Raw genomic sequence first — 72,089 nt, forward strand, 5'->3', positions numbered from 1 at the left:
CCTCAGGAAATAGACTATATAGTTAGAATCTGAGGTTGTTATCATATTTGATTAATATATGGATACTTTCCTTGACAGAAGAAGCTAAAACATTGTAATGTTTTCATATAGTGGTGTATTATTCTTCTCAGGTTGCCATAACAAAATACCATAGACAAGGTGGCTTGAACAACAGGAATTTTATTTTTTCACAGTTCTGGAAGCTGGGATACCAAAAATCGAGGTGCTGGCTGATTCTGGTTTTGGTGAGAGCTGAGGGCTCTCTTTCTGGATTGCAGACAGCTGCTTTTTTCTTGTGTCCTTGCATGGTGTAGAGAGAGAGAGAGAAAGAGAGAGAGAGAGCAAGCTCTATAGTCTCTTCCTAAAAGGACACTAATCCATTGGATTAGGGCTCCACATTTATGACCTCATTTAACCTTAATTACATTCTTATAGGCCCTGTCTCTAAACACTGTCACAAAGCTGGTTAAGGCTTCAACATATGAAATTTGGGGAGGGACACAATTCAGTCTATATAAAGTTGTATCATGACTCTTCAAATAACCTTGGCTTGAAATGTGTTATAATTTGAAATGTGTTGAAATGTTTGTAGTGAGTAAGCTTTGTGAGTTCAAATTAGCTCACTGTGATTTTAATGGAAGTTTCAGTTGGAGATGAGTGCTTCTGACTAAATTGAAAAACACAAAAACAGAACAGATTAGGTTAAGACCTTGAACTCATAACTCATGGATGAAGAAACAAAATCCTGTATGGAAGTTGTAAAATAATACCTTATATGATGTAGCTGAATTGAAATCATGACTATCAGTCCCCACATCTAATAATGGTGGTAAATTACAATGCTCATTGGATTAGGTTTCTAGGGCTGCCATAAAAAAGTACCACAGATTGTGTGGTTTAGACAGTAAATTTTTTTTTCTGAGTTCTAAAGTCTAGAAGTCTGAAATCAAGGTGTTTCCAGAGTTGTTTTCTCTGGGATCTCTCTTCTTGGCATTTAGATGGCTATCTTCTTGTTCACATAGTGTTCTTTCTCTTTATGTGTTTTTATTGACTATGTTTCCTTATTGTCTGTGTACTTGATGCTCTGGTATTTGGGACCTTGATCCTGGAGGGATCCCGGAGCTGCTCCTCCCAGGCCTAGCTAATTCTTAGAGCCAGCAAATGACTTCACGGAATGATTATTTTTTTAAAAAACACTTAACTATATGCTGTCTACAAGAGACTCACTTCAGCTATATGGACACACAGACTGAAAGTGACGGGATGAAAAATGTTATTCCATGCAAATGGTACCAAAAGAGAACAGTCATTATAGTTTTATCTTTCATTTGAAAAGATACATGCACCCCAATGTTCATAGTAACACTATTTACAATAGCCAAGAAATGGAAGCAACCTGTGTCCATTGACAGATAAATGAATAAAGAAGATGTGGTACATATACACAATGGAATATTACTCAGCCATAAAAAGAATGAAATGATGCCATTTGCAACAACATGGATGGACCTAGAGATGATCATACTAAGTGCAGTAAGTCAAACAAAGACAAGTATCATATATCGCTTATATGTACAATCTAAAAAAAATGATACAGATGAACTTATCTACAAAACAGAAACAGACTCACAGACATAGAAAACAAATTTATAGTTATCAAAGGGGGAAGGGAGGGATAAATTAGGAGTTAGGGATTAAAATACACACACTAGTATATATATATATATATATATATTATATATATATATATATAAAACAAGGACCTACTGTATAGCACAGAGAACTATATTCAGTATCTTATAATAACCTATAATGGAAAAGAATCTTAAAAACAGCATATATATATATATATATATATATATATATATATATACGACTGACTCACTTTGCTGTACACCTGAAACTAACAATATTATAAATCAACTATATTTCAATAAATTTTTTTAAAAGATCAAACACTAAAATAAAGAGAGCAGTTGTAATGATATTGGACAACATAGACAAAATAGATTTTAAATAAAAAACTGCTGAAAAGACAAAGAAGGACACTAGATAATGATAAAAGTATCAATACACCAGGAAAATAAAAAATTGTAAGTATATACACACCCAGTATCAGAACACCCAAATATGTGAAGCAAACATTGACAGAACTGAAGAGAGAAATAGATAGCAATACAATAATAGTATTCAATATCCCACTATCAATAATAGATAGAAATCTAGACAGAAGATCAATAAAGAAGTAGCATACTCAAATGAAACAATAGACCATATGGACCTAGCAGACATATATAAAACATAGCACCCAACAGCAGTAGAATACATATTCTTCTTAAAAGCAACAGAATGTTCTTCACAATAGATCACATATTAAGTCAAACACAAGTCCTAACAAATTTAAGAAGATTGAAAACATACCAAGTATCCTTTTCTATTACAATGGAATGAAACTAGGAATTAATAGTAGAAGGAACACTGGAAAATATTCAAATATGTGGAAATGAAACAACACACTCTTGAAAAATCAATGGATCAAAGAAGAAATTAAAAGTGAAATTAGAAAATATCTTAAGATAAACAAGAATGAAAATACAAGATACCAAAACTTGTGAGATGCAGCAAAAGCTGTTCCAAGAGGAAAGTTTTTAATGATCAACACTTACATTAAAAAAGAAGAAAGATCTCAAATAAAACCTAACTTTACACCTCAAGGAAGTAGAAAAAGAAGAACAAACTATGCCCAAAATTAGTAGAAAGAAGAAAATAATAAAAATTAGAGCAGAAATAAATGAACTAGAGAATAGAAAAACTATTAAAAATCAATAAAACTGAGTTGTTTTCAAAAAGATCAACAAACTCAACAAAATTTTAGCTAGACTAAAATAAATAAAGAGAAAACTCAAAATCAGAAATGAAAAAGGAGACACTGAAAATTATGCCACAGAAATAAAAAGAATCTTGAGACTATTATGAACAATTATATGACAACAAATTGGTGAACTTAAAAGAAATGAATAAATTTCTAGAAACATACAACTTACCAAGACTGAATCATGAAGAATTTGAAAATCTGAGCAGATCTATAAGTAGTAAGGGCATTGAATCAGTAATCAAAAAGTCTCCCAACAAAGCAAAGCCCAGGAACAGGTGACTTCACTGATGAATTCTACCAACATTTTTTTTTTTTTTTTTTTTTTTGCGGTACGCGGGCCTCTCACTGCTGTGGCCTCTCCCGTTGCGGACCACAGGCTCCGGACTCGCAGGCTCAGCGGCCATGGCTCACGGGCCCAGCCGCTCCGCGGCATGTGGGATCTTCCTGGATCGGGGCACGAACCCGCGTCCCTTGCATCGGCAGGCAGACTCTCAACCACTGCGCCACCAGGGAAGCCCTCTACCAACATTTAAAGAAGAATTAATGTCAATCCTTCACAACTCTTCCAAAAATTTGAAGAGAAGAAAACACTCCCAAATTCATTTCATGTGGCCAGCATTATCTTGGTACCAAAGCCAGATAAGGACACTTAAAAGAAAACTATAGGCCAACATCTCTGATGAATATAGATGCAAAATCCTCAACAAAATACTGTCAAAGAAAACTCAGCAGCATGTTAAAAAAGATCACACACTCTTACCAAGTGGGCTCTATTCTTAGGATGTTTCAACATAAGGAAAGCAATCAATATGATACACCACATTACAAAATGATGGATAAAAAAAATCACATAATCATCGCAATATGCAGAAAAAGAATTGAAAAATCCTACACCTTTTCGTGATAAAAACATTCAGCAAACTAGGAATAGAAGGAAACTACCCAACGTAACAAAGGTCACATATGAAAAGCCCACAGCTAATGTCATACTCAATGGTGAAAACATGAAAATTTTTCCTCTAAAGATCAGGAACAAGGCAACGATGCTTACTTTTACCTCATATATTCAATACAGTACTGGATGTTCTAGCCAGAGCAATCAGGAAAGAAACAGATATAAAATCCTTTCAAATTGAAAAGGAAGAAATAAAATCTATTCATAGAAGGCATGATCTTCTATGTGGAAAACGCTGAAGATTTCACAAAAAACTGTTAGAACAAATCAACTGATTCAGTAAGTTTGCAGATTACAATATCAATATAAAATTTGTTCCCTGGACTTCCCTGGTGGCACAGTGGTTAAGAATCCGCCTGCCAATGCAGGGGACACGGGAAGATCCCACATGCCACGGAGCAACTAACTCATGCACCACAGCTACTGAGCCTGCTCTCTAGAGCCCTTGAGCCACAACTACTGAGTCCATGTGCCACAACTGCTGAAGCCTGCGCGTCTAGACCCCATGCTCTGCAGCAAGGGAAGCCACCGCAGTGAGAAGGCTGTGCACCACAGCAAGGAGTAACCCCCGCTCGCCACAACTAGAGAAAAGCCCACACGTAGCAACGAAGACCCAACGCAGCCAAAAATAAATAAATAAATTTATTAAAAAAAATTGTTTCCTACACACTAACAATGAGCTATCTGAAAAGAAAATTTAAAAAACAGTCCCATTTATAACAACATTAAAAGGAATATACTTAGCCAAATATACTTAGGCATAAACTTAGCCAAAGAGGTGAAAGACTTGGATAGTTAAAACTACAAAGCATTGATAAAGGAAATTAAAGAGGACACAAATAAGTGGAAAGACATTCTGTGCTCATGCATTGGAAGTACTAACATTATTAAATGTCCATACTACCCTAAACGATCTACAGATTCAATGAAATCCTTGTCAAAATCCAAATGCAAATTTTTACAGAAATAGAAAAAAAATCTAAAATTGATTTGGAACCACAAAAGGCCCCAAATATCCAAAACAATTTCAAGAAAGAATAACAAAGCTGGAGGCATCACACTACCTGATTTCAAACATATTGCAAATAGTATGGTTCTGACTTAAAGACAGACATATAGACCAATGAAACAGAATAAAGAGTCCAAAAATAAACCCACACATATATGGTCAACTGATTTTTGACAAGGCACCAAGAATACACGGTGGGGAAAGGATAGTGTCTTTAAAAAATAGTGTTGTGAAAACTGGATATCCACATGCAAAAAAATGAGATTGGACTCTTACCTTACATCATGCACAAAGATTAACTCAGAATGCACTAAAGACTTAAATGTAAGGCCTGAAATTGCAAACCCCCAAGAGGAAAACAGAGGAAAAGTTTCATGGCTTTGGTATTGACCATGATTTACTGGATACAACACAAAAAGCACAGTAAACAAAAGGCAAAAATAGACAAGTAAGATTACATCTCACTAAAAACTTCTGCAAAACAAAGGAAACCGTTAGAAGATTTAAAAGGTAACTTAATGAAATGGAAAAAAGATTTGCAAATCACATATCTGATAAGGGGTTAATATCCAAAATATATAAGGAACTCCTACAACTCAATAGCAAAAATCCCCACAAAACTTAATTACAAAATAGGCAAAAGACTTGAATAAATATGTCTGCAAAGATAATATACAAATGGTGAACATGTATGTATATATGAAAAGATGTTCAACATCACTAACAATTAGGAAAATGCAAATAAAAACCAGTTTGATATCACCTTATACCTGTTGGCAATTATAAAACAAACAAACAAAAAATAACAAGTATTGTCAGGGATCTGCAGAAGTTGGAATCTTTATGCACTGTTGGTGAGAATGTAAAATGGTGTGTCCACTATTAGAAACAGTAAGGGGATTTCCCCAAACAGTAAAAATTGAATTACCATATGATGCAGCAATTTCTCTTCTGGGTATTTATCCAAAATAATTGAAATCTATCTCAAAGAGATATCTACACTTACGTGTTCATTGCAGCATTATTCACAATAACTAAGATATAGAAGCAAACTAAATGTAAACCCACAGATGAATGGATAAGGAAAATGTGGTATATACATACAATGGACTATTATTCAGCATCAAAAATGAAGGAAATCCTGTCACATGCTACAACAGGGAAGAAACTTGAGGACATTATGCTAAGTGAAATAGGCCAGTCATAGAAGAATAAAATACTGCGTAATTCCATTTATATGAGGTATCTTAAATAATCAAACTCATAGAAGCAGAAAATAAAGTGGTGGATGCCAGCAACTGGAGGGAAGGGACAATGGGAGTAGCTATTCAAGAAGTATGAGTTTCAGTTCTGCAAGATGCACAAGTTTTAGAGATCTGTCATACAACATTGTGCATAGAGCTAACAATACTGTATTGTACCTGTAAAAATCTAAGAAGGTAGATATATTTTTTACCACAATTAAAAAAAAAAGAAAGAATATCCAAGTGTACCTGCTGTGCTTGTAGCAGATAGCAGAGAGTTAAATAAACATTTGATAAGCGTCAGAAAAATAGAAGTCCTAAGATTCTGGAGCACTACTATGACCTATTTTTCTGATGTCTCTTCTCCATTAGAAGAAACAGTCCCTGGCTTGTTATTGAGCTCTGGTTGAGAATGAATACCTGATCATGGGTACCAAGTGACTATGTTACTTATGATGACTATTATTTTGCAATAACAAAAATATAACTGAACATTAGCAGCAACATTCTACAATTAAATAGATATAGTATATATGAGAACAGGCCAAAGCAGTTCCAGAGAAACAAGTAAATTTTCTCTGCAGGTGGCTTAGACTTTTGTGGAACCTACCAATGCTTTTAAAACCTTTCTATAGTATTTCTGCCAGCATCACAAACCAGGGACATAGTCTTAATAAAAATCATGGGCTTCCCTGGTGGTGCAGTGGTTGAGAATCTGCCTGCTAATGCAGGGGACACGGGTTCGAGCTCTGGTATGGGAGGATCCCACATGCCGTGGAGCAACTAGGCCCGTGAGCCACAACTACTGAGCCTGCATGTCCGGAGCCTGTGCTCCGTAACAAGAGAGGCCGCGATAGTGAGAGGCCCGCGCACTGCGATGAAGAGTGGCCCCCACTTGCCACAACTAGAGAAAGTCCTTGCACAGAAACGAAGACCCAACACAGCAAGAATAAATAAATAAATTAATAAACTCCTACCTCCAATATCTTAAAAAAAAAATCATGGTAATGATATCAGCATTGTGTATGGGCAGGAAACGTTATTTACAGCTGAGGAAATTCCACAAAGTCTAATATCCATGAAATTTGCTGATTTTACCAGGTTCCCCATTAGGTAATGAGAGCTTTTCAGGGTTTTAGCTGGGGGCTAATACCCTGTATATTTTAGGTTCTGTTTTAAAGAAGGCAGTGTATGCTTTAAATTATGGCCTGATATACGATATATTCTGTATTTCAGTTTGAATACATGGGTTACGATATCAAGGGGTTGAAAGTGGGAATGGATCCTCTAACAAGTATGCTTCCCTATTTCCCTTAGACAAATTTGTTTTTCTTTACTACAACTTGGAGACAGGCAGTTTAGAGGGTGCATTTCTCAAGAGAGCAGTGATTCCACCCAGGCATATGGACATAATATACTTAGATTGGAAGCATGCATACTTCTTAATTATTTTGAGTTCCTCTGCATCAGAATTCACTTAGAGAAGGGCTTACTCTCCTGGCTGTGGTAATTTATCCAAAATACCAAAGATAAACTAGGTTGCTGACACATGATAAGTGTAGGCAAAATTATGCCTAGTATCCATCTCAATACTCTGATGTCCAATAGTAAAATGTCAGTGGAAAGCTGTGGCAAACCAGTAAGACAAGATATATTTTCACATTGATTTGGAGTGTACAAAGATTTGGATCATCCTACCAGGTAAAGAACCCTGACCAGAGGATAAACGGCATGTGGAATGTTTATGAACAAAGTAAGTAAAAATATTAAGTTCAGTCTCTTGGTCATAACTAAGGTCTGAGAAAGTAAGATTTATGTAAAAGTACCTGGCTGATGGGACTTGGTTTCTGCTTTATTATCCTAGAATGAACAGTTTTATGAATGACTGGTAAGGAAAGTCTGTTCTTAACCTTTTTTTAAAAAAAATCCAAATATATGCTGCAGTTATTCTAGCTAATGCAGTTGGTATCACCCAGGAATTTTTGCCAGATGACTTCTGATGATTCTCAGGCAAAGGAAGAAACCTGTAGATGACCAGAGGGCAGAAAGGGATAAATCAGGTGAGCAGCAGCTATGGAGCTGAAGTAAGTCAAACCAAATGGGTGCTTGCACTTGGGCAGTGTTCAGGGCCAGGGATGGCCAGCCCACCTCTCATTAGATCTCAGCTATTTGCTACATTTTAATTACCAAAAATAAATTGAGCATAGAACAAACACAAACAGCTCTTCTCGAAACATAATTGTAAAAGTCAAAACGTATCCGTATGAATCACTCTTTTAGAAAGAAAACATTTAACAAACACATTTTCAGCCTTCACAAAAAAATTTTTAGAATTTATTTGCATTTTCAGTAATGTACATATTCTAGAGGAAATACCTGTACGTTCTGGTGATACAATTATTTTTAAATTGGAAGTAATTTTCGATATACCATATTAAAATAAATAAGAATTTCAAAAAATTCAGTAAGCTGATAGATGTCATTTATTTCTTCAATTATATATCAAATACTGAAATTAAAACTTTAATTAGACATGTCATTAAGTTTATGATGGGTAAAGAAAGTAAAATCTTTAATCTATTTGTTAAATTAATGCAAAGCTGAATCCAATATGAACATTTCTCTTTAGTGCTTTGCATTGATGCATGTTTGCTACAACATATCTTTGGTCAAACAGGTCTGCTAACATCTTATATCCTTGGCATAACAATTATTGATGAATTTAAATTTGTAGGAGATAGAGACTGAAAAATAGCATAATAATCGTATCTTTCAGGTAAATATTTGTTTTTGACAGAAAACTACACTTTTGATTATAAATAGCAATTGTAGATTATGAGCTTTAATGATTTTTAAATATAATGAATTGACATTTAACTTTAAGGTTGTCAATTGTACTGTAAATTAAAATTTTCATAAAATTATTTTAAAATTTTCCTATATTTGTTATTTTTTTCTAAAAATTATCTGTTCCCCCTTAAAATATTGCTTACATTCTCTGTCTCTGACAAAAAAATCAATGATTCAATCGATCTCTTGTTTGAAGGCAGTGCTCAGTCTCTTGCACTAAAGGGCACACAAGAATACTTGCTGACTAAAGGCAGAAATGTGGGTATGATTATCTATGTGTTTAATGGAAATTTGTAGACCTTCCCTGGTGTGATGTGCCATCACAATTATTATCAATTCGTGCTCTGACCCCAGTAACACTGGGCAAACAGAAAGACTTATTTTTATGACAAATGAAATCATTACTCTTATGATATACTAGTCTCCTGTGATGGTTTCCTAATTTGTATGTTCTAGAGGAACTTGTGAATTTTTTTTCTCTGTGGTCCCTGCATCTATCAACTTTGGCTTACATTTTGTGTGTTCCCCAGGATTCAGCATATTGTCAGTCAGCATATCACTTAAGGTTAAAAGTAAAGGAAAATTTGATATTATTAATAGAATAAACGTAAAATTATTAGTGAACCTTTGTCAGGAATGTTTGAGGAAGAGGGTAAAGCCACCTGGGAAAAGACAAAAGAAGAAGGGGACATGCCCACCAGTTAATGCTATTGTTGAATTCTAGACTTTATCTCTAGCTTAAGGCAGAGAGGAATGGGAATTTTGAAAACAGAATGAAGATGTTATGTTTTCATTAAGGCCATTGTGGCTAGAATGAACAGAATTGCCCATACAAGTCTTTACCAAACTTAGAAAGATCTATTCTCTCTTTTTCTTCTTTCCTGTTTTAACAAATTTTAGACAAGAAAACAAACAACATTTTGTGACCAAGAATACAGCAGTTGCCACACAGGCCAGCAAGAACCCAATCACATCCAAAGAGTGGTACTGGAACCAGGTGAGGTCGTGGGCAGCTGGCCGCAGGTGCTTGGCTCCTTTGTGGTGCATGACAAACTCGATCCAGAAGAGTGCTCGGTCCAGGGGCTTTACAGGCTGATCATGGTGAAGCCGTGATAACCTCATAGCATTCTCTTTATAACTGGTAGGCAAAAACAAACAAAAACATAGAAATTATAGAGCTTTTGTTTTCATTAAAAGTAAGCATACAATACATGATATGTGTTATGCAAGCCAAAATCCATAGGTGTGTTGAGAAAAACATTTTAATTCTTGCTGTGACATGAACTTTGCTGGTCACATAGCATGTTAAGAGTTGTGAAAGAGGGGTGTGGAAGAAATATATTCTTAATGGAGTGTGGTAAAATGTAAACATATAAAAAAGATGGAATAAATCAGTTGTAAATGTATAGCCTCATTTTTCCAAAAAGGAATTTTGGTATTGTGTGAATTATAGTTTCCAGGACTGTTCCAGACCAAGACTCTGAATAACCCTATTTTGAGAGAAAATACCCATTAGAGAGTCCATAAGCATGGCCTCTAATGTCAGACTAATTAATGATGACAGACATAGAAACTGATAGTCAACAGTAGTGAGACATTTTTGCAATGCCTGAGATCGACACTGTGATAATGCCTCCATTGCACACACCTGTGCCTTTGTGATGCAAAAGACAGTGTCTATATATTGGCAGTGTCAAGATTGGATGAAGATACTAAGGTAATTTTAGAAATGGCAAGGACATGGGTTTTGAGTTTTTGAGGTAAATAGAAATGTCTCACTAGCATAAAGCCCATAATCAATGTGGCATCACAAGAGCAATAGTTAACAACTCTAATAGTCTCTCAAACACCAATGGTTATAGGTATGTCTTCAAAAGGCATGTTCTGAATTCACTGGAGATTTCTTGATGGCTGAGACAAGAATTAGTATGTTTACCTTTGGTTTTGTGTTAGAGATAAAAGTTCCAGCTTGCAGACATGAAGATGACAGAAGGTAGAGATGTGAAGAGATGTCCTGGTGCAAGTTGGACATTGTTGGGATCAGAGAAGAAGAAATGTAATCATCATTCACCAGTGAACATGATACACAACATCCAGCAGCAAGAGGTAATTTACTTGTGTTCTTTTTTTTGTGCACAGTGAGAAAGAATAGTCATACTCTCTCTTTTTGTTTTGTTGTTTTGTTTGTTTTGTTTTTCATTGTTTTCATACTCTCTTTCAACCAGATTGAAATATAGGTAGGACTAGAAGAGTAGTTACACAAGTGTCATCCTAATACCTTTTAGGCAAACTACAGTGGTGATAAGAAACTATCTGTTCAAATCATATTTTTATTCAAGGTTTTCTCCATTTATAGATAGAGATTTAAAATTTGAAATATGCATATACTTGACAGATACACTTGTACATGTGAATACAAATAAAAATACAGTAAGCCTTCCTACAAATGAGATAGGATAATCTATGCTCATTAAGATGATTACTTAATATTTGTTGTACACTGTTTTATGACAGTTATGTTAAAATATTATGAAATTGCTATGGTTTATGTATTTAAATATAAACTTCGTGCTCCTTAACTCCTTTAAGGAATAAGAAAATGGAATACAAATACATTATATATATACTCTACACTAAACACTTTTGCTCCCAGATAATTTCAGACTTAGAATTAAGTTTAGGGTTAAAGTTAAGGTATTTTTTTGTTTGTTATTTTTGTTTCTTTTTTTTGTTTTTTTTTCTTTTTCAGTACCCGAGCCTCTCACTGTTGTGGCCTCTCCCATTGCGGAGCACAGGCTCCGGACGCGCAGACTCAGCGGCCATGGCTCACGGGCCCAGCCGCTCCGCGGCACGTGGGATCCTCCCAGACCGGGGCACGAACCCACGTCCCCTGCGTCGGCAGGCGGACCCTCAACCACTGCGCCACCAGGGAAGCCCAGTTAAGGTATTTTTAAAATAAATAATTTCAGGTATTTTCCTGGGAAATTCTAAGAGTATAATTTTTTCACATCAATAGTTTTCAAATCAACAAGAAAATTTAGTAAGCCTTCTATAAAATGAAGTAGAATTTTTAAAAATTACAGAATTTACCTACTCTGATATTTAGTAAAATGAACCAAATTATCAGCAATTAACAATTTGGTAATAGCCTAATAGATTAGACATCAAGATCATCATTTATGAGAAACAAAAGATCATAGTAAGCCTTGCTGAAACTCCTAACCTCCCTTTCCAGATCCTGATGATATATATAATATTCTGAAATATATGATTTGAATATATATGTATCTTAACAAAAATCTTTTGACTGCAATGTGAGTGGAAGGGGAAAATGGACCACCAGGGCTGACTTTTTAGGATGAGTTCAAGGCAGATATTGAGTGTCTTCCCTTTTGGAAATGAATACATTGACCACTTTGTCTAGAAAACCTTGCTGCTAGGGCTTTAACAGATGGTTTTTCATAGACTAGTTCCACTAAAAAAAGCTGCAAAAAATTCCATTTATGTTGACCTTCTCTCCTAACTCCTAAATTGCAGGTTTCAGTAATGTGAATGGAATATTACAACTATCCTTCAAGTTTTGCCTCTGAATAAAAATAATTGAGTCTGAGATAAACTGGAAACAAATTTTTTTTTTTTTTTTGCAGTACACGGGCCTCTCCCATTGCGGAGCACAGGCTCCAGACGCGCAGGCCCAGCGGCCATGGGTCACAGGCCCAGCCGCTCCGCGGCATGTGGGACCGGGGCACGAACCCGTGTCCCCTGCTTCGGCAGGCAGACTCCCAACCACTGCGGCACCAGGGAAGCCCGGAAACAAAATTTAAAATAAGGTATCTATACAAATGTGGAGCAAATAGTGAAAGCAAGATGAAACACATGACAGCAACTTACACAATACTGGGGAAAAAACATAAAAATGACAGACTTAGAATGTAATTAGGCATAATACATAATTCAAAAGAAGAGGAAAGTTTGAGTAGAGTAAGAATGTGAGAGTTATGAACAGAAGCTCGAGGATCAGATTATGAAACAAGAGGAGGTAACAAAAGACAAGATGAGCTATTGAAATTAGTTGTTAAAAATAGCACTTTAAGGGATTAATAAGAAAATTACAAACAGTAAGTAATGTTCGTGAAAAAGTGAATTTACTAATTTATGGACTATTTGAAGGAATCTCAGTAAATTAAGAAAGCAAAAAATGATTAGAACAATTAGAAAATAATAGAGAAAGAAAACAAACTCAAATATTTTAACATAGGGAATATTAAAATCTGATGTCCCTGAAATAGAGATAAAAAATGGAACTAAAAGACATTTTAATAAACAAAAAAATGAATTTCTGAAAAGGAAAATTGAATAATTTTCATCCTAGATTAACAGTGGTAAAAGAATACACTATAATCCCAGGAAAATGTAGAAAACAAATGATAAGGATATGCCATGTTTAAGTTTCTGAATTTAAAAAATACTATTTCCAGGCTGAACAAGAAACTCTTAAAAAGTAATACTGATCAGAAAGTCCTCAAAACCCTACAGCAGCATTTAAAGCCAGAAGATCATAAGTAACCCTGCACAGTTCAAAAGGAAAGAAAGTGAGATCTAAGTATGTTATATTCAGATAGGTGTCATTCTCCCATCAAGTCAATGAGCAAATATTGTTAATTGTGATTTCAGGGAGTCCATGACTCTTTGATGAAAGAAAATTCCATATGAAGCATTCAGTTAAGAATGAATTCAAAATATTTTGTAGAATCTCTGATTCAATGGTGATTATTGATTCTCTTAAAATATGTGAAAAGATTAAATTACTGTGAGGAAAATAAGTGCCATAAATATTGACAAATTAAAAATTTAAGTAATATATATTAGAGATGAAATAACTTCCAATTTCAACTATTAGTGGCTAAAATTAAAACACATTGTTAAAAATAAACACTATGTATACATATATTAATTCTTAACCTTGGTGAGACCTTTCAGAGAAAAATATTAAGATATAATCATCTGTATCTAAAGTTCATATAGTTTATAAATGTAGTTTACAAATTTATTTTATCTTTAGCTAAATCAGATAAAATTTAAAATTTTGTTTAAAAATGCATATATAGTATCAATTGATATTTATAAAATTATTAACTACTCTAACTACTCCTCCCTGTATATATGCATATACTGATTAATGATATACACCAAGTGTTAACAATGATTATTTTTGAATGATCAATATTGAGTGAATTATCACTTCCATTTTTGTGCTTACTGAATGGTTATAATATTTAAATAAACATATATATTTGTTTATAAAAAAAAGCAGATTATCCAGAAAATTATCTAAGAATTTATGTAATCACCATTATTTATTTTGAAAAAACATTAATATAATATTTGAAATCTTAGTTTGTTTTATCATCTCAATCACTTCAGCAATTTGGGAAATGAAATAATAAAATGGTTTTTAAATGGTCATGTTATAGTTGTTATTTGAAAATACACTAGTTAGAAATGCATGAAACATTGGACATTTTTGAGTATGATGGGTAGCATAATTAATGACAAGCCTTTAAAAGTAGTAGTACTTACAAAGGTTCATTAATGACTGTTCTCAAGGCATTGAGTAAATCTGCACTTGTCATTGTGTTTATGTTCACCTCCACAGCTGCTCCTTTGGCCTTCATGTGAACAATGTTGTCAGGCTGATCAGCAAACATGGGAACTCCCACCATAGGCACCCCATGATAGATAGCTTCATAGATCCCATTGGTTCCACCATGAGTGATAAAACCTTTTGCTTTGGGATAACCTAGTTTGGGGATTGGATGAGAAGCAGGTGAGGATTTCATGATACATAATACATTAATAGAATTTCAGAGAGAGATGGGGAAAAAACTATTGGATAACTCAATGAAGAAGGCAGTGTTTTCTACAAAAGCCAAGAACATGGGGAATTGCTATCTCAGATAATCATGATCCCCGAAAAAGGTGGAATTAACTTCCTCTGCATTGTCTAGAAAGACTTACTGGGGAGGCCATATCAGAACTGAAATCGAAACTTGGAGAGCGGTGAGAGTCTTAACTGAAGATTCTCTTTTATGAGCCAGAGTAAGCATCAATCTATAAAATTAATGGTCCATTCTTTAATTATATCTGCTTTAAAACTGCAAGTAAAATGTGGAAATTTAAATATTTAAAATGTTTATTGAATTTACTTGCTGTTAAGCAGCTACTTGCCCATCATCCAACTGTACAGCTTTTTTTTCTTGGTCTTACCAAGAAGATCATTCTGTGGTATCCAATCATAGAGCCGAGTATGGGCTCCTAACGTGGCCGGTTTCTTTCCTTTGTATCTCCATAAAACCTGTGGAAGACAGTGCTTTAATTTTGTAAGTAAAAACACAAAATTAAGGCATTTTAAGGCCATAGAGTTATTTATAAATCATATAGTCCATCTTAGTTTTTTTTTTTTTGACTATTTGAAAGCCTGTGTTGAGGTATTACATGAAGTATACAGAAGTTCATAAAAAGTTCAAACAACTGATGTTCATGTATATCTGTTACAGCAGTTAACTTTAAGTCATAAACAAAAGAATATTGCGAAGAAAGTTTTTCAAGAAAAAATATACTAAAATCTGAAAACAGCAAATACCACTTGATGATCTGAAAGGATAAAAATGATAATTTGTAAGTTTTATTAATTTAAGAAACATAGATTGTGTTCTAAATAATTTGTTGGATATTCAAGATATAATATATCATGTTTAAATCTATAACCATTATTTTGTTTTCAGATATTTTATAGCTGAGTGCAGATTACTTTTCTTGCATAAAAATATAATTGAATAGAGAGGGTCATGAGCATAATGTTCTTCCTTATTTCTTTGTATTTTGAGAGGAATTGATAAATGAGAGAAAAGTGCAGTTTGCTTCCCTCCCTGACATGCTCCAAGGCATGACAGTTGTATTCCACATGCTTCAAATAGCTCCTGCTTTCTTGGAATCAACTCTGGGCCTTAATTCCCAAATGGAGACAAGTCCAAACACTTTTCACTTTCATCTTCTGTTTCAGTTATTTGTGAAACTGATCTAGGTTGCATAGTAGTTTATCAAGGAAGATTTTATTCTAAGCAGAGCTGCAGTCCTCTGTGCCTAACAGGCTGAAGATCCAGTGGAGAATCTGATGGTGGAAACCAGAAGCTCTTTTCTAGGGACAGAAGAGAGGGTTTTTTTTTTCAGGTAGCATAAAAGGCTGACTCTCTTGTTCCCCAGGCTATGGCTCCAAGGAGTGAGGCACGTCCCAGGCAGAAAACCAGGCATGACTGGAGCAGAGCATCACCAGTGTCATCAGCAAAGAGTCTGGGACATTGACATATTGAATGACTTAACATCCCAGCCAGGCCGGTGTGAGGGGTGCACATGTCCTCCAAATTCTGAGTTCTAAGCATCCTGTTCTGCCCTCAATGGCCGGCAGGTGGTGCACAAACCCGCCCTTTCTCAGCCCATCCTCCTTTACGTGATAGTTGAGAGGAACATACATTGAGAGATAAGGTAAAACTGCTTGCCTTTACCTTTTTTGAAAGGGCTTATACTAATAGTCTATTAAATATACTATTATCACTTAAAAGCTTTTGGAAGTGAGATTGTGAGTGAAGAAATAGAAAATAAATAGGACTAGTTTAGGCAGAATATGAGGGTTAAAAAGCATTAAAACGAACATGAATACTACGTAACTTTGTCATGAGGCCATCCTAGTTCTTAAGTTTCAAATGTAATGTTTTCCAAAAATATAATTAGCTTTAAAATTTTTTTGGCTGCTTTTTGGATGATTTGTTGCCTTTCTGCCCTCCCTCCCTTCCTTCCTCCCTTTGTTTTTCTTTTCTTTCTTCCTTCCTTCCTTCCTGCCTTCCTTCCTTTCTCTCTCTCTTTTTCTCTCTTTTTCCCTTTTTTTGTTTTTGAGGGGGAATGAGATAGAGGATTTGTTTATACTCTATTATTTAATGAAGTATCTTGTTAGGATGCTAATCTTTAGTTACATAATTTTTTTCTTTCTTTTTTCTTTCTTTTCTGTATGACAATTTTCAGATTAAATACTAATAGGTGGCAAACTCTTTATCAGAAAAGTTTAAAAATAAAAATCCAGAGTTTTAACAGGCCTAAATAGTACACTTACAATTATAGAGTTTTATTTACTTTAATATAAAAATATAAAGAGACAGGGTGTTTTGTGAATGGAAGTATATAAAGAGTAGAAATCTAGAATTAACAAAATTAAAGTTAATTGAATGTCATAAATTAGAAAATATATACTGTTTGACAATAACACTAGGATCTTTAATTGTTTTAACTGTAGGAAATTTATCTTAGATAGATTAGGCTTCTATTTCTAAACCAACTATACTTTAATTGAATCCTAATAAAGCCTAGCAATATAAAGTATATTCTTGAACATGATTCTACCCTACTCTATGTGTAATCTCTCTTTTCCTGGACCTTGAAGCTAACACACTTTAGAACTTTTGGGAAGAGTCAGTGCAAGTCATAAGGTTTCAAAGAGTAAAAAGTTATTAGAATCTTAACATTTTCATCTCTATTTCATTGAAAATAAGTGACTTCATGAAAAGATGTATTTTCATAGTAATGCGAAGGCTCAGTAGGCAAATGGTAAAATGTGCCCCAAATACATTTTAATGTTTTGAGACATTTTTACTTAAAGGTGGTGCCAGTTCTTCTCAGTGTTTGATGAGTTACAACTTTCACCTAGAAAGAGTACTATTAGCCACACACTCTCCAGTTGGCAGAGCAGCTGCCCACCATGACTGGAGTTTGTACTAACCTTCTGTGGAATCTGGGCAAGGGCTGAGGCAATGAGATTGGCTTTTTCTTCTGTGAGGATTTTGACCATTGACCCCAGAGAAAACACCACAATACCATCTTCGCCTGAACTTTGGACAAATTCTTCCATTTCCTGCAGAGATAAAATTCTTTCTCTTACACAAGTGCAGGATCACAGGGGGAAAAAGGCTCTCCTACATTTCTAAATAGGCAGACTCAAGAGAAGTGTTAGGGACATTGTTAGACTGATTCTGTCTTCTGCCACATAGAACCATCTAGTCTCTTTAAGAGGAAATGTATTTCTGAAAACTATGGCTTAAATATATAATGAGTGATTACACATAAAGCCATGGAACCAAACCATTATACAAAATGGAATAGGCGATAAGAGGCCGATGTTCTCATGGTACATGGAACTATTACTCTCAAGGCTTAATTTTATGAACCAACAGAGCTGGTGGCAAACTTGTAAAAATATTCCTTGGAAGGAACCCCAAAGAAGGGTTCTGAATGAGGCTTTGAAAATTTTTAACATGCCAGTTTACATCCAATAAATTATGAATAACTTGATCTAACTTCCTGTTAGGCGTTCAGAATATTTTTCTCATGTTTATTATTTCCCTGATTAATAGGGCTAAAAAATATTTTTTAAGAAATGGTATATATAGTAATACATTTGAAAAGATGATAATGCAGTTAAATTCCTGCTACAATCATGATAACACTTATGAGACAGTGTTTCTCTGCCTTCCCACAAGATTGTGACACTAACTGCATGCCCAAAATTTGAGGCTTAGCACAGATTCTCTGCAAATAAAATTCTCTTGATCATCACTTACAGTTGTGCAAACTAGGCATAGCAAAGTCTGGGATTGGGGTGTTTCACATAATCTATGTAAATGTCACCCTCTAGAGATATGTCATCTCTTTGTAACTATATGTGGTCACCCTGCAATCACTATGTTTCTCAGTTTAAGGCTAGTAAAATTACAACGGGAAGGATAATGCCATAAATGAAATTAGACTGCTAGTTTTACTTAGTTAATGTTAAGAGAATATCTGATGTCCCAGGAATTGGTATTTTACCATTTTGATTCAACTCCCTAAAAAGATAGTGATTGAATAAAGAAACATTACACACACACAAGCACATATGCAGGCACATATACACACAGGTATATTAAGATTTACATACTTACCTGTTTGATTTGGATTCTTGATTTAACTCTCATTTCTTTTCTATTCTGTGTATCTGGTGACTGGCATAATTCTTTCATCAGAGATATAAGCCAAGATTGGTATTGCCCAAATATCTATATTAATAATTGGGTTTGGGATGGAATAATTTTTCTACCTTGTGAAACATGTCTGAGTCATTTTTGTGAAATTGTCTGCATGTGAAAAGTGGGGTTGGAAGGATAAACATAATAGTGTGGCAAGGTATTACCTAATGAGCCATGGAATATGTCTTATCTCTTTCTGTACCTTTATTTATTTTAGATATTGGTTTACTATCTCCAGTAATAACACTCAATAGAGCTTGTCTTCAGCTATACCTTAGTTGGTGTGAAAAGCATATTCAGAATCCTGAAGTAAAGTTTTAAACTTCAATATCCATCTTACCCTAAACAGAAATCAAGAACTCACCTGGGAGCACCGTTTAACCTGCTATCTTCTACAGAGATTATGTTTGTTTACCCACAACCCAAGCAAATGAATATCTGTCTCTTCACTGCCTATTGATAAAGATAGTTAAATACAATATTCTTACTGTATTTACCTATTATTTTCCTTTGTTTCTCAATATTATTTGCTTCTAATATTTCTGGCAGTCCATATTTATTCTTTAATAACATTGGAATATGGGTGTATGATTTTCTCTTTTACTCCAAAAAAACCCCTGATATCATGGTCATAAAGAACCAATTCAGCGTTTGGGTTTCTCAGTTTTATGATTTCTACTTTATGTTGATGACTCCCAATTTATTTCTAATGCTCTCTGCTGAGACTAAACCTTGTATTAACAGATGACTTCTAGAAATCTCCACCTGAAAACTCCTTAGACTTCTTAAAGTGAATTTGAACTCATCATTGCTATCTCAAAAAAGCTTTTTCAACTAACTGTTTCCTGGCTCAGTAAATCTCATTGCTCTCCAAGAGGCCCTGTCTGATTCCATGTCTTCCATCAACACTTAACTTCTTCTTACTGACCAAAGCCTGTCAGTAAGAGTCTGCCCAAGACTCACGAAAACATCTTTATCACTCAAATGATCATAGTAAATGTCCCTATTCATAACTCTATCAGGCTTGTTAGGAAGACTACAGCAGTCTTCTTAATGATTTCCAAGGCTCTAGCTTCCTGTTCTTCAATCCAATATCTATACTATGGACACAATGATATTTTTAACATGTCACATGGCAGACTTCATTCTCTGCTTAAATATCAAAGTAAAGTAAAAAAAAAAAAGTAATATCATTCACAAAAGACCCCTATGATTTTGAAAATAGATTTGGTGTAGCAAACTGAAGACATCCAGCAGCATAGCTCTGTTATTGACACTGTGGAGAAGAACAAATATTTGCAAATTACCAAGTCAATCATTCGTATACACAGAAAACATGTTTTGCATCCAAGTAAAGAAAAATTCAGATGAGAATGTTCCTTTTTTAAGGATTCTATTCAGAATTGGTGATCATGTATACTGCAGGTTGGATAGCCTCCTTTTAGAATCATTACTACTTTGTAATGCTTGGATATATGTCTGAAGTTATATAGGCAATGATTTAATTTGATAATAAAGAAGCAATTTCCAAGGACACTCAGCTTGAAATTGCCAGAGACTGGATGGGAACACTGTCTCACATTTTCCCACCAATATGTTATTTTTCTTTAGATGTCTTGTTCCATGCATGTGACATCTTGCCTTGATTACTAAGTACTTAGGTGAAATTATTGTGTAAACCTGTAGACCACATTTTAAGAAAGACCTAGCTTAAAGTATTCACTAAGCTTCTATATTTGAAACAGTTATGCGCAGTATGAAATACAAAGCCAATCAAATGTGAGAACAAAACTGAGCAAAAGTATGCAAAAGTTGTTAAATACTTTCATAAGACATTCTAAATGTTATGCTGAGGACTTGCAAAACAAAAATATGGAATTAAACTTTACCACCAATCTTTTTCCTATAGTTATATTATTACACAAAATGAGTTATGAACACAGTGGAAAATTATATAAATAATTGATAAATGGCCATTAAATTTGAATTACCATTGTTTGAATCTATTACTGTAATCCTACATGGTGAGTTTACTGAGATGCCTTTCAGTTTCAAAGAATTCTTAGAGGTAGCCTGAATGTATGGCAAAAGCCTTAATGTAGGTGAGTTGGATGGAGGGAATTGAGCAGAGGACAGTTATCAATCTCTCGGTGGTAAGTTAGGCAAGCCGCAGATATCAACCTAGAAATAACTTTTCTAGGCTCTTTACCTTATTCATTCCTTTCAAAGGCATGTGAGAAAACTAATATGCATAATTTCTGTATCACTTTTAAAAAATTAATACTTTACTTTTTTAGAGAAATTTTTGGATCACAGCAAAACTGAGGGGAAAGTGGAAATATCTCCCGTGTACCCTTGTCTTCACACATGCATAGACTCCTTCAGTATTAACATCCCCCAAGAGAATCGTACGTTTGTTGCAATTGATGAACCCACACTGAAACATTATAATCATCCAAAGTCTGTTGTTAACATTATAATTAACTCCTAGTATTATAAATTCTGTGGTTTTGGACAAATAATAAATACATGATCAATCATTATGGTATCATACAGAGTATTTTCACTACCCCAATATTCTTTCATGCTCTGCCTATAAATCCCCCATCCCCATCTAACCCCCTAGCAACCATTGATTTTTTTTTTTATGGTCTCCACAGTTTTACCTTTCCCAGAATGTCAGAGTTTGAATCGTACAGTAGGTAAACTTTTCAGATTGGATTTTTTCCTTAATAATAGGGACTTAAGGTTCTTCCATTGTTCCATGTCTATTTGTGGCTCAATAACTCATTTCTTAGAGCTGAATAATATTCCTTTGTTTGGATCTGCAACTTGGTTGCTTCCAAGTTTATTCATTCACCAACTGAAGGGCAATGTGATTGCTTCCAAGTTTTGCCAATTACGAATAAAACTTCTATAAATATCCACGTGCACATTTTCGTGTAAACATGTTTCTAACTCCTTTAGTTAAATACCAAGGAGTGTGGTAGTATGGTAAGAGTATGTTTACTTTTATAAGAAACCGCCTAAGTGTTTCCCAAGTGGCTGTACCACTTTACATTCCCACTAGCAATAAGGAGATTTCCTGTTCCACAACTTTCCAGCTTTTGGTGTTGTCAGTGTTTTGTATTTTGGCCATTTTAATAGATGTGAAGTGGTATCTCATTATTATTTTAATTTGCATTTCCCTCAAAACAAATGACATGGAGCATCTTTTTATATGCTTATTTGCCAACTATATATCTCCTTTGTGCAGTATCTGTTATGGTCTTTGGTCTACTTTTTAATCAGGTTTCATGATTTCTTCTTGTGGAGTTTTAAGTGTTTTTAAAAAACATTTTGGATAACAGTTCTTTATCAGACCTGTCTTTTGCAAATATTTTCTCCCAGTCTGTGCCTTGTCTTTTCATTCTCTTGACATTTTATTTCACAGAGCAGAATTTTCTAACATTTTGTTGAGGACTTCTGACTCTATGTTTATGAGAAATATTGATCTGTGGCTTTCTTCCCTTGTAATGTCTTTGTCTGGTTTTGACATTTAGGTAATGCTATCCTCATAAAATGAGTTAGAACTTATTCCCTCAGCTTTTATCCTCTAAAAATGACTATAAAGAATTAGTATAATTTCATCTTTGAATTCATTTTTGTTACAATTTTTTTATCTCTCCTTTTTTGGTTTTTCTTAGGATTTGCATCTCACTGCTTACACAGTTCATCTGTTTTTACATGTTGTCCACTTTTTCCATTTAGAGCCTTTAGCATATTAATCATAATTGTTTCAGGTCCTTGTTTTGAAAATTACAACATTCTTGCCATCTCTGGTGATGATTGTTCTGACTACTCGAAATGTGTTTTTGCCTTTTGGTATGCCTTGTAATTTTTTCTTCATAGCCAGTCATGATGTACTGGGTAAAATAAACTATTGTAAATAGGCCTTTTAAATGTGGTCATGAACTGTGGGGAGAGAGGCAGTCTACAGCCCTAAGATTGGTCTCAGTATTTTACTGAGTCTATGCCTCTGGACTCATCACAACTCTTTCTCAATTTTTTCTCCCACTTTACTTGGGGCAGGATGGTCTAGAGTTGGGTATATCCCTTTTCCATGTGGTAGTCTAGAGGGACCTGGAGTTGGGTATTTTTCTTCTGCAGGTCAGTTAGGCTCTGATAATACCCCAACACATTGCGTACTGGTTAACTAGTTTACCCTGAGGACAGACCATTTTAGGAAGAACAGAGTGCTCTAGCTTCTTTCAAAATGATTCCTTTTCCCCTCCCCTAACTGGAAGTAAGGGATTTTTCTTTGATATTTACTATGGAAAATTGGTTGAGCTCCTGGAAGTAAATCTCACAATATTGTGGGGACTCCCTTATGATTGAGTCCCACTGGATTTTTTAACCCTCAGATTTGTCCACACTGAACCTCCAGCAATTCACCAATTATAGTTTAGGTGTTCCTACCCAGGGACTGGTTCCTGTGGTGATTTCCAATCCTGAGTCTCTGCTCTTGAGTGTTCAGATAAGCTGAAACTCTCTGTATATTCCAAAAGAATATACAGATACATTATTAGAATAGAGTTTGATAATTTCAGTGGATACAAAATATTGTGAAATGGCAACTGAAATTTGTGTGTATGAATAAAAGAAAATATAAGTAAAATATATACTTCAACTTCTAATTGTTGAATAATTGTATAAGAGTTGTGTAAACTATGTCTGATTAGAATTGTAAAGTCTTATTAAAACCCATTGTATGTCATGAAGAACCTAGGGGTAAGACAGGAATAAAGACACAGATCTGCTAAAGAATGGACTTGAGGATATGGGGAGGGGGAAGGGTAAGCTGTGACAAAGCGAGAGAGAGGCATGGACATATATACACTACCAAACGTAAGGTAGATAGCTAGTGGGAAGCAGCTGCATAGCACAGGAAGATCAGCTCGGTGCTTTGTGACCTCCTGGAGGGGTGGGATAGGGAGGGTGGGAGGGAAGGAGACGCAAGAGGGAAGAGATATGGGAACATATGTATATGTATAACTGATTCACTTTGTTATAAAGCAGAAACTAACACACCATTGTAAAGCAATTATACTCCAATAAAAAAATTGTAGAAAAATAAATAGAGCTATCATGTGCATTGATAGGAAAATCAAAATTCATAAAGATGTCCATTCTCTCCAAATCAATCTACAGATTCCTTGTAATTCTTATTAAAATCTCAAAATCCCAAGGTTCATGAAACTTGATAATTTCTGTAGAATTTTACATTTAATTTAAAAAATCTACAATAGAAGAGCTAAGGATAACCAAGGTGCTCTAGAAGAGATAAAAGGGGATAGGGTATTACCCTTCTAGGTATTTTGAGCAGGATGACCAAATAAGATGTCTCTCATGTATCCTCCTACCCCTCAACAACAATGATTTGGCATTTATCCACAGACAAATGTACCTTTGTTGGAGATTCAGGATACAGATAGGAGACTGTGAAATCTGGGTGCAGTACAAGACAGAAAAAGACCTTTTGAGAAGGCAAGTTTGCAATCAGATGACTGACCCATAGAGTGTGATCCTGGTTGCAGACGTGGAAAAAAGCTCTGTACCCCTGAGAACTCAGCTACAGCCTGTTTCTCTTTGGTTCTGTCACCAACACCATATGCCAAGGAACCCAAGAAGAATCATGCCCACCTGCATGTCGAGTAATAAACACACAAACTTCAGTCTCAGCTGTGGGCCCTGAAGTGGCCCATGAACTGGCTCGAGCACCTATGGGATCCCTGGAAGCAAGTTTGCTAAACTTGGTCAGACTGTAGATTCTGAAAAGACCCTGTAACTGGGCTGCAGCCCCTCCCAGCCACAGTCCTCAAGTAGCCTTGCTGGCACAGCAGCCAGGCAGGAGGCACTCCTGTCTGCACCCCAGGAGATCCTGAAAGGCTCCTATACTTAACTCCAGCTTGCTCACAGCCACAGTCTGCCTGCTGTCCTGAGGGTTCAGGGTCCCAGAGGGAGGCACTTTGACCAACCTGGAGATTCTGAAAGGGCCCTAACTTGGCTCTAGCCCCTTCTAGCCACAGTCTGTGAAAAATCCTGCTAACTTACAGACCCAGCAAAATACACTCAAGACTGTGTCCCCAGAGATCCTGAAGAGTTCCCTACTTAGCTGCAACTCCATTACAGCTACAGTCCATTAGCAGATCTGCCACACAGGGACCCAGTAGGAGACACTCCTGTCTGTGCTCTCAGAGATACTGAAATGGCCATACACTTAGTTCCAGCTCCTCCCAGCCACAGTCCATAAGTCTAATTTTTGATGGGTGGGTAGAGGATGTGGTACACACACACACACACACACACACACACACACACACACACACATACATACATAATGGAATATTATTCAGCCATGAAAAAGAAGAAAATCTTGACATTTGTGACAAAATGAATGAAACATTCTAAGTGAAATAAGTCAGACAGAGAAAAACAAATACTATATGATCTCACTGAAATGTGGAATCTTAAAAAAAAAAGGCCAAATTCAAAGAAATGGGGAGTGGATTGGTGATTTTCAGAGATGGGCGGGGGAGGCTTAGGGAGATGTTGGTCAAAGGGTATGAACTTTCAGTTATAAGATGAATAAGTTCTGGGGATCTAATATTCAGTATGATGACTATGGTTAACAATACTGTACTATATACTTGAAAGCTGCTAAGAGAGTAGACGTTAAATGTTCTCACCACAAAAATAGTAAATAGGTGGGGTGATGGATGTGCTAACTAACATTACTGTAGTGAACATTTGGCTATACTTCTGTGTGTATCAAGTCATCATGTTGTGCACTTTAAACTTACACAATGTTATATGTCAATTATGTCTTAATAAAGCTACAAAAAAGAACAAGTACAAGAAAGAAAGATAATGAATAGAAGAAAAACCACTTAAGTAGTGAAATTTCTGAATGATAAAGCAAACATTGTAGTTAACTAGGGAAAAGAAGAAGCCTTGAATAAATAGTAATGGTACAACTCCTTATCCCTGGGCAAGGGTAAGAAGAAAGAAAGGAGAGGAGAGAAGAAGAGAGGGAAGGAGGCATGAAAGAAGGAAGAAGGAGGAACAGCAAAGGAAGGAAGGTGAAAAGAAAAGAAATCGAGTCCAACCTACAAAATACACAAAAATAAATTAGTAAGTAGATTAAAATCTTCAAAAGCAAAGCAAGACCATAGCTTCTTTGGAGACAATACAAAAGACAATCTTTATGCTTTCAGAGTAAGAAAGGATTTCCTCAAGTGCATAAAGAAAATGGTTAATTAATTTGACTCCATTAAGTTTAAAACCTGAAGGTCTTCATATGATATTTAGGACAATGAGAAGCACATTATAAACTGCCAAGAAGATGTTTGCAATACATGAAACTAACAAAGGCTTATATAGAGTATACAAGGAATTTATTGAATCCATAATGAAAGCACAAGCAAACCCATTAGAAAAAATGGGCAAAAGACATGAGAAAGATATTCACTGAAAAAGAAATAAAAACGGTGCATAAAATATGAAAAGTTACTTAATCTTAGTAATAGAAATCTAAATAAAACCTAAGATGCAATTTCAGACCTACCATATTGACCAAACTTAAAAAAAAATCATTATTTTGAGGAATTATTAAATTAGAACATGGCGACAGTTGCTGTGACTGTTAATAAAAGTCATTCAATCATATGCTAAGTAAGGATGTGGTACTGTGAGGACTAAAATGCTGTGTTGGTTAGGGTAAAATTTTGTATAGTCTTGGTTGGAGTATAATTTTTTGAGAAAAGTCTGAAATTACCTAGTAGGGGAAATATATTATATATATATATACAATTTACATCCTATTGATACTATTGCTCTGTTATTACAACAGAGAACATATACAAAAATGTTCATAATAGCAGCATTATATAAAAAAAATTGTAAATAGATAGTTGTCCACCCACAAAATGTCATGATGTAGTCACACAACAGAACACTATCTATAGAGCTTAAAAAAAAAAAACATGATTGCATCTTTAACAGTATTGAGCATGGGCTTCCCTGGTGGCGCAGTGGTTGAGAGTCCGCCTGCCGGTGCAGGGGACACGGATTCGTGCCCCGGTCGGGAAAGATCCCACATGCTGCGGAGAAGCTAGGCCTGTGAGCCATGGCCGCTGAGCCTGCACGTCCGGAGCCTGTGCTCCGCAGCGGGAGAGGCCACAACAGTGAGTGGTCCGTGTACTGCAAAAAAAAAAAAAAAAAAAAAAAGATTATTGAGCATAAGTAGCCCATCTATGCTTGTATTTGTATAATATTTAAATAAACTAAACAATAGAGTGTTGAGGAAATCACATATAATGGTAAACATCAAATTTCCAAGAAAATGTTCACCAAAATCAGACTTGTGGTTTTTACTGGAAGAAGCATGTTTCTAAGAAACTGACGACTATCTATTTCTTAACTTGCTTGTATGGCACACAGAAGTTTATTTTATTATTTACATCAACTGTATACTTACATTTTTTCACTTTTTATTGGTATGATATTTTCTAAAATCTGAAACTTCATGTGTAATCTTTTAAACTATATAAAAATATTTTTATGTTGATGTAAATTGGTTTAAAATTCCTAAGTCAATTGATGAGCTTAAAAAGATGTTTGTAATGCATATCATAGAAAGAAAGGCTTTAGATTCCCTAAAATTCCAGACCAGTTAGAGATCAATAGAATAAACAGCCCATAAGAAAATGGAATAATTGCTGGCCACCTAAGAAAAGGTCTGAAGATAAAGGTTAAATGTTTCAAAAATTTTAGAGGACATTGTGGCAGAGATATAAGTACCAAAGTTTAGGGCAATATATATATGTTTTTTTGTAACACCAGAGCTGGAACAATCGAAGTATAGCTTTCACACTAGAGCAGTTCAATGATTTGTTATACCCATTCATATGAATATTACTAAATCAATATAAAGGATAATGTAGATTTTAAAATGTTGTGTGGAAAGATGTCAAATATATATTAAGTGAAAAAGTAGGTAAACATGAATATTTACTCATTATTCCTACTGGTAAAAGAAAGAAAAAAATGTATATTTATGTTTAATAATACATAGACAATACCTTGATGTAAAAATAAGAAAAGTTAATAGTGCTTATGTAGGAGAAACATGAAGCTAATTAACATTCATTATATATACTTTTGTTCCATTCAAATTTTTTAGCAATTTGTATTAGGTATTTTTATCATGACATCAGGAATGAAATTATACTCATAGTGCATTCAGAATTGCTTAATAAAGAACATGAGAGTACAGCAATGAAAATCAATGACAGTACTTACAGTAAAAGAAAAACCTATTAAAGATGTTAGAGTTAAAAATTTGCCATTGATCCTAAGGACTGTATTTGTTTCATAATATGTATACATACAGAATCCTATACCTTTCCTCTATTTATGTATAATATGACAAATGTCCTAGAAAGTTATTGATTAGAACTAGGGCAGCATCTCTAATAATCAGAGTATTTTTCTAATTCTGTGTTTTGTGTTTATTTGTGAGGGAAGTATTGAGGCCAAGGCCCTAGTCTTATTTACCTTAAATCCACACACTGCCTATACCCAGGAAGTTCTTATCAGTTGTTAAATTATTTACTGTGAAATCAATTCAGTGTAAATTCAAAATCGTGTGTAAATCTAAGGATTTTTAAAGTGGGTTATTTTGACTATTATTTCTGTGAAACAATGTGTCTATTAAAAATCAGTGTTATGGACTGAACTATGTTCCTCTAACATTAATATATTGAAATCTGACTGTATTTGAACATAGGTCCTTTAAAGAGGTAATTAAAATTAAATGAGGTTATAAGAGTGGGGCCCTAATCTAACATGACAGATCACCTTACAGGAAGAGGAAGAGACACTATGAATTTACATATACAGAGGAAAGACCATGAGAGGACATAGCAAGAAGGTGACCATCTACAAGCCAGAGAGATAGGCCTCAAGGGAAACCAGCCTTGACAACACCTTGGTCTTGGACTTCTAGCTTCCAGAACTGTGAGAAAATAGACTTCTGTTTTTTTATGCCATCTAGTCTTTTAGATTTAGTTATAGCATCCCTAGAAAACTACTACATTAAGGAAGTTAAATTAGTTAATATTTATAATACCCAGTATGATCTTTTGTTTGTTAGTTCATATTTCTTCATGACTCTCAAAAATATTTGGAGTGATAACAAATGCTGGAGAGGGTGTGGAGAAAAGGGAACCCTCCTACACTGTTGGTGGCAATGTAAGTTGGTGTAGCCACTATGGAAAACAGTATGAAGGTTCCTCAGAAAATGAAAATTAGAACCATATGGTCCAGCAATTCCACTCCTGGGCATATATCCAAAGAAAATCGTAATTCAAAAAGATACATGAATCCCAATGTTCATAGCAGCACTATTCACAATAGCCAAGACATGGAAACAACCTAAATGTCCATCGACAGATGAATGGATAAAGAAGATGTAGTATATATATATAATGGAATATTACTCAGCCATAAAAAGGAATGAAATAATGCCATTTGCAGCAACATGGCTGGAACTAGAGATTATCATCCTAAGTAAGTCAGAAAGAGAAAGACAAGTACCATATGATATCACTTATATGTGGAATCTAAAATATGACACATATGAGCCTATCTATGAAATGGAAACAGATTCACAGATATAGAGAACAGACTTGTGGTTGCCAAGAGGGAGGGAGGTGGGGGAAGGGATAGAGTGGGAATTCTGGGTTAACAGATGCACTATTATATATAGAATGGATAAACAACAAGGTCCTACTGTATAGCATGAGAACTATATTCAATATCCTGAAATAAACCATAATGGAAAAAGAATATAAAAAAGAATGTATACATATATATAACTGAATAACTTTGCTATACAGCAGAAATTAACACAACATTGTAAATCAACTATACTTCAGTTAAAAAAAAATATTTGAAGAGAAAGCCAGCCTCAGCTGATGGGATCAGATAAGAGCTAGATATGTGAAAATTGCAAAGCAAAACAATTCTTTATTAGAAAAAGCAAGTGATTAAAAATAGAACATATGTAACTAGTGAAGTGAAAAATATGCTGTTTTTAACACCTCAAGCTGTAAACTCTTTTAAGTTTCTATTTAATTTTCCAGGTTTCTGTATTATGCTCCTCCAAGAAACATAAAACATACTAGAAAACTTTTCAGTATGACCAGCTATGATGAAGCAGTTCACATAGGACTTACTGAAGTTTCATCCCAAATTTATGAGAGAGATAGGAATAGAAGGTACTCTGGTCCAACAAGAGAATGGTATAAATTTTAAATCTAATAATCTATGATATTCTAAATTTGTAGAGCAAAATTCAAAGAAAGTTAAATAACAAATTTAATCCCATTGTTAATATAGCTTAGGTTTCAGTTTATTACTGGAACCAGGCAAGAAGATTATCTTCCTCTTTCAACAAACATTACACTCTCTTTACCAATAAGAAGTCAAACGTCCTCCTTTATGAAAACTCAGTGTACTAGACCTATTTGTGATATACTGCATCTGACAAAAATACATCTTCCAGTGGATTGACATTTAATAGCATGTTTTATATTTCATTTTGTTTTGGTAACAATCTTTTAAGTATTGAAGTATCCTACAAAATAGATGACTGGAAAGAAAGAGTAACTATAGCAAGATATTTCTTGCCTCCCCTTCCCAATTTTTTATTGAATAACAGTTCATTGCTATCAGTTGTGGAATTTTATGTGGAAGTGAAAGTTTTAAAAATATATTCCTTTCATCTTTCTAGACTTTTCTTAAACCTCCTTAGCTTCTTCTGATAACTACTTTAGAATGAAGAGCAGAGTCTCTTACCTAATACTTTACTGTAAAACTGGTCCCAAAGCTGAGTGTCAGTCATATTGTTGGAGCCAGAAGTCAAAGAAAATGGAAAGCATTAATTTTTTTACCCTTTCTGGAAATGTCATTTTGTCTGTTAGTCCTACCATGGCAACAGGCACATAGGAAGGCAGAGCTGGAAGTTTCCCACAGTATTCCTCCCTTGTGCTACCCAAGGAGAGCCTTAGCGTGTACACAAAAGGGACTCCCAGAAACTCAGCAATCAGCTCTCCACAGGGCATCACAGGGTCTATAATCATAACATTATAGTTGGTTTCCTGGAGTTTCTTTATGATTGACTGGTTGTAGACAACACTCTCACACAGAAGTGTTAAGTGTCTACTTATTTGAAGAAAAAATTCTTGCAGTTGTTTTGCTGATTGTTAGGGTGACAATGATGGCATGATGTTAACAGACAGGTCTGAAAAGTCATTTAGTGTATTTTCAGCAGTCTTTCTGTCCTGTGGCACAGGGACCACCTCAAAGTTCAGTGTGGAAGGCTTGTTGTGATCAGTGATGAGATTTTGTGGAGACACCCACACAGTTACTTCGTAGCACCTTTTTGTGAGTTTCTCCAAAATAACCTTTAGATTGAGCCAATGACTCATGTCACAGGGCCACACCAGGACCGTCTCACAGAATCCACAGCCAGTGAAGCTGAGCTGCAGCAGTAGAATTGCTGAAACCCATTTCTCAGACACCATGACAGCAGCTGCCTCACTCACTGCTCTACAGAGGTTGAATATTTGCTGGGCACAGAAATGAAGTGGCAATTTAGACATAGATCAAGTTAAAAATTAATTTCTAGAGTTAGGAAATGGCACTTACATGCAGAGAACTTTGCCAGTGTTTTTAACTGTGCACAGTACTATATGAAATTTGTTCAGGAGGAGGTATGAAATATTTATATATTTTGGAGGAAATGATTGCCACATCTAGGAGTTTGTTTTAAATATGTTAAAATAGAAAAGATATTTTTAAATGAAAATTTTAAAATGTGATAGAAGAAGCCATTTAAGTAAGTCTAGTAAATAATATGGTGTATCTTTTGGAACATGATGATTAATAATTTGGGTAAACATAAAATGTAGGTCTTGTCATAAGGTTGGTCACATGCTAGTATGTGGATAAAACACATACATCACATAATATAGAAGGAATATACTAAATACTGTTCAAAGGTACAGAGTTTCAGGGCCTCAGAAAATGCTGTCACTGTAATGTGAAGAAAATCAGACAAAGCTTCAAGATGGAGGGGACATTTCAGCTGAGCCCAGAAGCAAAGATTACAGGAGAAGGGTTCTGAAGGTGAGTAGAAGAGCAGGAGAAAAAGATGAATATGTAAGTCATGGTCATTTAAGTATACAGTTATTAGTTCAGTATGTATGGAGCAGAGGCTATCACAAAAGAACTGTGCAGAAAAAGGAAAATATTAGTTAAAATAAGACACTTTGGAGAGGCTTGAATGCTATACTCTGGGTTCAGTTTTTTTTTTTTTTTTTGGCAGTACGCGGGCCTCTCACCGTTATGGCTTCTCCCATTGTGGAGCACAGGTTCCGGACGCGCAGGCTCAGTGGCCACGGCCCACGGGCCCAGCCGCTCCGCGGCATGTGGGATTCTCCCGGACCGGGGCGCAAGCCCGTGTCCCCTGCATTGGCAGGTGGACTCTCAACCACTGCGCCACCAGGGAAGCCCCTGGGTTCAGTTTTAATCTCCATAAAAATATGTCTACTCAAATTTTCGAATCAGGTTCAGAAAATGATCATATATATCCTTTAATAAAACTATTCTGACCTCTAAATAGGATTTGAGTTGTAGAGAAAAAAGAATATGTAACTGGTTAAAAATTAAATATTAAGAAAGCAAGATTTGATGAGAGTATCAGGGAGAATATAATATTGATTTGTGAATGGAGAGCATAGAATGAAAGTCTTAATGACTGACAGGAAGTGAAAGGTGACCAGTAGTTAACAAGGAAGTGCTTGGTTTATACTTTGAGCAACCAGAGTGTGATAATGACACTAGCAAAATCATGAAACACTAAAGGAAGAGTGGCTATCAGAAGAATTTTTGACCTGCAGTGTGTAAGTTAAAGACTGGACATGTCTGTGAATCCAAGAGAGGGGTAAAATTTAGAAGTACAGATTTTATGTCTAGTCATCCATCCATATTTCAATCCAATTCCAATTCTTCTCCAAATTCTTGATATTTCATACCTTCAACAAGCAATTTTTAGCACTTATTATATACCAGATTCTATATTATTTGCAGGGCATAAAGAGACAAGTAAGATACAGTTCTAATTCAAAATGATCTCACAGATTATTGGAGAAACTAAGTTAACCAGTTAACTAATACTTATTCTGCAAGTATAAGGGAGATGGATCATATGAGGTAGAGATGAATTGAGGAAGGGCAAAGCCCATGAAGGAGGTTGCTTAGTGGAGGAAGGGAATGATGGAATTATGAGTTAGCTAAGTCTTTAAGAGTCTATTTAGCAGGTTGAAAAGTATCACTTAGAAGTAAAAGATAATATTAATGTATTTGTGTTCTAAAGACGTGTGGCATAGTTATATCAAGGGTTATTATATTCAGTTACAAAATTATACTGATTTCAATAATTTGAAAGAGATATATTGAAATTTCAAATCCCTTGAGAGATTATCTGTTTTGCTAAAATGAAAACACAGAGTAGGTTTGCTTAGAAGATGCCAAGATAAATCCAGGACCAAGGATTGAGGGTTGTGCTATGTTGCATAGTTAGGCTAAGTTCTGGTAGTAATTGGTAAAAAGTAGAATCCAAAAGAGAGTCAGAAAACAAGAAGATAGGACAGAACCATAAATCCACGAAAAGAAGAATTGAGATAACATTATAATCTTAAAGGAGGAAGGTCCTTTTATACAGGATAAGTAACCCAGAAGTGATTTGAAAAAAAAGACATAAATTTATCTACTCACTATGACAAAATTCATATGCTGTAAACAGCTTAAACAAAGTCAAAGAGAGAGCAGAGATATATAATACAGTTCAGAAATTGACCACAACATACATGTGTAATTTGGTAGAGAAATATTTCTAAATTCTTTTATTATATGAGAAAACTAAGGTAGAACTCAGATTTTGAAGGATTTATTTGCATAAATTTAAAAATATAGGCCTTTTTTCACTTATGTCAAACTGAAACATTTAAAATTCTAGATAAAATATAAAATTGCCCCATTAAAATTCATTTTTGATTTGGCAAGAAAGTAAAAAGGCAGCAGAATCCCTAAACAAAGTCAAAGCAGGAATTCTGATGTTCAAGCTTGTCATTTCTTTGAAGAATACACAGTATAGGGCAGGAGTAGGGAGAAGGAAAGTCTGAAGGTTTGCCTAAGACCCCACACCCTGTGTATGTTCATGTAATGTTAGATTCTCGAGATATGGCCTCACTTTTATGAATAATTCCTTTACACAGAAGTTTACAGCAAGGAAAATTGCTATTTTTGACTTGGCATTGTATGGATGAAAATAATCTTCCCTTAGAATTAACACAGTCAGCTTTTGTATGGATTTGCAGCTCAAACTAGAAAAGGCTCTTTGAAGAAACTGACCCCAGCTTCAAAGGTTCCCACAGATAAAATTTCAAGGGAAATAAACAGCTCCTTTTCACAAGGAAACAAGGCTTCAGGACTGAGAACCAGGAAAAGCAACAGAGACCAGAAATATTAGCGCAATGATTTGAAGTATTATTATTGTTTGAATGAAAAATAAAATTATTTTGTACAATAGATTTAAGGCTATGAAAGTGAAGTCCAAAAATATGGGCAAGGAACAAGAGATTAAAAAGAATAATTGTGAAAATTTGCTAAAGAAATAAAGTGAATTTCTGGAAATTAAGAATTCAGCAAATAAAATTTAAAAGTGTATTTTGACTGAAGAGCAGATTAAATGCAACTGTACAAATGAACAGTGACCCAAAAGAGAAATCAGAAGATGTTATGTGGAATTAAGTTCTGAATTTAAAAAAATGAAATAGGAAATATGATAGAATGGTGAAGAGGCATGGAGAATAGACTTAAGACTTGAATCTAGTTAGTGGTTTTGCCTACTTGGTGCCTCCTCTCTCAAGTCTTTTTTCACTCTTTAAAGCTTGTGCATTTTTCATGCAACCAGTCTGCACAACTAAGCCCTACATTAATGTTCCTTTAACCAAATCTTCCAATTACTTTAACTTTTTAAATAAATAATCATTTTAGACATAAAAAGTTTCAAATTAAGTATAGAAATTTCTGTATACCCTGCAGTAGTTATTACTATGTGTTTGCCTAATAGTGATTTTCTATTTCCATTACTCCTTCTGTAACTATTAATAGGAAATTTACTGTAAAGGATTGTAAAAATATGTGCAAACATATGAATAGCATGATTTGCATAGTCTCACAGTATCTCCCTTCAAGATACTTATTAATTACAAAGGGTGAAATAGGGAGAATCCTGGCAGACACCATCTTAACTAAGTGATCAAAATATGGTCACTAGTAATAACCTATCTCTATGATGTACCTCTGCTATGTCACACTGTGAAGGACACAAGATTGCTTTGGTAGTATTCTTACCCCAAATGCATCATCTCACCCTAATCACAAGAGAATACCAGAAAAAAAAATTGAGGGATATTCTGAAAAATAACTAGCCAGTACTCTTCATAAAGGAAAAAACAAAGAAAGACTGGGAACTGTCACAAATTGAAGAGTAGGGAGACTGGACAAGTAAATATAAGGGGGAAACCTGGATTGTATATTGGAAAGAAAAAAGGGTATCATCAGGATAATTGACAATGTTTTATTAAGAATTCCTAGTTTTGATAACTTTATTATGGTTGTGTAAATGTAATGTTAAAAACCCAGTCAATTAAAAAATTTAATTGTTCCTTCTATATTTATTAGTTAGAATTTAAAGAATTTCCTACTTACTCAATTATTTATTTACTTATATCACTATAACTCAAAAATTTATTTTTATAGATTCTATTTAATTTATTATCATTATTCATTTTATTGCTCAAATTGTCACAGATTTTGGAAACTTTTTCATATATTAGTTCCTATGTCCTTTTGATATGACCCCATCATTTTCAAGCACTCTTTACTTTCTGATACCACAAAATGTTTCAGGAACCTCTACTATTTTCACAGCCCCAACCTTAAAATCAACCATTTCTTCAATGAATGCTGGTTCATTTTATTAGAGAATGGCACTTAAAAATCAAGGTATGTTAGGTGTGTTCAGTGCTACTGGGGTTTTTAGTCTTATTCAGAAGACAAAGCTAGTAAATATACTTGCACATACTAATACTCACATAACAACATGGGGAATGTACCCAATATTTTGTAATAACTGCAAATGGGAAGTAACTTTTAAAAATTGTATTTAAAAAAGGATGCACTAAGGGAAAAAAAAAGAAAATAAAACTGCCATAACTTTCAAATGCTATAGTTATCTATATTGAAATTCAAAGAAACATATAGCCACTGCCAAGTTACAGCTCTGCACCTGGGGAGACAAACTTTCAACTTATATATATATATATATATATATATATATTTAATATTATATATAATGTATAGAGAGATGTTCTGCATATGTAATGTTTTACAAACTTGAACATATCCATAGTATAATATTGCATACACAAACATATATATTATACATATGTAATGTTTTTAAGTTGATATGTCTAGTTTGGTTCTTGCAGAATGAATGGCCCTTCTGCTTCCTCAGAGCTATCGTCCACTTGGATCTTGGGGGTCAGCTCTTAATTGTGTGGGGAGGTGACATATTTAACCTATTTTGTACTTAGTGTCTTTAGTGTTATATTTTACTGACAGTAATAAATGTCATCTTATGAAAAAAAAAAAAAAAGAATTAGCTCAACTTTGACTCCCTATGCAAAGAATTACGAATCTCCTGGTCCTTCAGGTATAACGTTTAGCTTTAACAGGGCCAAAAAAAAACTGGTCCACTTATTGTTTAAATATGAGCAGTTCCTACATTGAATGGGAAGATTGAGTTCATCATTTGATAAGCCAACTTCCATATTAATGCTCAGGGAGTCAGTGCAGACTGTTAAAAATAAAATTCTTTTTAGGGAGAGGGAAGGGAGGAGTGGCAAGATGGGGTAGGGGATTAAGAGATACAATCTACTATGTATAAAATAACTAAGCTACAAGGATATATTGTACAGCACAGAAAATATAGCTAATATTTTATAATAACTATAAATTGAGTATAAGCTTTAAAAATTGTGAATTGCTATGTTGTACACTTGAAACCTATATAATATTGTAAATTAACTATACCTCAATAAATTTTTTAAAAAGTAAAAGAAAAAATTAATAAAAATGCTTTGATAAACTGAAAAAAAGTTGATAGCTCTTATAATATACACTATATATAATATTATATAATATATAATACCACTTTATATAGATAGATGCATATGTTCAACTTTAAACAATATCTACAACATCAATATCAAATAGACACACACGCATATATATAATATTGATAATTTTGGAATTAAAAAAACAGTAAGAATAATAAAACATTATGGATAATTCAATAAAACAAAGTGTAATTCAATATTGCAATGTAAATTTCTGTGTAAAATGTTTTTCCTGTACCCATTTATTGAAGAGAGAATCCTTTCTAGATTGTATGTTCTTTGCTCCTTTGTCGTAAATTAATTCTCCATATATGTGGGTTTATTTCTGGCCTCTCAATTCTGTTCCGTTGATTTATGTATCTGTTTTTCAGTCAATTCCATGCTGTCTTGATTATTATAGCTTTTTATAGTTTGAAATCAGAGAGTGTGGTACCTCCAGTGTTTTGAGTTCTTCAGCTCCAGAATTTCTGTTTGATTCTTTTAAGAGTTTAAATCTCCTTGGTAAATTATTTTTTCTGTTAATTAATTCATTAATTTTATTCCTGAGCTCATTGAATTGACTTTCGGAGTTCTCTTGTAGCTTGTTGGGGTTTCTTCATGATAGCTATTTTGAATTATCTATCAGATTGTGATATTCAGTGATTTTAAGATTGGTTTCTGGACAACTGTCATTTTCCTTTTGTGGTACAATGTTACTGTGGATCTTCATGGAGCTTGATGAGTTGTTCCTCTGCTGGCACATTCGAAGTAGTGAATGTCTTTCTATTGTTTTCCAGTACATGGCACTATAGCAAAGGTTTTTCATTTCTCTTACCTGCGCTGACTGGTTATATTTGAGAGTAGGCACTTTCCACCCTCTGCTAACTCTGTCATGGGTGTTGCCTAGTGCTGGCATTGTCACTACTTTGGAGTCCTTGGTGCCTTGCTGCTGCTGATGTCACTGGCATTGCTGCCTGAAGCTCCAGGATAGTGGGTGCTTCTGCTCTGTCTGCCATCTCCTGAGTCACGCATAGGCTTGTTTTCCACAGGGGGTGGGGAAAGATGGAGGGAAGTGGGGGTCACAGGTTCCTCTGCTGTGTTCGGAGTTATTGGGTTCACAGGCACTACCACTGGAGCCAGGGGCAAGGGCCTGGAGTTGTGGGTGTCTCCATGGTTAGAAGGATAGGGTCATAGACATTGCTCCCACTGCTGCCCGGTTACCTGTGGCTGCGAGCACCATTGCAGCCAGGAGGCCTGAGTTGTGTGCACTGCCTTCCCTGCTGTAACCATGTTCTCTGGGGCTGAGTTGCTGGGATTACAAGCATCACCTCTGCTGTTCCCTTGGTTACACCTTCTCTAGGTATTCTAGTCCACTCACATTTAGATGTACACTTGGTACATCTAGGAAGGGCATTAGCTGCCAAATCACTGAATAGAAAATTAGACCAGAGATGCTTGATGGATCACAAATTGAACATGAGTGACAATGTAATGATGTTACTTTTACAGTTAAAATGATTATAGGGTGTATTAAAAAGCTCAAAAAAGAAAAATGGAAGTCCAAAGAAAACAAAAACACTAATTCAAAAAGATATATGCACCCCAATGTTCATAGCAGCATTATTTACAATAGCCAAGTTATGGAAGTAATCTAAGTGTTCACCAACAGAAGAATGGATAAAGAAGATGTGATGTGTGTGTGTATATATATATATTATATATATATATATATATTATATATATATACATAATACACACAATGGAATATTTCTCAGCCATAAAAAAGAGTGAAATCTGCCATTTGCAACAATGTGGATGGACCTAGAGGATATTATGCTTAGTAAAATAAGTTGGACAGAGAAAGACAAATGCTCTAAGTTATCACTTATATTTGAAATCTAAAAAATAAAACAAATGAATGTACATAACAAATCAGAAACAGACTCACAGATATAGAGAATAAACCAGTGGTTACCAGTGGGGAGGTGGAAGTGGGATTAAGAGATACAAACTACTATATGTAAAATAAATAAGCAATAAGGATATATTGTACAGCACAGAGAATATAGCCAGTGTTTTACAAATTTAAATGGGGTATCATCTATAAAAATATTGAATCACTATGTCATACACCTGAAACAAATATGTTATAATATTGTAAATCAATTATAGTTCAATAAAAAAAGAAAAATGGAAATAAATAAGAAAACTGAACTAAATGGTAGGAGTTATTCAGTCTGATAAGTGTCTAAAAAGTTCTGGAGAGCTGCCATGTTAGAAAGGGATCTTAGAGATTGACGTGTTGGTTACAAAGGTATATACATCTGATAAAACAAAGCACTGTATGCTTTATGTACTTTTTGAAAAACAACATGCAAATTAACCATTAATAAAAAAATAATAATGAGCACATCAACAATATGGTTACAATTAAAATAAAAGAAAAAAAGAAAATGCCCAGTGAGATGAAAATGAAAAGAAAAAAAACAATGGAGAACAATCGGAATCCTAGTAAATGGCTGATGAGATTATCAATCCGTACAAGTGCTTGAGAATCTAGACTTCAGCAGTATCTTCTAAACCTAAACAGATGCATAACCTATGACTTAGCAATTCCACTCTTATGTATATACCCCATACTATGACATACATGTATTCACCAAAAGACATGTACAAGAATGTTCATAGCAATGTTTATCATACATAGCCAAAACCAAGATAGCCTACACGACCGTCAACAGTAGAATAGATAAGTAAAATGTATATTAATTCAATAGACAGATTTGAGAATGAACATACTATACGTACAACGACTTGGACAAAAAAAACATGATGTTAAATAAAAGGAGCAAAATACAAAAGAGTCATAATGTGTGGTTCAGTTATACAGTTTAAAATCAGGCAAATTTAATCTGTGGTGTTTGAGGTCAAGAAAGTCGTTACCCTTAGATGGGAGTTGTAGGGACTGATGCGAGGAGGGGTAAGATGTTATGGGTATAATAATGTTTTGCGTACTGGCTTGGGTGCTGGTTGCATCGGTGGCTTTATATTGCGAAACTGCAATGAGCTGTACAATTTATGATTTATGTTTTACCTCCAAAGAAAGGTTACAGAGAATTTTTAAAATCTCACAGCACTGGCCACAGGAAAACCGTATGTGAGAAGGAATTAAAAGCCAACGTGAGGGCTTCCCTGGTGGCGCAGTGGTTGAGAGTCCGCCTGCCGATGCAGGGAAAACGGGTTCGTGTCCCGGTCCGGGAAGACTCCACGTTTTGCGGAGCGCCTGGGCCCATGAGCCATGGCCGCTGAGCCTGCGTGTCCGGAGCCTGTGCTCCGCAATGGGAGAGGCCACAACAGTGAGAGGCCACAACAGTGAGAGGCCCGCGTACCGCAAAATAAATAAATAAAAGCCTACGTGAGAGCAGAATAACAGAGATCCACCTTTTCCAGGGAAAGGATGAGATGTTGGCAATGAGGATTAGAATGGGAGCGAGTTACAGAAAAACAAATTAAAAAATATTGGGCCCAGAAAGGGAGCCAGAAACCAAATGTAAAAAATGTAGTGAGTAACCTAGCCCAGTTTCAGTCAAGTGGGGTAGATGGGAAATGTTATGAGGCTTATTTATTTAATTAATTTATTTATTTTAATCGTCTGGGAAAAGGTAGGGTTAGTTCTAGGGAATCCATCTAAAATTTAGCAGCAGGGAAAGAGGGACCAACATGGAACCCACATGGTACTTAGAGGTAAAAGCAGGCTACACTGGTTGAGGGTTACATAGATTAGTACTGAGCTTTCCTCTCTCCTGTGTGCAGTGTGCTGGGAAAAATGGAGACAGATCAGGAAACCAAAAGACACAGGCAAAATGGGACTATTCAGTTTCTTTACCGGTTTAACTATTTTCATTACAACATTCAAGTCCTTGGCCTTCCTATAGCTGTAGCAAAGGCTAGTCTCAAATCCTTCCCACATGAGAACTACCTATGTACTATATGTACAGCAAATCTCTCTGAGGTTGGGGGAGAGATCAGGCTCAGTGCAATTGGATGATGCCTTGCAGAACAATTAGCCAGGGCAAGATTTATTAATAGATTCACTCCTTAATATGAATAACAATATCTGCATATTCCCAGATATGCCTGTTCCATTAGGTGTTAGAAACATATTCAAAATTGAATTGATGATCATTTTAATTTACTTCATTCACAAAATATTTCTTCACTGATAAATAGAACAGGATTTTTAACCAATGCAGTTAGCTATTTCCTTGTTACTTACTTCTATTTCTTTCAAAATAGATTTTTGAGGGTTTTTGTTTGTTTTCTAACCACATTTAAGCATGCTATTTTTCTAGTCTATTTTTCTCACAGAACTGAAGAACAGTCATTGAAATGGAAACTTCTCAGAAATTTGACATTATGAAATCTCGTATTCAAAGATAATATCAAATATAAGGTACCTGCCCTATTTCAGTGTCAGTTTACAGTTAACAGGCGTCTCTAATACTTTAAGAATGTAATTGAAAACAAAAGACAAATTAGATTTTACCAGTTCTTCTTGGAAATATAGCTTGATTTGAAATAAAATATTCAAGGTAGTTATTTGTTGTTCAACTACATTTAGTAACATGAAGAGCGTAAAGGATTTAAGTAAATAAAATATTTAATTTCTTAATATGTGGGATTTCTGAAGCTAGATTAGTATACTGTGCAAATGAGAAGTTGGGAACATTCTGTTTCACAAAGGCTTTTTCACACGTTATATAATTTGTCATGGTTTCCTTTGAGAAGGGAGATTTAGTATATCCCAGAGGCTGTTTATTTTCTACAAATATTTACTGACTACTTTCTATGTACATAGCCCCATGATAGTATAATTAGGGCATTGTCATTACAGAGTTCTTGTGTAGTTTGGTGTAAATAATATTCAGCATAAGTATAAACCTTCATAATTGACATAACATTTCCATCCATAAAGTGTCATATGATCATCCTAAAGAGTACTGTGAAATAATTTCCCCATTTTAAAGAGAAGGATGTGCTGTGACTCGAGTTTACCTGCCTGAGATCACACATTTAGCAAATGGAACTTGAACCCAGAATCTCCTGTGCTTTGCAAGGCCCTTCACCATTTTACTTTTTACATCTCCTTATTTATAGACAGTTACCTTATTCAAAACCCACAGTAGTTGTTGGTATGTGATACATATATGCGCAGTGATAACTATTATAGCACACATTTCAAATGTCTTGGGAAATAATCATGTGAATAACGCTTAAATTTAAAGTGAAATGTGTTTCTGAAGCATATGAAATTTGGAACCCAGAAAAAAAGAAAATATAGTTATGTTACATTATAAAAGATATAAAAACACAGAATTTTACTTTCAAAATTCTACCATATCTACAAAAGTATATGCAAAATTTAATTACCTTGCATATGTTTTATTTATATGTGTATGATATGTTCAATATCTTTCTTCTAGACTAATTCCACAAAGAAGTTTAAAAGTGATGGAAAACAGGATAGAGTATTCCAAAATCAAGGAAAGAAAAAAATTTTACAGATTCTACTTGTGAAAAGTAAGATTTAAGGTCAAGATACATTAAATCTTTATTGTAAATCCTTATGTAAGTCCTGCATCTATGGCCTGCCATGGGTTTTTGCACTTGTTTTTACCTATGCCTGAAATGCTTTTTCTCCAGGGATCCTACTGGTTCTCATTCTCACTGCTCTGAGGTCTTTGTCTGAATGTCATCTTTTCAGTTCAGACCTTCCTTTGCCACCCTATTTAAAAGTATAACACTACTTGCAGAACTGTCTAGTCTTCGTGTTTTACTACATAGCATATATCACAGTCTAACACCCTGTATATTTTATAGATTCATTTTATTTGTTGACTGTCTCCTTATACTAGTGTGAGCTCCATAAGGGTAGAGTAGAGATTTTGATCTGTTTTGCTAACTGTTGTATTCCCAGTACCTAGAAAAGAGGTAGGTACTGGGCTGGTATTTGGTAACTTTTCTACACAAAGAAAGCGAGATGGATGGAAGGAAGGAAGGAAGGAAGGAGGGAGGGAGGAAAAGAGGAGGGAAGGAAGGAAGAGGGAAAGAAGAAAGTAAAATAAATGAAGGGAGATAGGGAGAGATGGAAGAAGGAAGAAAAGAAATAAAGGGAGGGACAGAGGAAAGCCAAAAGGTGAGTGAAAGAATAGTATTTTGCATATTACATTTATAAGAAAGTACCATTGGTAACATCAACTATTAATTTTTGCTTTTAATTAGTATCCCTGCTACTACTAATAGACCTAGAGAAAAAAGCATTAATTAGAAAAGAAAACAGAAAAATAAAGAAAGAAAGACTCATGAAGATGAGAAAAAGAAATAATATATACAATGAACCAGAACTGGCCTTGACAGTTTGTTTTATTTTGTTTGATGCTCATAAAGGAATCTGTGAGACAAGGAACCTTGAGGTTTGCCAAAGGTCCCTGAGCAATTAAGTTGGAGGCAGTGCTGGCGCAAGCACCCAGGGGAACCTAAGGATGGAGAGATAGTGAGAGGCAGAGCAGAGTATAAATTCAAGTTTCCAATGCCTAACCCTAGGCTTTTTAAAGCTTCCTCAGACAAAGAAAAAATGAAGAATGAAGAGGGAAAGTAAATCAGGTATCACTTCAAAATGTGTGTCAAGGTATTTTTTAGCAGTGTCATAATTTATCCTAGTAAAGGTATTTTCATTTATATTTGAAGATTGATTTACACATTGAAAAGCTATTACCTAAATAAGCACAACATTATTTGCTTTGAGACAACAACATACGTATTAATACCACCACTCTATTTTCTAGGAATTTATCCAGAAATAATGTTCAAGGATGTGTACAAAGGCATAATAAGTGTATTTACTTCAGCTTGGCATAGGCGGTGGTATGGAAACCTTCTGCTGTATTAACAATAAGAATAAATAAGATATCTAGAATCAATAGTAAGATAATATTTTAGAGACTTACCTAGGATTTTGCTATAGTATGAATTCCATTGTCCCCAGTAGGACTGAAATATATAATCTTGCAGTGGATAAGATATGGTATTTTTAACCCTTTCGCCAAAGGTCATCTGGTCAGTGAGCTCTGAAAGTGCTGCAGGTACATAGGAGGCAGGTGCTGGGACTTTTCCACAGTGTCTCTCTACTGCTGAGGCTGGAGAGAACTTCAACGTGTACATAAATGGAATTCCTGATTTCAGAGCAACCAGGTCTCCACAGATTGTTACTGGGTCGGCTAGCAGCACATCAAAGCCTCCTTTCTGAAGTCTTGCCATTAACTTGGGGTTCTTTAATACTCAATCACAGATTTGTATATTAATCTGAAAAAAAGTATGTAGGAGTTTTCCTAGTTCTTTGTAAAAAGTCTAGAGCGTGAGAGGAGTCAGTCTGTGATCTATCCACAGCATTATCAGATGTTCAATTAAGGAGCCGATGTTGCTTTTCTTGTAGGAAACAGATATCACCTCAAAATTCACAAAAGAATCATCACTGGAGTTGACGAATAGAGTCGCTGATGAAGCCTGTACAGTCACATTGTGATTTCTTTGATTCAACTCTTCTAAAATGATCTTAGTGTTTAACCGATGGCTACCATCCTTGGCTAAATTAGCACATTCCCACTTAGAACAATTTCAGTTGGAGTCAAATTAAAAATCAGAAGATGGGAAAACTTCTTAGGCATGGTGATATCCATTATGGAAACCATCCTACTACAGATCTTTTAAGACGAAAAGAAACTTTCAAAGTATATTTAGGTAGATTATTTTTTCAAACAAAATAATATTTAATGCGATGGCTACACTCATTCATAAGTCAATTGATCTATAGACTAAAAGGAAAACAATATAACTCAAATTCTTGAATATATTAATATGATTAGTCCAACAAAAGAAATGAAATCTGGCCCTATTTTAAAGAAAAAGAAGCAGGCAGGTTATAAGCCTGATATCTGTGTTCTCTGTGAAAATAACCATAATTTATAAAATGTGCCTTCAATTTAGTATACCTTTCCCCAAATTGTTAAATGAAAAATAATATTTCTCACTACTAAAGTCACTTTGCCTCAACTTGCAGAACTTTCAAGCTGGATATCTTTATTATAAGGCATTTCTACATGCATTGTCTGACTCAATCCTTTTCATAATCTTGTTTAGCAGAAGTGATTTACTCCATTTCATGGATAATGAAACTAATGTTGAATTGCATATCCAGAAGCATATTTGACAGAGTAGTACAATTGGGACAACAATCATAACACTATTTCACTCATTTCTAGCTTTTTACAATGTCATGTCTCATCTTTGTTAAGTTTCAGGAACTTTGGCAATGCCCAGTGACCAGCATTATTATCATTTCCCCATGGCTCATATTTAGGAAAATATTAAAAACAAGCTTCCCTTAGAGGATGTTTGCTCAAACACTTCAAGAAGTTTTAGATTAATTGGGTAATAGAGTTAATTACTACACATTTGATAGAGGACTGTTTTCTTCTCTGATAAAGCAAATTGATCACTGTCTCCTTGTTACAGGGAAATTTTAATTTTCTTCCCTATGATATCTTTATACACAATCAAGGAGATAGCAACCAGCACCCTGAGAAAACATACGCTTTTTACTCAGAGCTGTTTAGTAGCTTAAATTAGGTGAACTCTAGATTTCAACAGCCCCGGATTCAAAAACTGACCTTTAACAAGATTTGTGACCCTGATGAATTACCTAGATCCTCTCAGCCTTAGTTTTCTCATGTGTAAATGAGAGATGATGCTAATTTGTTATATTAAGTTGTAAATTAGCAATAATATCTGCAAAGCTGCTTTGCAGACTGCTTGGTTCAGAGCAAGAGTTTAGTAATGTTAGCAGTTTAATAAATTTGCCTAAAGATTGACCAGTAAATCAGTGGGTTAGCTACAGAATTACTGGCTAGACATGGATGTAATGATACATGTTGAGGTTCTTAGTGAATGCCAAACTGAACAAGGGCAAATATATACTGGTGCTATTTTAAAAGTTAAAATCTTTGAAAGCTGCCATTAAAAAGAGAAAATAAGAACAAATAAAGTGATTAAAAGGATAGAAACCGGGAACTGAGATTGGAAATTAAGTGCTGGGTTTTCTCTTTATGATCTTTTGCCCTTGAATTGTCATTTCAGGACCTTAAGGAACAAAAGGACCAGGAAGGCAGAGAAAGGGAAAGAGGAGAGAGAGAAGTTATGCTTTTAGAATGATTGTATTTGTGTCCTTTCAAGAGCTAGCCTCAATTTGGTTATAGGGGCAGTAATTTTAAAATTAATTACATTTTGAAACAAAACAGCAGGAGAAGAGTATGACTAATCTTGATGGCCATTAAAATGGCCTAGTGAAGAGAATTTAAAATAGCTTCATAAAGAAATCTGTTGCTGTCATGACCTTATTATAAAAAGGAGACAAAACACAACAACATATAAAGGATAACTGAAAGTTCATTTATAAAATACTGAGATTTGTTCAGTTATTGAAGTCCTTGTAAGTATAATAATTAATTAGCCATTACTCACTAGCAACAGCTATGATAACATTTAAAAGCTTATCAAAATATACCCAAGAATCAAATGCAGGTAGGCAGCCCTAAATTACCCTGCATTTAAAAAAAAATTCAAGCGTTCAAGGAGTTAACTTTCCACTGTTAGGTGGTCTTTTCAGGACAATAATAAAATTATATAATTTAATAAAGACAATAAGAGATAATAGATTTAATTAGTAGCTGATATATATATATATTATTTTTGTTTTAAAATTATTCTTGGATGTTAAAATGTTTAATCTCACTACCATCAATGTAGAGTTCTGTTCCATTTATTCTATGGTTTCCTGTATACCTGAAATGCTTCATAATTTGCAAATTCAAAAATGATGAAGAGATTAAAAAATAAATTATGTTTGGGGACATATGCAGTATAAGCTTAGATTTAAAATTCCATCAGTGAAAAAATAATATGCTAAATATGCATAATTTCATGAAATAATGACGTTCTGTAATTTAAAACAATCACATATTTGTTTGCTTTATGAGTTCACTTATAGCTCTTCTGAATACGGTTTCAGTAATAGCATGTGGGATTGTCATTCTATAGCCAACATAAGTCCAGTTTGCCCATCTCCATCATTTTGTATGTAAGAAAATAGACTAAGAGAGGTTTAAATAATCTGAAAGTCACAATGCTGGAAATGCATAAGTATTCTGGTTCCCAGTCCAATGTTCCTTCTTCTATAATCTATTTTTTAAATTGAATAGTTGAGATATATTTTATAACAGTAAAAATTAGAAAATATTACATTTCACAATGGTGAATATTTGATGATGACATCTTAAACATAACTAAAGAGCTCAGAAAATAATTTTAAAAACATATGCCTGTGAAACAATACATAAGTACCATGAGTGAAAAATAGATTAGTCATAGAAAATTTGCACCAATTATGATATTGTTCTTGTACTTTGAATTGTTGGAGAGGAAAAAAAACTTTCCCTCTACCTTTTCTAGGTTATTTTGGCTCATCTAAAAATTAAATCGATGTGACACAGATGAACAGGAGAAAAACCAAATTTAGTGACATGCAGGGTCTCCTCAAGACTATGAGGCCCAAGAACAAGTTAGGCAACTGAGGCCTATATGCCACCTGAGGGAAGGAGAACGGGGTAAGTGTTTGGGGCTTTACAGTGGAGGAAGGCAATTCACATAGAGATGGAAAAACAAATATTTGGTAAATGAATATTTGCTGGGCCATAGAGACAATGAGACACAGATTGGACTTTGGTCTCCAGGCCCTGTTGAGTTTCCCTACCACAGTAGGTGTTGTTCTCTGTAGTTTTCTCTGGTGAGAGGGCTCTTCCTGGACAGGGCCTCGTATCTAAATTCTTTTAAGCAGTTAAAGGGAAGGTAAAAAGAAAGACTTCCTGAGTCTTTGTCTCTTAAAAGCAATCAGCCTCAGATAATCCTCAAGCCAAAGAGACACATTTTGAGGTGGAAGATTTTGTTCCCCTCAGAATCAATTGCTCCTTTTCATTCTCTATTTTGAAAGAGAGGACTCCAAAGGATAATAAAACAGACATAAATTTTTCAGAATAAGATTTAATGAGGTTTTGTTGGAGAATGTTAGTCATCTGTATAAAACTAAATTAGAGTTAAAGTATCTTAAAATGTATAATGCTATTAGTTTGAATTGAGAATGTTTAAAACAACACTTTTGTACAGGAGTTTTTCTTACAAATTTTTTCCCCAAACACATGCCCTGCCTTGAAGCTTTCCTCTTTCTGTGCATTGCCCTGGATGCTAGGATTTAATTGTGCTGATCATTTCTCATTGTCACTCAGATTTGGAGGTGGCTCCAGAGGCCACAAAAGCCTACAAACCAGTCTTCACACTGTTTAGGAACCTGAGTAATCAACTCTTTAGTAACTTTAAAGTTTTAGCCTTACGTTAGTACTTCAATTTTATTTGAGTTCCTTGATTGGCATTTAGTTAATTCATTTGAAATTGTATTTGTTTTTATTTTCTTCATTTATACATTTTTAACATGATGGATTGTCTCTTTTTTTTTTAACAACTTTTTTAGAGTATAATTGCTTTATAATGGTGTGTTAGTTTCTGCTGTATAACAAAGTGAATCAGCTATACATATACAAATATCCCCATATCTCCTCCCTCTTGTGTCTCCCTCCCACTCTCCCAATCCCATCCCTCTAGGTGGACACAAAGCACCGAACTGATCTACCTGTGCTATGCAGCTCCTTCCCACTAGCTATCTATTTTACATTTGGTAGTGTATATATGTCCATGCCACTCTCTCACTTTGTCCCAGCTTACCCTTCCCCCTCCCCATGTCCTCAAGTCCATTCTCTATGTCTGCTCTTCATTCCTGTCCTTCCCCTAGGTTCTTCAGAACCATTTTAAATATTTTTAGATTCCATATATATGTGTTAGCATACAGTACTTGCTTTTCTCTTTCTGACTTCCTTCACTCTGTATGACAGACTCTAGGTCCATCCACCTCACTAGAAATAACACAGTTTTGTTTCTTTCTATGGCTGAGTAATAGTCCATTGTATATATGTGCCACATCTTCTTTATCCATTCATCTGTCGATGGACACTTAGATTGCTTCCATGTCCTGGCTATTGTAAATAGAGCTTCAATGAACATTGTGGCACATGACTTTTTTTGAATTATCGTTTTTTCAGGTTATATGCCCCATAGTGGGATTGATGGGTTGTATGGTAGTTTTATTTTTAAGGAACCTCCATAGTGTTCTCCATAGTGGCTGTATCAATTTACATTCCCACCAACAGTGCAAGAGGGTTCCCTTTTCTCCACACCCTTTCCAGAATTTATTGTTTGTAGATTTTTTGAGGATGGACAGGGTGAGGTGATACCTCATTGTAGCTTTAATTTGCATTTCTCTAGTGATTAGAGATGTTGAGCATTCTTTCATGTGTTTGCTGGCAATCTGTACATCTTCTTTGGAGAAATGTCTATTCAGGTCTTTTGCCCATTTTTGGATTGGGCTCTTTGTTGTTTTGATATTGAGCTGCATGGGCTGATTGTAAATTTTGAGATTAATCCTTTGTCAGTTGCTTCATTTGCAAATATTTTCTCCCATTCTAAGGGTTGTAGTTTCATCTTGTTTATGGTTTCTTTTGCTGTGCAAAAGTTTCTAAGTTTCACTAGGTCCCATTTGTTTTTTTTGTTTTTATTTCCATTTCTCTAGGAGGTGGGTCAAAAAGGATCTTGCTGTGATTTATGTCATAGAGTGTTCTGCCTATGCTTTCCTCTAAGAGTTTTACAGTGTCTGGACTTATATTTAGGTCTTAAATCCATTTTGAGTTTATTTTTGGGTATGGTGTTAGGGAGTGTTGTAATTTCATTATTTTACATGTAGCTGCCCAGTTTTCCCAGTACCACTTATTGAAGAGGCTATCGTTTCTCCATTGTATATTATTGCCTCTTCTATCAAAGGTAAGGTGACCATATGTGCATGGGTTTATCTCTGGGCTTTCTATTCTGTTCCATTGATTTATATTTCTTTTTTTTGGCCAGTACCATACTGTCTTGATTACTGTAGCTTTGTAGTATAGTCTGAAGTCAGGGAGCCTGATTCCTCCAGCTCCATTTTTCTTTTTCAAATTTGCTTTGGCTATTGGAGGTCTTTTGTGTTTCCATACAAATTGTGAAATTTTTGGTTCTAGTTCTGTGAAAAGTGCCATTGGAAGTTTGGTAGAGATTGCATTGAATCTGTAGATTGCTTTGAGTAGTATAATCATTTTCACAATGCTGATTCTTCCAATCCAAGAACATGGTATTTGTCTCCATCTGTTTGTATCATGTTTAATTTCTTTTATCAGTGTCTTATAATTTTCTGCATACAGGTCTTTTGTCTCCTGAGGTATGTTTATTCCTAGGTATTTTGTTATTTTTGTTGCAATGGTAAATGGGAGTGTTTCCTTAATTTCTCTTTCATATTTTTCAGCTTTAGTGTATAGGAATGCAAAAGATTTCTGTGCATTAATTCTACCAGAAAACTACTAGAGCTAATCAATGAATTTGGTAAAGTAGCCAGGTATAAAATTAATGCACAGAAATCTAATTTGAAATTTTAAACTTAGGTGAACTTTCCTTTTTTCCCTTTGTTTTATCCTGTATACACTGAATATTGTCTAAAGCTTTCTTTTTAGCCCTGGGTCTGGCATTAAATCCTTCACCACTTCCTTGATTGTAACCTCAGGCAAGTTACTCAGCCTCATTACAAACTAGGGGAGAATGACGGTGCCTATTTTCTGTAGTTATGAGTACTAAACGAAGCAATGCATGTAAATTATTCAGAATAGCATTTGCACTCAATAAATGTTAGCTATATTTGATATTGTAGGGAGAGAATCTGACTTTAAAATGATCAATTTAACCAGATCAGATCACCTAGATCTCATCACTTGGACCCACCTCCCCTCTTCCACTACTCAGACAATGGCCCCCTGGGGCACCTGAGCTTCAGTGCAGATGTTCCCAAACACTTGCAATTTTCTCCACAAGTGTCAGTCATGCTCAATCTCCAGGCACATCACAAATGATCTATCACTAACAATATATGCAGTTGCAAAGTTCAAAAATGATTTAAGAAATACACAGATATAAAGCTCAAGATTATACCTACAAAGATTAAAACCTTCATTCCCTTTCATTGAGTGGGAGCAAAAAAGAGTGAAAGCTCTTTCTGAGAATTGTGCATGTCCCACAGCAAGTTCCATCTTTGTTGTCATGCCGCCTATGGCTATCATCTGGCTGATGGGTAATTGTGTAAAAGGGAATGCTACCAGTGGTGATTTGAAAAATTCTAACCAATCAAGGTTAACTTAAATTTTGAAATAGAAGAAGAAAGGAAGGAAGGAGAGAGGGAAGCAAAGGAAAGACAGGAAGAGAATAAAAGAAAGAAAAAGAATGTTCCAAACCAAAATGTATTACTCTTCAGGGAAAAGAAGAGTATATCCCAATATACTTTTTCTCTTTTAAAATGACAACTGGAAATCAAGCACTGTGCAGATATACACACTCAAATATGTCTAATTTCTAGCACTTTATTTTACATTAATTACCTGTGCTTAGTGAGTACCTCGTTCATGTGAAGATCTGAATACTATGGTCAAGCTTTTTTCTTTTATGAAGGTCTACTGTTTTTCCTATTGAACTTAATATATTTGCATGATTATCTATTGTTATTATAGATGGCATTCATTTTTAGAGATTATTCATATATGAAAATACATTGTATATTTATATAAATCTAATATGTAAAAGTTACTCACAAAAAAATATTTGTTTTTATAGTGGCCACAAGGTAAAACTGTTGGTAGCAAGAGGTAATATTTATGGATTATAAATATTTTTACTGGCATTAAAATGCTACATTATCATTTCCCTAAATGTTTCCGCAATTTTGGTGGCAGCTTTTTTGTTGTTAATATAAACAAAAATAAAATTTACCTGGATCAACTTTAGACAAATATATTTGAAATCTGCAGAAGCCATTTCTAACTTTCAGTTAAAGTGAAGCTCTCTTAAGACCAGAAAGCTATCCTCAGGCAAATTATCCCAGGCAACAGAATTGCTATGCCTAAAGGAATAACAAGGTGCCTAGTGATAACATGGCCCAATTAAATTCAATTCAGCAAATTAAATAGGTGAGAAATAGAATAGCAGATTGTAAAAACTAAATATATTGAAAGGAAGAAGAAAAGTACCCAAGAAAGTTTAAACCTAAAATATTCTGAATAATTGATGAATTTGTACCTGAAGATTTTAAAGGAGAGAAAAATTGTTCTAGACGCTTTGGTGTCAGAAAGAATTGTTTGAAAATTCTCTCAACCTAATAGCTATATGATTTGATTTTAACATGTTCACTATTTCTAAGCCTCAATATTCTCATTTGTGATAGTAGATTTTTCTTCACAAGTTCATTGCAAGGATTAAGGTATATATTACATGTGAAGCACTTATCAACAAATATTGCCTGCTCTTACTATAATGATATCCAGGAGTTTCAACCAAATACCTGTTACCTGAAATAAAAGAAGTAATTTTCACATGATAATATCCAATTCCTAGCAATTAGCAGAGATGGACTCACTCTGAGGTCTTATAGCATACCACTGCAGAAAAATAATGTTATAGAAAGAAAGTTGTCCTCTATTTATTTACTCAGGTGTGACAATTTGAGAACTGAGTAGATATGGATTTGTTGCAATGACTTTGATTAGAGCAGTCAAGCTAAATTAAAAGGTAAATTCAAATTACAAATTGGAAATAAGTTATTTTTCCAAGTCAGTTCCGTTCATCATCCTCATTTATCATTCCACATGTACAAAGTCTTGCAAAAAAATAAATTACTCTGTCATGTCAGTACTTTCATTTCTTACCTGACCTTTGGAATATGAGTGCTCAAGTCCCTGGACATCAATAAGAATATTGTGTTTTAGTACAACAAAGTTTAAATAGCCATTCTAAGTCGGAAGAGTATAATTTGATTAGAAACATGAGATTATCAAAATCAGAGAGTAAGAACCTTTCTAGAAATCTTCATTACATTCCCATGAAAAAATTGTTAAGAAATATTATTCTAATATCTTAAGATGGGAAAATAGTGTGGTTTTATTACCAGTATTAACTTACAAGCAAAATACAATGAAACATGTGATTTTGAGATTGCCAGCATGGAGAAGGTTTATCTAGGGATAATTTCACCAATATAAATAAAGAACATCATAATCCTGATAATTATTATCTCAAGTTGAGAACAAGTAGTTGATAAAAACATAAGTGATGAGATGAAAATGTAGACACATACTGTGACCAAGGAACTCTCCATGTACATTCCTCTAGTTCATTAACTGAGATTCTGCACATGTTCAGATGTCACTGTTAGTTTACTACATGCATGAGGAGATTAAAGAGTTTTCAAAATCTTGACAGCTTTGTTACCTTATAAAATTGCCATTTCTTTGTCCTCTTTCTTAATTTTTAAGGTCCAGTTTTAGCCCTATGATGTTGACCATTCACTTTTATCTTCGTAGGGTAGTTCACGATTGTCATAGTAGCTGAGCTTATTCTCTCTAAGAATCAGAACAGGTAGACTTTTGTTTGGATTCCAGGAGATAAATATCTGTTTTTGAGTTTGGGAGCAACTATTTAATATATCCAGAGAATATGATCAGCCAGTTGTAACTTACATCCCTCTTCATACTCCTCACCCATAAACCCACTCATATACTGTCAATTAATTTATAACAAAGGAGCCAAGAATATACAGTGGAGAAGACAGACTCTTCAATAAATCATGTTGGAAAAACTGCACAACCGCATGTGAAACAATGAAACTGGACCCCTATCTTACATCATGTACAAAAATTAACTTGAAATGGTTTAAAGACTTTTGTGGTTTGAACTGAAACCACAAAACTCCTAGAAGAAAATATAGGTGCTAAGCTCCTTGACATAGGTCTTGATGATGTTTTTTGGATTTACTACCAAAAGCAAAAGCAACAAAAGAAAAAATAAACAAGTAGGACTACCTCAAACTTAAAAGCTTCTGCACAAAAAAGGAAACTATCAACAAAATAAAAAGACAACCTATCATATGGGAGAAAATATCTGCAAATCATATATCTGATAAGGGGCTAATATCCAAAATATATGAAAACTTATACAACTTAGTAGCAAAAATACAAACAATATGACTGAAAATGGGCAGAGGATCTGAAATGACATTTTTCCAAAGACATACAGATGGCCAACAGATACATGAAAATGTGTTCAACAACACTAATCATCCAAGAAATGCAAATCAATTTGACCTTCATAAATACTGAATCATCGGTAATACACAGCACACACGTGCTATTTTAAGACTCCACAATATTGGGCACACTGTTTCCTTCCCCACACTTAATTTGCAGGAAAATTTATATTCACTGTTTAAAAATTTCCTTTTGAGGTGCAACACCTCAACTCTGAAGTTTTTCAGAATACCACTCTCTCTCGCCACATACTGCCTGTCTCCTTTATACTATCTCTGTCCTTTATACATATTTCCATTACTCACCTCATTCATACTGTAAGTATTCCTTTTCATGTCTGACATCTCTTCTGCTTGACTGTGAAATCCTTGAATCCAAGAACTTGGTCTCAGTCTTTGTTGTAACCTCTCTATCTAAGGGAGAGCCTAGTAAACAGTAAGAAATCTATGTGCAATAATCAAACATTTTCCATAAACATGTATGTTTTTAAATACACACGCACAAATGTTTACAATAATGGGCTTGTAGACAGCTTAATTTCTTCCAGCTTTTTGCATACCCCACTGAAGTTTCTAGGCAATTTCTATTTTCAGTGCAATATCTAAATGAGAATTTAGTCCTATTTTTAAACTTAGGTATTTGTCACCAGAATGTTATCCATAAAAGAACTTATTTGGTACCTTCAAGTCCATAAAATTAGAAAACAACACACTGTAGCTGCAAATCATAGTGTCTTTTATGTTCTTTCCTGCTGTCAAATGATAGTAATAGACAGTAATCAATATGTAGGATTGAAGAAGAATAGCCATAGGGAAATAGAGAAGAAGTGATACAAAGCTCTGTTTGTTCAAACTTAAATAATAAAAAATGTAACATACCCAAAGATTTACTATAGTAGGAATCCCATGATTTCCAAAGCATATTAAACATGTAGTCCTGTAGATGGTAGGAAATGAAATTTCTTATTCTGTCGGTGAAAGACATCTGGTCAGTAAGTTCTGATAAAATAGCAGGAACATAGGAAGGAGGGTATGGTACCTTCCCGCAGTGTTTTTCCACTGTTGAGGCTGGAGAAAACCTCAAAGAGTATATAAATGGAATTCCCAGTTTTAAAGCTATTATATCACCACAAGGAAATACTGGATCTGATACCAAGACCTCAAATTTGCTTTTCTTCAGCTTTTCCATTAGATTTTGGTTTTTGAGAACACCATCACAGACTTCTCTAGCCACCATATGGAAGTCCTTGATGACTTTGGCCATCTCCTGATAGAATCTCCAAATGGTTAAAGGAGATGGTCTATTTTCCATCCATGTCAAAACAAAGTCCTTGATCAATCCTTCTATTCTTTCTTTGCCAAAGGGCACTTTAGATATTTCAAATATCAGAGATGGGTTAGAGGTCGGTGTGATGAAAAGTGCACCAGAAGCAACTAAGACAGTCACATTATGCTCTTTTTTAATTAGCTCATCTATAATTGTCTTAACATTTAGCCAATGACTACCTTCTATTGGCCAAATCAAAACATTCCCACCAAGAGTGGTTCCTAAGAGACTTATCTGAAGAGCCAACAGCAGAATGTTCTTCTTCAACATGATGTCGCTTGATGTAGAAGATTCAATGAGGTGTGGCACAAATGAATTTCTCTGCTTGTTAAGCAAAAAAGGAGAGACAGATTATTTCTAAGTTTTGATTCAAACCACTGATACTCTTAAGAGCCTTCTCTCTACAAAATGATATTAGTCATTGTAGCTCTATAATCATAGTTTTGTGATAATTGGAGATTTAGGGGTATCATGTGTCTTGTCTCTCAACCTGTTGCTTTAGCTTTGGTGATGATTCTGGCTCTCTGATCCTTTTCTTGAAGTTGATCCTTCAACCCTTCCTTTGCATCTTATAATTGTTAAATTATTACTACTAAGCTGCTTAAAGCCACTGTGTATCTCAACTCTACACTCAGGCCTAGGTACCAAAACCTCAGAGAGGGCTAGAACTTACTCAGAAATGTAGAGTTGCTAATGCTATAGATTTTCCAAGATTTAATACATTTTATATAATGTCATTAGTAACAATTAAACTTTTTAAGTAGTTCTTAGTTGTTAATAGATAAGATTATTGCAAAGAGAATACTTACAAAATGCAAAGTACAAAGAAATATAGTGAGTGCAATATTTATTACTACTTTAATAATATGTTTAGGAAAATATTTTATGTTAATGAATTACTGAGAAAAAATTACAAGTAAATAAATAAACTATGTGCAAATAATATATACAAGAGATGATGGGTAATGTTACATGTGAATAGGAGCTATTTGAAGAGAATTGCTAATTCAAACATCCTTCTTTTGAAAGTGCTGCTCAAAAGCTAGCTAAGCCTATGTGAATAAATTATTTTACATCTAGACTCAGATTTTAAAATTGTTACTAGCATTTAAGTGTTCACTATTTGTCAGACACCGTGCAAAGTGTTTTACATGCATTAATGTCATTTACTTCTCACTAAAGAAAAGATCCAGTGAAGCAGTTACTCTAATTATTCCCACATAAAGAAAGAACCGTTGCTCAGAGAAGTTGAGTAACTTGACAAGTTCATACAGCAAAATAAAGAAGGAACTGGTATTAACAGAATTAAGGTTCCTTGCCTCCCATAGCCTACTGTGTCAAACACTAGGATAGATTAGCCCATGAGAATATATCATGTCTGCTTATCAACTATAAGACACCTATGTATATGAACCATAAACTGCCCCAAACATGCTGAGACAATATAAAAGACACAATATAAATTTGTGTAAGTCACACTGAACAATGTAGGATCAAGTCATCCCAGTAACATAATCTCTATGAAAATTGTGTATGTGCATGCATATGTCTATGAGTAAGCAGAGATGAATCTTTTTGTTTTAATGTCTGTTGAAATCAGAAATCTTATTTTTTTTTTTTTAGTGATGTCTCTTCTGAGCTCCCCATCACCAAAGATAATCTGTAGTGAAACATTAACTGCTTCATTAAAACAGTTACTACCTTTTACAAAGTACTATTCAAAGCTTAGCAGAGTAATCAGACAGTTCATGGGGTGGATTTCAATTCAAGCCTCTGTGCAGTAGGATTTTATGGTATGCACAAAACTTCTGTCTGCTGCTGTCACCCTGGTCCACAGTTACTTGCCAGGAGACTTTCAAATAGTTGATACACTAGGATGAACAACTGGTCACAGTGTACTACTATTTTATTCATTTTATTTACTAGCAGGGAATCAGATCCAGTTTAAACAACTAAAATATAGTCTTTATTCAGGTTATATGTGTTGACTGGGTACTTACTAGGCACAGAACTCCCTACGAGGCAAAAGATGAATCAAAGAGATACTAATATTCATCTTACAGTCTATCAGAGGAAGATAAGAAAATTGCATACATAAATGTAACAAAAATCGGCATAGCATATTAAGGTCAGCATGATATTATAAAAAGAATTTAGTTTTTAGAATCAGGCCAAGAAGTCATAGCTCAACATTATGCTGCTTAATATTTACAAAGCTTAGGTTTTTCATCTGGAAAATGAAAATGAAAACAACTTAGGATGCTTCTGTGAGTATAAAATAATACAACAAAATAGATAATAAAATATTTATTAATATATAATAAATGAATAACTTACAATAAATACTATAAATTATGTAATTATATATACAATATATAAGATAAATATATATTTAAATAAATAAAATAATATTGATTAAGCAACAAGTATAGTACCTGGAGTAAAAGACATGTTTAAAATCTATTCTCTCTCTCTTTTAATTCCTTCTCCTTCTCTTAATTAGAGAAAATGCTAAGTGCCATCAGATGAAATGACACGGTTAAAAAAACTGTTTCAGAGCTCTACAGACTAGAGCTGCTTTCAGGTTTCTTTTTGTGGGGCATAAGGATACAAGAGTCTTTTTGAGAGATGTGGTATATGACACTCATCTTGGAGTCTGAAGTATCTGGACATTAGTGATGAGTAATGTGCACAAAAGAAACCAGAGTTATATCATAAACTTTTTGATTTAAAAAATATCTTAGTAATATGACAAGTGTTAAGAAATTTGTCAAACTATTGAGGTTAAATTTTAGATTTGTTTGTGTTCTTAAATTTAATAGAAAACCAAATGAAGAAATTATATTGACCATAGACGTTTAAAGAGGGTGTAAAAAAAGGTTTTTTTGAAATGTGAGGATCTGAAAATGTGATTTTAATTATTCTGACCTTAAGAGCACTGAAAAGCTAATATACTCTTTCCAGAAAATTTTTGAGAGACTACAGCTAAAAACATGATTAATATATTTGTGAAATCAATTGAATTCAAAGAAAAAGCTAACATATTTGAAAATAAGCTAGTGTATATGAATATTTTTATCATAGATGATGATAATAAAAAATGTGCTTTACCTAATTGCACAAAGAAAGCAAGCACAGTATTTACAATAACAAAATTGGTTGCACAACAGGATTTTGTTTAGAGAACCTTTAAATTTTCTTTTGTTAATAAATAAATTTGACTTTGCATAAACTTATTTGAGATTTATTTGAGATATATGTATACTTAAAATATGTAGATATAAAAAATCCACTGCACAATATTAAGAAAATAAAATGCCTATCGAAGGATGTCATCTTGATCTTTATACATGTTCTATCGTAAAGACCATAGTGGTCACTTGTGAGAATCACCTTTGCCTTCACCATACATCAGTATAAATCTTACTTGTTACTTTATGTGTTGGCTAATGCAGGAAGAAATAAGTTTTCCACTGGTTGGAACTGAGGTAAGTGAAGTTTTAAAGAGACCTTTGGGCTCACGTTTAGATAAAACTCTCAATTTACTGCTCTATAATACAATTCCCTCAATATCTATAAAATTATTGTGAATTGTATAACTGGAGCTGGGGAGGGACCCTCAAGTTATTTCCAGAAACCTGAAAACTTTTTCAAAGGGAAACAATGAAACAAACCAGAAGTTAACCATCAAACTTGTAATGATTGATATTTCTTTTAGAAGAAAATATAAAGTCTACATGTACATTACACATTGCTTATGTATTGCTTGTCATGAGATTTAAAAATTTCTTACCTGAAGTTTCCAGCCAGAACTTTAATTGTGCTCATTTGCCACCAGGAAGAAGTTGAACTTAGATAAATGCTAGTTGAGTAAGTATAAATGATGAGAAATATGATCTTAAGTGGAGAAAATATACAGATCATTTTACTCTTTGCATTCCCCCCCATTACATTATAAAGCAGATTAACATTTTGTTAAAGGTGTATCCTTCTACTGGTTCCCTGGAGACTATTTGAATTGAATATTGCCTTTGCTATCATGGTCTCTGCGGCCTCCCACCTCCACATCAACCAAGTATTTCTGGATGTATCTGAAATAATTACTAGTAATGATTAATAATTGGGTTATTATAAGAAGTAGATAAAATTAATATCTCTCAAGTTCATGAAACATAAAATTATTATTATTATTTATAAAGAGAATAATTTTTAAAATTTGAAGTGTCTTTCTTCTTTTCTGCTGAGTCCTGTAATGGTGATAATAGTTTATGTTAATTCAAATACAGGAACCACGGCAGAGCTGAATTGCTCTGTAGAATGAAGAACCATCTCTGGAAAATCCTGGTGGTTTTACTTATCTTTGCATTTATATATTTAATAAAGGTACTAATTTAGACCATTAAATAAGTGTTTTAAAGCTGCACACTTTCATTATGCAATATCCTTGAGAGTGAAAATTACAATTAAATTTCTTTGTGCAACCATTTTGAAGGGGAAAAAATAATACCTGAGTATGTCTTTTAGCAGTGTCCCAAATATGGCATTTAGTAAATAAGTACTGGAATAGAACATGACCATTTATTGTTGGACCATTTATTGTTGTAATTGATAAACAGATGTGGCAAAAAATTTCAAACGGATTGTAAATAGGGATTAGTCTCACAGAGATGCATTTTATGTGATGGCAATGGAGGGGAAATAAGGAGAACAGTGGAGGTGCCACAAAGCATTTCAAGTTTAGTTCCCTTAGATTGCATACACGTGACTGCCGGTATTCTTTCTCAATTTGTGGAGTTCAAGTTCAATCTAGATAAAAGAAAATCAGTACTGTACATGTTTTATAGAATAATTCTCCATCTTTGAATTGCTAATATAATTTACCTATCAACTAAATAGAATAAGTCTAAGTAAATATTTCAAGATAAGTCTATAGGTAAAAACTTTTCTGAATCTTTCTACACCTAGTAATATATTTTTCACCTTCACACCTGTATGACAGCATAGGTGATAACTGATTTCTTTGACCCTGACATTTTTCACTAAATATCTAGTAGATCATATTGTATTGTGGTTTTCCAACTCTTGTTACAAAAGACAACAATGAAATCGACAACTTTTTCTGCCAAAATGCCAATGTGTGTGCAGTTGTTGGTGTGTGTGTGAGTTACATTATTCCTATAAATTATTTTGTCATAATTTGTCTAGGTAATGTTGATGGAAACAATCAATAAAAAATCCATAATAGGAATAGAAAAGAGTTTTATTTGAGCCAAACTGAGTACTATCGCCTAGGAGACACAGATTCAAGAAGGACTTGAATTGTGTCCTGTCAGACTACAAAATGGAGAAGTCTTATAAAAGCAAAAAGTGCAAAATTACATAAGTTGTTTATCAAGGATTATAACCAGACCTGGCAAGAAGAGTGCTTGTTAAGCAAAGATTGGTTGTGGTCTGAAATGATTGCATAGTTACAAGGGGAGACCTTGAGACTAGAATGTTGCAGTTGGCAACTTCCGGTAGATATTATTTTGAGAATGACTCATGATGTCCTTGAGCCTAATACAGTTCAGAGAATTCAAATAAGTTCTCAGTGACACAGGTACATTGTCTGAACCCATGTCCACAATGGCCATGCAGCTCCATTTTGAATTCCTGAACCATATTTATAACATTTTGATTTTTTAAATGCATTCTTTTCTTTAATGGTTAAATCAGATGTACAATGCATGCTTAATTGGGCACAAACAGGTTGTTTATTGGTTTTGGTTTTTTTCGGTTTTTTTGAAGTATAGTTGCTGTACAATATTAAGTAAGTTACAGGTGTATAATATAGCGATTCACAATTTTTAAAGTTATATTTCATTTATAGTTATTATAAAATATTGGCTATATTCCCTGTGTCGTACAATATATCCTTGTAGCTTATTTTATACTTAATAGTCTGTATCTCTTACTCCCCTACCCTTATAATTCCCCTCCCTGCTTTCCTCTCCCCACTGGTAACCACTATTTTCTTCTCTGTATTTGTGAGTCTACTTCTTTTTTGTTATATTCACAAGTTTGTAGTATTTTTTAGATTCTACATATAAATGATATTATACAGTACTTCTCTTTTTCTGACTTATTTCACTTAGCATAATGCCTTCCAAGTCCATCTATGTTGCTGCAAATGGCAAAACTTCATTATTTTTTATGGCTGAATAGTATTCCATTGTCTATATATACCACATCTTCGTTATCTATTCATCTCTTGATGGACACTTAGGTTGCTTCCATATCTTGGCCATTGCAAGTAATGCTGCTTGAACTTTGGGGTGCATGTATCTTTTCAAATCAGTGTTTTTGTTTTTTTGGGCTGTATACCATGGAGTGGAATTGCTGGGTTATATGGTAGTTCTATTTTTAGTTTTTTGAGAAACTTCCATACTGTTTTCCCCAGTTGCTGCACCAATTTACATCCCCACCAACAGTGTATAAGGGTTCCCTTTTCTCCACATCCTCGCCAACATTTGTTATTTGTGTTCTTTTTGATGATAGCCATTCTAACAGGTGTAAGGCGATATCTCATTGTGGTTTTGATCTGCATTTCTCTGATGATTAGTGATGTTGAGCATACTTTCATGTGCCTGTTGGTCATCTGCATTTCCTCTTTGGAAAAATATCTATTCAGTTCTTCTGTCCATTTTTTAATCAGGTTACAAACAGGCTGTTTTGATTAGCCTAAAGTTCAAGTTAAATCATGTGTAAGCCAGAATGACTTCTCCATACTTTAATATGTAAAAATTTCTTCCATCAGTAATGAACTCATTCAATATATGTGTATTCTTTTTAACTCAAAAATTTTTCTTTGATAACTTTGATTTTTAAAAAAATGCTTTCTTATTCCGATTGGATCTCAGTATTGTAAAACTTGCATTGAACATTTTCTTACCTGAGTTATTGTTTTCCTATGTGTATCACTTATGTATTGCTGTGAAAAACATTACTCCAAAATTTAGTAAATGACAATCATTTTATTTTCTACCAATTTTGTGGGTCAGCAATTTGTGCTGGGCAGTTCTGCTGATCTCACTAGATATCCCTCCTTCTGTTAAGGTCATCTAGTGACTCTATGTGATGGCTAATTTTATGTGTCAACTTGACTAGGCCACAGTGCCCACATATTTGATCAAATATTATTCTGGTTGTTTCTGTAAAGGGGTATTTTGGATGAGATCAACATTTAAACTGGTGGACTTTAAGTAAAGCAGATTATCCTCCATAATATGTGTGGGCCTCATCCAATCAGTTGAAAACCTTATAAGAACAGAGACTGATCTTGCCTAAGTAAGAAAGAATTCTGCCAACAGACTGCCTTTGGACTTGAACTACAACTCTGCCTGGCTTTCCAGTCTTCTGTTCTACCCTAAAGATTTTGTACCTACCAAACTACCACAATTGCATGAGCCAAGTCCTTAAAGTAAATCTTTCTCTCTACATATACCTCTATATCTGTCTATCTATCTATTATCTATCTATCTATCTATCTATCTATCTATCTATCTATCTATCTACACTTCCTGTTAGTTCTGTTTCTCTGGAGAACCCCAATATTCTCCACTTTAGCTAGATTATGTAAGATAGCCTCACTTGTATGTCTAGTGGTTGGTTCTGGTTGTTGACTGTTTGGTTCCAGGATCCAGCCAGATAGGGCATACTGGAATGACAGTTTCAGAGTACTGTTCCAAGAGAGTGAAGGCAATACCTGCAGTGCTTCTCAAGGCCTATGCTATAAAGTCGTGTTTTACTTCTGCAGAGTTCTGAAGGTCAAGCAAGTTATCTGGCCAAGCCTAGAGTGAGAAAGAGAGGGGAATCATGGTGTCCATATTGCAAACAGTCTACCACAGGGTACATCATTGAAGAGATTCTCAAATTTAACATCCTCGTGAATGAGTCTCTTTTCATGTGATCAATTTTACAATTTACAATTTCTATACGAGTTTTTATCCCTTATTGCATTTTCAATTTTCTGTAAGTTAACATCTATTGAGCATTTCCAATATGCCATGTGCTATTCTAAGTACTTCACGTACCTTAACTCATTTAATTCTTACAACCCTTTGAGGAAGGTAATGTTATTATCTCTATTTTCAGATGAAAAATCCAAGGCATAGAAAAGTATGTAACTTACTCATGTCATTCAGAGATTTAATGACACAGCCACAATTTGAATGTAGGCTATCTGACTACAGAGACTGACCAAGTGCTTAACCATAATATGATTAAAGGGAGCTTTTTAAAAAGCATAGCCTTTTTGTCCTTTTTATGCCCTGTGAATTGTGAATGCAGCAATAAATATTGTTCTTATTGACAGAATGAGATGACATCTATCTGTTGCTGATAAATAACAGAAGTGTAAACTGCTCATAAATATATCTCAAGTAAAATGTTAGAAATACATTCCAAAAACATTGTAAAAAAATACATCACACTTAAGTGGGGTTTGCTGCAGAAATGATTCACTAAAATGAAATCCATTAATATAATTTATATATTAATAGAACTAAGAGAAATTTATATAATTACCTCTCTATGAAAAAAAGCAGTTGATGAAATATGGCACTCGATTCTAACTTACGAAGAATGCATTTAATAAAAGAGAAATCAATTAATATTTTCTTTTAAAACATCTTTATTGGAGTATAATTGCTTTAAAATGGTGTGTTAGTTTCTGCTGTATAACAAAGTGAATCAGCTATACATATACATATATCCTCATATCTCCTCCCTCTTGCATCTCCCTCCCACCCTCCCTATCCCACCCCTCTAGGTGGTCACAAAGCACCAAGCTGATCTCCCTGTGCTATGCGGCTGCTTCCCAAGAGCTCTCTGATTTACATTTGGTAGTATATAGTAGTCCATGCTACTCTCTCACTTCATCCCTGCTTACCCTTCCCCCTCCCCGTGTTCTCAAGTCCATTCTCTACATTTGCATCATTCATCATTATTCCTGTCCTGTCCCTAGCTTCTTCATAACCTTTTTTTATTTTTAGATTCCATATATATGTGTTAGCATACAGTATTTGTTTTTATCTTTCTGACTTACTTCACTCTCTATGACAGTCTCTAGGTCCATCCACCTCACTACAAATAACTCAATTTCATTTCTTTTTATGGCTGAGTAATATTCCATTGTATATATGTGCCACATCTTCTTTATCCATTCATCTGTTGATGGACACTTAGGTTGCTTCCATGACCTGGCTATTGTAAATAAAGCTGCAGTGAACATTGTGGTACTCCACTATATTTAAAAAGAAAATATGAAGGCCATATCTCCACTGCTATGAAACATGTGTTTGGAGACATGTTTGGAAACATGTGTTTGGAGACAGACAATAAAATTAAACAAGAAAAGATAACCAGTTAAAAAAGATTGGAAAGGAAGAGATAATCTATTTTTAGTTGCAGTTTATATAAATATGTATTTGGAAAACTAGTACAACATATAAGAGAGTATAGGATAATAGCAAGATATATAATTTAAATTTAAATATGAGTAGAATTTTATATATGCAAAAATAGCCAGTAGAATAAACATGAAATATTTAATGAACGTTTGAAGTGAGTGAAACAATGAAATGAATAAGCTGTTCATAATTCTAACAAAAACATAAAATTAATAGCCATAAATTTAACAAGAAATACACAGAACCTGTATGAGGAACAATTGTAAACACTCCAGAAGTACACAAAAATAGTCACATTTCATTAAATTAAATAGGTGCTTTTGCTTCCCATTATCTTTAAATTCTTCAAATTCAATTTTTCCCTCCATTCTCACTAGTTTTAACAGCTTTATTGAGGTAAAATTGATATGCAGTGAATTGCAAATATGTAAGGTGTACAATCTGATGAGTTTTGACATATACAAACACCAGTGATATTATCACCACAATCAAGGTAATAGATATATCTAACACATCCCAAAGTTTCCTTTGTCCCTTTGTGTGTATGTGGTGTGTGTGTGTGTGTGTGTGTGTGTGTGTGTGTGTGTGTGTGTGTAGAGAACAATTAACATAAGATCTAACCTCCTAACACATTTTGAAGTGCACAATACCACTTGGTTAACTATAAGCACTATGTTGTACAGCACATTTCTAGAATTTATCATCTAGCATAACAAACTTCATAAACATTGAACAACTCTCCATATTAATAAGATTATATTGTAAGATCCTATTAACTTGCACCTGAATCAGCTTCAGTTTAAAACATAAATATTCTGCTAGAATAATTTAACAATTGCTAAAAATATAACAAGACCCATACTTATCTCTGTAGCAGGAGAGTAGTACAAATACAGAACCATGATATCAATTTAAAGGTAATTACATGAACAATGGAAACAAACTCAAGGAAACATTACTAAAGATAAAAATATAAAATGAAACATATGTAGAATAAAGAGAGAAAAATCATAGCATTAGAACATTGAAATGGGTTTTAATCAATAGCTATTAAAATTTGGTGCATACATGTGGAGACATATTTTATAACTCAAATAATAGCACATTTAATGTGTAATAAAAATATGTCTGAATCTTCTTTTCCTATAATCATAGATGTGACAATCTCTTAATCTTAGCAAAAAACAAAACAAAATAAAACTGAACAACATTATTTCTCTTAATGGCCTACAACAAGAGGATCACTGGCATCTCTTTTCCTGGGTACTTGTAACAGTGTAGAAGCGGTTCCTTGATATAAAGGGGGAGGAATCACAAGGTAATCTTTTACTTTCTTATTGGTTTAAAGTTGAGAGAGAAAGAGAGAGAGAGACAGAGAGAGAGCGGGATTTAGTTTTCAAAACTTAAGAAAGATACTAAAGCCATGATAATTATATACTATGTAATAATATAAAATGCTGTTTCAAAACTCTTTATCTTCTTTCCATAGGAACATTTGACCAAACAAAAAATAATTAAACTATAAATAAAAACAAGTCTATAAAAATAGTTTCAAGTCCAGTTCAACTATTTCAAGAATAGTTTCCTTGTTCTTCCTTTCAAGGAAGAACAGTATAATTTGATAGGGCGTTCAATTAACTTCACTTTTTTCTGAGAAATATGTCATATTGCTTCTGAAAAAGCCTCTTAAAATTAAAAGTAATAATAACAATCAGAGTTCCCTCAAGTCTTTGTATGAATAGTAGCCTGCACATGCATGTGAGGATGCCACTGAGACTGGGGAAGGAACCATCAGAAAGAGTGGGTAGTTTAGGGATGGATTATATTTTCCTCCACCATAGTAGAAAGATCCTCGAACACTCTAAGTAGAGTCCTTAAAACTGTATTGCTTCAGTGGTGGGATGAAATTTATTTGAAAATAAAGTATCATCTGAGTATGAGTTAATTAACTTAATAGCAAGTTTCTAATGTATCAAATTCAAAATTTATCTCTACTAGAACAGAAATCCCAAATATTTAAAAGAGTACAAAAAAATCCAGCACTCAACAAGGTAAACTCACAATAAAAAGCTATGAGACATTTAAAAAAAACTATAAATATATGACTTTTAACATATGATATATATCTCTTTCACTAGACAAAGTCACAGTAATGACACAGAGGATAAAATTAATTGATAAGAACTTTAAAACAGCTATTATAAATACATTATGGTCAAAAAAGATAGAGGTAAGCATAAGTATGTGAGGAGAGAAATAAAAAGAGATCCATATTAAACTCCATAGAGATAAAGACTATCATCTAAAATTAAAAATATATTGGATAGGATTAGCAGAAAATAAGGCATAGTATAGAAAAAGAAATTAACGAACTTGAAGACATAGTAATAGAAGCTACACGAAATGAAACACAGAGAAAATTAGCCAACTCCCCCCTTAAAAAGAAAAAAAGAAAGAAAATGAACAAAGCAGCTTACCATACATGAATAAGAGTCCCTGATGAAAGGAGTGTAGACAGAAACATGTACTGAGAGGCACAATAGCTAAACTATTTTCAAATGTAATGAATTCCACATACACAGATATCCAAGAAGCTCAATTAACCAAATAGAAAAAAGAAACATACAAACAAAATCACCCCTAGCACGTCATAATCAATATGCTGAACATCAGAGAAAAAGAGAAAATCTTTAAAAAAGAGGAAAAGTTAGAAAAGCATATTAGCAACAAAGGAACAAATTAAAGAATAAAAACAGACTTATTATAAGCCATACAAGTTATAAAACAGTGGAGTGACATCTATAAAGTACTAAAAGAAAATTCTTCTAATTAATATATATATACACCCAGCAAATTATATAACCTGTAAATGTAATTTTAAAAACAAAGGCCAATCAAAAACTTTGTTCCATAGCTACAAGAGCCAAGAGAATTAATCTTCTATAGACCACAATATATTATATATATTTTATAGAGAAAGCAAAGAAACTGGTTCAATCTAACCATTAATTAAATACAACACAAAAAACTCATGAAATTGAAAAACATAAAAGAGAAAGAAATAAAACTTTTGATAATACTAGAATGTAAGTCATGAGGGGCAAATGGATTTAAAGTACCACAGGATAATTTATTGTGCAGGAGAAATGTTAAAATACTGATTAATTTTAAGCATTTATAAGTTAAATAATAAAGTTAAATAAGAAGTGTAAAAATGTTACCAAGATTGGGCTTCCCTGGTGGCGCAGTGGTTGAGAGTCCGCCTGCCGATGCAGGGGACACGGGTTTGTGCCCCGGTCCGGGAAGATCCCACATGCCGCGGAGCGACTAGGCCTGTGAGCCATGGCCGCTGAGCCTGCACGTCCGGAGCCTGTGCTGCGCAACGGGAGAGGCCACAACAGTGAGAGGCCCGCGTGCCGCAAAAAAAAAAAAAAAAAAAAAAAAAGTTACCAAAACTGATGCAAGAAGAAATAATAAATCTCTTTGTCCCCATATCCGTATAAGAAATTGAATCAATGGTTAAATAAATTCCCACAAAAACACTCCGGGTCCAGACCAGATGGATTCCTGGGCAAGTTTTACCAAATATTCAAAGAACAGGTAATTTAAAAATTTCTCCTAAGAGGGTAGGTAATCATGATTCGAAAGATACAGAAAGGGAAATTACAGAAAAATCACAGTCATAAGTATAGAGGCAAATAATAAAACAAATGTTAGCAATACATTTTCAGTAATGAAAAACCTTTTCAGTAATGTATAATAAGCTTTAAGTACAAGTCAGAATTATCCCAGGAATTTAGGTTTAATGTTGGAAATCAATTAATATAATCTACAATATTAACAGATTAAAGGAGGAAAAATTATATGATAATTTTATTAGACGTAAAAAAGTCTTTAGGGAAATTCAACATCTCTTCATGATTTTTAAAAACTATAGAATAAAGGATTTCTTAACCTGATAAAGGGTATCTATAAAAAAGAAACTTTTGTTAAAAAAAAAAAACCACTTAAAGATGTAAAAACAAACAACATTAAACTACATTGTTTAGTGATGTATATATATCTGGTAAAATTATGAAAAAAGACCAAAAAGATTCATTATAAAAAAATGAGGATAGTGGTCACCTCAGAAAGAAAAGGAGGGGAAATGATTGGTGATTAAGGGGTCTTTTAATTACTTGAAGCAGTCTAGTTCTGAAACAAGGAATGATGTATACTTAATTATTTAAAATGTTGGAGAAATTTTTGATCTTTTAAAGTCTGTTCTCATGTGGCAATGCCATTTGCCTGCTTTTACAGTGAGATCTCCCATTAGATTGATTAATTTGAATTCCTGGAGTTTCAGGCTCTATTTATTTTTATGACCCAAAAATCTTTTCAAAAGAACTATAAACACTCTCATCAAATTCAAATTCAGTGCATGCCAACTGCAGAATACACACACACACACACACACACACACATTTCCTCCCCTGCGCATTTCTCTATCTATGTAGCTGTCCAGTATAAAGATAGAATCTTGCCTTTAATTCTGGCAGCATCACAATGGGATGCAAAGAAAAGTGTGTTGTAGTCCGTTGATAAATGCTCCAATTTTAGCTTTACTACCTTCCCCCACCATACACACACATATAGACACACTTGGATGAGGTCTTAACATGTGAACTGTAGTTTTCTTACATGTGCAATAATATTTTTCTCATAGAATTGTGAAGATTACATGAAATGTATGTTAAATTTATATATAAAATCATCCAATCCAGTTTTTCTACAATTTGAGTCTATTTAGACTCCTAATTCAACAGTTCTGAAATAACAAATTCCTAAGACCTGGAAAAATGTCTCTGTTATTAAATTGCAAATGTGAATGTGAAATGTGAAAAACATATCAAAACACAATACCATTAGGATAATGATATCTTGTTTATCATTGACGTTTTGTTTTCATTATTGTTGTTGATTTTGTTAATTTCTCATGGAACCAGGGAGTGAAATTTTGTTGGTGAGAAAAAACTATTTTTCAGCTGTATTTTGTAACCCAGTTATATTTTATTTCATTGGTCTTGAAAAATTACATTACACAATCTTAGTTGTTAGTATTTTTAGAAGTGTTAATAGGCAAAAATAAGCAACAATTCATATCATTCCTGGCTCAAATTATTTTAAGCAACATGTAAATGGACCCTGTATGTTGCTAACAAAATCTTCTTAGACATTTAATATATTATTATTTTAACTTTTAAATAGCAGTAGTCCTAACCTGAAAAGGCTTTTCTAGTGATTGGAGAATAGCCATGACATTTCCTATTAAATATGCTGTGTGAGTTTATACTGGTTTTTTATGTCTATGTATACAGGTACACATATATCATTTGCTTCATATTTTTGTTTTATATTATATATCTGTATATTTATGTTCTATATTTATATAAATACGAAAAGGTATCTAATATACACATCTAGATGAACTTAATTTTTACTCCATCAACAAAATTATGAAAATCCTAATGTTTTGGACTCATAATACCTAGTCAGTGTTATCAGCTACCATCCGCTTGAGGGCAGCATATCCTAAAGCCAGATAAACTGCTTGGAAAAGAAGCCATACCTGAGATTGGCTTTAACTTAAGCCTTAATACTCACATCTTTCAGATGATACACATTTGTATATCCTCACAAAAGTTTTGAGACCTTTATTTTACAGATGAAGAAATCAACATCAGATTGTTACTGAAGCAGGTTTGTTTGCCCAATGTGCAGCAAGCCAAATGCTCAGCCACCACGGTATGCAGCCCAGAAAGGGTTTTTCCTGAGGCAGCCATTCGAGAAGATAGGAGAAGAAGTCTCAAATCAGCCTCCCCCAAGGCGAGGAGCTCAGGATTTTTATGCGATGGAGAAGCATGGTGGTTGGAGGCAGGAAAAATGTAAGGTAATAGCTGCTCTGCGCAGACTTAGATCTGAGTTACTTGCTTCCTCACGGGATGCTTGATCAGAAAACGACGGGACTAGCATGATTTTGGGTGGAGTTTTTGGCCCTTTGACATAGAAAGATCAGACACTCACTCAGGCCCAAATGAATGGTCAGTGGTCTCAACCGGTTTGCATTGGGCAAGACTAACTCCATGTTCCAGAAAAAAAAACTTAAGAGACAGTCGCTATAGTGACCCACACACACAGTGTTATCTACTAATATAGGGGGCATTAAAGGAATCTTGTAATACATTGTCTAAGCTATGTGAAGCTTGCAGGTTATGCGATTTTTAAGAACAATTAAAGCAAGGTTGGTCAGTGAAGGCAGGTTACAACATATTATTTATTAAGCAAGTTATAGTTTAAGAGATCTAACTGATGACTAGCCTCACTTTCAAGAGAAGTAGAGAATTTCCTGACAATTGGAAGCTGGAATTACATCTCAATTCCAACAATTGCATATTTCTTATTCAATTACATTTTGGTTACAAAATAATAGTGATAAAATCATGGCTAAAACTTGTGTAGATTTTTCTCTACTTCATTGTCATTAATTAGAGATGCCACCTATACGGAAAGCAGTTTTCAGGGGAAAATTAAATTTAGA

At 34.2% G+C, this 72,089-nt stretch overlaps 1 protein-coding gene across 1 annotated transcript; it reads right to left on the reverse strand.

Annotated features, from left to right (window-relative positions):
• Nucleotides 1-9,791: 9,791 nt before the first annotated feature.
• Nucleotides 9,792-56,333, reverse strand: LOC309961130 (UDP-glucuronosyltransferase 2A2-like; the record flags this gene model as incomplete). The annotated part of the gene is given in 8 exon segments (XM_082838154.1): nucleotides 9,792-10,071; nucleotides 14,514-14,733; nucleotides 15,201-15,288; nucleotides 17,761-17,912; nucleotides 44,382-44,712; nucleotides 44,716-44,781; nucleotides 44,785-45,017; nucleotides 55,616-56,333. Coding segments are annotated over 8 exon segments (2,088 nt in total).
• Nucleotides 56,334-72,089: the final 15,756 nt, after the last annotated feature.

Source organism: Leucopleurus acutus (assembly GCF_964270905.1).
Source record: "Leucopleurus acutus genome assembly, chromosome: 4".
Classification (NCBI taxonomy): domain Eukaryota; kingdom Metazoa; phylum Chordata; class Mammalia; order Artiodactyla; family Delphinidae; genus Leucopleurus; species Leucopleurus acutus.